Raw genomic sequence first — 72089 nt, forward strand, 5'->3', positions numbered from 1 at the left:
TTTGGAGTTTGTCCTACAGGATGCACATTTTGTTTGAAAAAGCTAGCCTTTGCTTCCTATCTGCCTGTGTATACTGGTTCCTAACTCCCCTGAAAAGTTGCATATCGCAGGGGCTATTCGATGCTAATGCAGTACGCCACAGGATGTTTTTGTGCTGGCCAAGGGCAGTCAAGTCTGGAGTGAACCAAGGGCTGGCTATATCTGTTCTTTGTTCAACATTTTTTGAATTGGGCATGCTTACTTAAGATATTAAGGAAGACACTTTTAAGCAATAACTAGGCATCCTCTACTGACAGAATGAGGTCAATATCCTTCCAGGATACCTGGGCCAGGTAAATTAGAAAGTCCTGCTCGCTGAGGTGTTTTAGGGAGCGTTTGACAGTGATGAGGGGTGGTCGTTTGACCGCGGACCCATTACGGACGCAGGCAATGAGGCAGTGATCGCTGAGATCCAGGTTGAAGACAGCAGAGGTGTATTTAGAGGGAAGGTTGGTCAGGATGATATCTATGAGGGTTCCCGTGTTTACGGACTTAGGGTTGTACCTGCTAGTTTCCTTGATCATTTTTGTGAGATTGAGGGCATCTAGCTTAGATTGTAGGACGGACGGGGTGTTAAGCATATCCCAGTTTAGGTCACCTAACAGTACAAACTCTGAAGATAAATGGGGGGCAATTAATTCACATATGGTGTCCAGGGCACAGCTGGGAGCTGAGGGGGGTTATAACAAGCGGCAACCGTGAAAGACTTATAAAGGTGGATTTTTAAAAGTAGAAGCTCGAACTGTTTGGACACAGACCTGGATAGCATGAAATAACTCTGCAGACTGTCTCTGCAGTACAGTCGTGGCCAAAAGTTTTGAGAATGACACAAATATTAATTCCCACAAAGTTTGCTGCTTCAGTGTCTTTAGATATTTTTGTCAGATGTTACTATGGAATACTGAAGTATAATTACAAGCATTTCATAAGTGTCAAAGGCTTTAACCTGTTTAGGATAGGGGGCAGTATTTTCACGACCTGATTAAAAAACGTACCCGATTTAATCTGGTTATTACTCCTGCCCAGAAACTAGAATATGCATATAATTGGATAGAAAACACCCTAAAGTTTCTAAAACTGTTTGAATGGTGTCTGTGAGTATAACAGAACTCATATAGCAGGCCAAAACCTGAGAAGATTCTAAACAGGAAGTGCCGTCTCTGACCATTTCTTGGCCTTCTATAGCCTCTTTATCGAAAACAGAGGATCTCTGCTGTAACGTGACATTTTCTAAGACTCCCATAGGCTCTCAGAAGGTGCCAGAATGTTGAATGATGACTCTGCAGTCCCTGGCTGAAAAACAGTAGCGCATTTGGATAGTGGTCGATCTGAGAACAATGAAACGGGGAGTATTTGCACAGTAGGATAAAAAAAAGTACCCGATTTAATCTGGTTACTAATCCTACCCAGTAACTAGAATATGCATATACTTATTATATATGGATAGAAAACACTCTAAAGTTTCTAAAACTGTTTGAATGGTGTCTGTGAGTATAACAGAACTCATTTGGCAGGCAAAACCCTGAGACATTTTCTGACAGGAAGTGGATACCTGATGTGTTGTATTACCTTTAAACCTATGCCATTGAAAAACACAGGGGCTGAGGAATATTTTGGCACTTCCTATTGCTTCCACTAGATGTCACCAGCCTTTACAAAGTGTTTTGAGTCTTCTGGAGGGAGATCTGACCGAACAAGAGCCATGGAACGATGATGGCCCATTAGACACCTGGCGCGCAAGTTCATGTTGGGTACCCACGTTCCAATACGTTATAAAAGAGTATGCATTCGTCCAACTTGAATATTATTCATGTTCTGGTTAAAAAAGGCCCTAATGATTTATGCTATACAACGTTTGACATGTTTGAACGAACGTAAATATATTTTTTCCCCTCGTTCATGAAGTGAAGTCCGGCGGGCTTAGATCATGTGCTAACAAGACGGAGATTTTTGGACATAAATGATGAGCTTTTTTGAACAAAACTACATTCGTTATGGACCTGTGATACCTGGAAGTGACATCTGATGAAGAGAATCAAAGGTAATGGATTATTTACATAGTATTTTCGATTTTAGATCTCCCCAACATGACGACTAGTCTGTATCGCAACGCGTATTTTTCTGGGCGCAGTGCTCAGATTATTGCAAAGTGTGATTTCCCAGTAAGGTTATTTTTAAATCTGGCAAGTTGATTGCGTTCAAGAGATGTAAATCTATAATTCTTTAAATGACAATATAATATTTTACCAATGTTTTCTAATTTTAATTATTTAATTTGTGATGCTGACTTGACTGCCGGTTATTGGAGGGAAACGATTTCCTCAACATCAATGCCATAGTAAAACGCTGTTTTTGGATATAAATATGAACTTGATAGAACTAAAAATGCATGCATTGTCTAACATAATGTCCTAGGAGTGTCATCTGATGGAGATTGTAAAAGGTTAGTGCATCATTTTAGCTGGTTTTATGGTTTTGGTGACCCTGTCTTTGAATTGAATTGAATTGACAAAACATGACGCAGAAAAATTAATCCATGCTTTTGTTACTTCTAGGCTGGACTACTGCAATGCTCTACTTTCCGGCTACCCGGATAAAGCACTAAATAAACTTCAGTTAGTGCTAAATACGGCTGCTAGAATCCTGACTAGAACCAAAAAATTTGATCATATTACTCCAGTGTTAGCCTCCCTACACTGGCTTCCTGTTAAGGCAAGGGCTGATTTCAAGGTTTTACTGCTAACCTACAAAGCATTACATGGGCTTGCTCCTACCTATCTTTCCGATTTGGTCCTGCCGTACATACCTACACGTACGCTACGGTCACAAGACGCAGGCCTCCTAATTGTCCCTAGAATTTCTAAGCAAACGGCTGGAGGTAGGGCTTTCTCCTATAGAGCTCCATTTTTATGGAATGGTCTGCCTACCAATGTGAGAGACGCAGACTCAGTCTCAACCTTTAAGTCTTTACTGAAGACTTATCTCTTCAGTAGGTCCTATGATTAAGTATAGTCTGGCCCAGGAGTGTGAAGGTGAACGGAAAGGCTGGAGCAACGAACCGCCCTTGCTGTCTCTGCCTTGCCGGTTCCCCTCTTTCCACTGGGATTCTCTGCCTCTAACCCTTTTACAGAGGCTGAGTCACTGGCCTACTGGTGTTCTTCCATGCCGTCCATGGGAGGGGTGCGTCACTTGAGTGGGTTGAGTCACTGACGTGGTCTTCCTGTCTGGGTTGGCGCCCCCCCTGGGTTGTGCCATGGCGGAGATCGTTGTGGGCTATACTCGGCCTTGTCTTAGGACGGTAAGTTGGTGGTTGGAGACATCCCTCTAGTGGTGTGGGGGCTGTGCTTTGGCAAAGTGGGTGGGGTTATATCCTGCCTGTTTGGCCCTGTCCGGGGTATCATCGGATGGGGCCACAGTGTCTTCTGATCCCTCCTGTCTCAGCCTCCAGTATTTATGCTGCAGTAGTTTATGTGTCGGGGGGCTAGGGTCAGTCTGTTACATCTGGAGTATTTCTCTTGTCTTATCCGGTGTCCTGTGTGTATTTAAATATGCTCTCTCTAATTCTCTCTTTCTCTCTTTCTGTCTTTCTCTCGGAGGACCTGAGCCCTAGGACCATGCCTCAGGACTACCTGGTATGATGACTCCTTGCTGTCCCCAGTCCACCTGGCCGTGCTGCTGCTCCAGTTTCAACTGTTCTGCCTGCGGCTATGGAACCCTGACCTGTTCACCGGACGTGCTTGTTGCACCCTCGACAACTACTATGATTATTATTATTTGACCATGCTGGTCATTTATGAACATTTTAACATTTTAACATTTTGACCATGTTCTGTTTTAATATCCACCCTGCACAGCCAGAAGAGGACTGGCCACCCCTCATAGCCTGGTTCCTCTCTAGGTTTCTTCCTAGGTTTTTGGCCTTTCTAGGGAGTTTTTCCTAGGGAGTTTTTCCTAGCCACCGTGCTTCTTTCACATGCTTTGCTTGCTGTTTGGGGTTTTAGGCTGGGTTTCTGTACAGCACTTTGAGAATATCAGCTGATGTACGAAGGGCTATATAAAAATAAATTTGATTTGATTTGAAATTTGATTACACACAACTCTTGTAAATGTACTGTCCTAACATACTCTAAATTTATGCTTTCGCCGTAAAACCTTTTTGAAATCGTAAAACGTGGTTAGATTAAGGAGATGTTTATCTTTCAAAGGGTGTAAAATAGTTGTATGTTTGAAAAATTTGAATTTTGACATTTATTTGGATTCAAATTTGCCGCTCTTGAAATGCACCTGCTGTTGATGAAGTGCACCACGGGTGGGACGCCTGCGTCGCACCTAGCCCATAGAGGTTAACTTCTGGGCCACATCCTGACTGATGGCAGCCCATTCTTGCAAAATCAATGCTTGGAGTTTGTCAGAATTTGTGGGTTTTTGTTTGTCCACCCGCCTCTTAAGGATTGACCCAAAGTTCTCAATGGGATTAAGGTCTGGGGAGTTTCTGGCCATTGGACCCAAAATATTGATGTTTTGTGCCCCGAGCCACTTAGTTATCGTGCTCCATCATGCTAGAAAAGGCATTGTTCATCATCAAACTGTTCCTGGAGGGTTGGGAGAAGTTTCTCTCTGAGGATGTGTTGGTACCATTCTTTATTCATGGCTGTGTTCTTAGGCAAAATTGTGAGTGAGCCCACTCCATTGGCTGAGAAGCAACCCCACACATGAATTGTCTCAGGATGCTTTACTGTTGGCATGACATAGGACTGATGTTAGCGCTCATCTTGTCTTCTCTGGACAAGCTTTTTTTGCAGATGCCCCAAACAATCGGAAAGGGGATTCATCAGAGAAAATGACTTTACCCCAGTCCTCAGCAGTCCAATCGCGGTACCTTTTGCAGAATATCAGTCTGCCCCTGATGTTTTTCCTGGAAAGAAGTGGCTTCTTTGCTGCCCTTCTTGACACCAGGCCATCCTCCAAATGTCTTCGCCTCACTGTGCGTGCAGATGCACTCACACCTGCCTGCTGCCATTCCTGAGCAAGCTCTGTACTGGTGGTGCCCTGATCCCGCAGTTGAATCAACTTTAGGAGACGGTCCTGGCGCTTGCTGAACTTTCTTGGGTGCCCTGAAGCCTTCTTCATAACAATTGAACCGCTCTCGTTGAAGTTCTTGATGATCCAATAAATGTTTGATTTAGGTGCAATCTTACTGGCAGCAATATCCTTGCCTGTGAAGCCCTTTTTGTGCAAAGCAATGATGACGGCACGTGTTTCCTTGCAGGTAACCATGGTTGACAGAGGAAGAACAATGATTCCAAGCACCACTCTCCTTTTGAAGCTTCCAGTCTGTTATTCGAACTCAATCAGCATGACAGAGTGATCTCCAGCCTTGTCCTCGTCAACACTCACACCTGTGTTAACGAGAGAATCACTGACATGATGTCAGCTGGTCCTTTTGTGGCAGGGCTGAAATGCAGTAGAAATGTTTTTGGGGGATTCAGTTAATTGCATGGCAAAGAGGGACTTTGCAATTAATTGCAATTCATCTGATCACTCTTCATAACATTCTGGAGTATATGCAAATTGCCATCATACAAACTGAGGCAGCAGACTTTGTGAAAATTAATATTTGTGTCATTCTCAAACCTTTTGGCCACGACTGTAGATTGCAACTCCACCCCCTTTGGCAGTTCTATCTTGGCAGATAATGTTGTAGTTTCCTATGCCAGGATTCAGACACGGCTAGGACATCAGGGTTGGAGGAGTGTGCTAAAGCAATGAATAAAACAAACTTAGGGAGGAGGCTTCTGATGTTAACATGCATGAAACCAAGGCTTTTATGGTTACAGAGGTCAACAAATGATAAATAGGAGTGGAACTGGGGGCTACAGGCCTGGGTTAATCTCTACATCACCAGAGGAGGAGGGGAGGAGTAAGATGAGGGTACGGCTAAAGGCTATGTGGACTGGTCGTCTAGTGCATTGGGGACAGAGAATGAAAGGAGTAGATTTTTGGGCGCGGTAGAGTATGTTCAGGGCACAATGTACTGATAATGGTATGGTAGGATGTGAGTACAGTGGAGGTAAACCTAGGCGTTGAGTGACGATGAGAGAGGTTTCGTCTCTGGAGGTACCAGTTAAACCAGGTGAGGTCTCCTCATGTGTGTTTACGGGTGGGACAAAAGAGCTATCTAAGGCATTTTGAGTGGGACTGAGGGCTCTACACTGAAATAAATCAGTAAGAACTAGCCAAGACAGCAGTAGACAAGGCATATTAACATTAGAGGGAAGCATAAAGCATTCACAGGTGTTGATCAGGAGGGATTAGTCCACTGCAATGCTCTACTCTCCTGTTACCTAGATTAAACCACTTCAAAGCTCTACTCTCTGGCTACCTAGAACAGACCAATGCTCTGCTCTCCTGCTACCCAGATTATACCACTGCAATGCTCTTCTCTCCTGCTACCTAGAACAGACCACTGCAATGCTCTTCTCTCCTGCTACCTAGAACAGACCAATGCTCTGCTCTCCTGGTACCCAGATTATACCACTGCAATGCTCTTCTCTCCTGCTACCTAGAACAGACCACTGCTATACTCTACTCTCCTGCTACACAGATTATACCACTGCAATGCTCTTCTCTCCTGCTACCTAGAACAGACCACTGCAATGCGATTTCTCTCCTGCTACCCAGATTATACCACTGCAATGCTCTTCTCTCCTGCTACCTAGAACAGGCCACTGCAATGCTCTTCTCTCCTGGTACCTAGAACAGACCACTGCAATGCGATTTCTCTCCTGCTACCCAGATTATACCACTGCAATGCTCTTCTCTCCTGCTACCTAGAACAGGCCACTGCAATGCTCTTCTCTCCTGCTACCCAGATTATACCACTGCAATGCTCTTCTCTCCTGCTACCTAGAACAGACCACTGCAATGCTCTTCTCTCCTGCTACCCAGATTATACCACTGCAATGCTCTACTCTCCGGATACCTAGATCAAATCAAATCAAATTATATTGGTCACATACACATGGTTTGCAGATGTTAATGCGAGCGTTGATAAATGCTTGTGCTTCTGGTTCCGACCGTGCAGTAATATCTAACAAGTAATCTAACAATTTCACAACTACCTTATACACACAAGTGTAAAGGAATGAATAAGAATTTGTACATATAGATATATGGATGAGCGATGGCCGAACGGAGTACAGTGTATACATATGAGATGAGTAATGTAGGGTATGTAAACATTATATGAAGTGGCATTGTTTAAATTGACTAGTGATACCTTTATTAACCTGTTAGGGCTAGGGGGCAGCATTGACACGGCTGGATAAAAAACATACCCGATTTAATCTGGTTACCACTCCTACTCAGTAACTAGAATATGCATATACTTATTACATATGGATAGAAAACACCCTAAATTTTCTAAAACTGTTTGAATGGTGTCTGTGAGTATAACAGAACTCAAATGGCAGGTCAAAACCTGAGAGATTCCTTTACAGGAAGTGGCCTGTCTGACCATTTCTGGAACTTCTTTGCCATCTCTATCATTTACTAAGGATCTCTGCTCTAACGTGACACTTCCCACGTCGTCCATAGGCTCTCATAGCCCGGGAAAAAACAGAATGTCGTCATTCCAGCCCCAGGCTGAAACACATTATCGCCTTTCTCAAGTGGCCCATCAAGAGACACTAGCTTATGCGCGTGACCCCGACCGCCCCGCCTTTGGGATTTTTTCCTCTGTTTGCCGAAAAGGAGATTCCCTGTCGGAATTTTAGCGCTTTCTACGAGAAAAATGACGTAAAAATTGATTTTAAACAGCGGTTGACATGCTTCCACGTACGGCAATGGAATACTTTGAATTTTATTGTCGGGAATTGCGCCAAGCGCGCGACACTTCTTTACTATTTCGGATAGTGTCTGGAACGCATCGAACAAAACGCCGCTATTCGGATATAACGATGGATTATTTTGGACCAAACCAACATTTGTTATTGAAGTAGACGTCCTGGGTGTGCATTCTGACGAAGACAACAAAAGGTAATGACATTTTTATAATAGTAAATATGATTATGGTGAGTGCTAAACTTGCCGGGTGTCTAAATAGCGAGCCCGTGATGCCTGGGCTATCTACTGAGAATATTGCAAAATGTGCTTTCACCAAAAGCTATTTTAAAATCGGACATATCGAGTGCATAGAGGAGGTCTGTATCTATAATTCTTAAAATAATTGTTATGCTTTTTGTGAACGTTTATCGTGAGTAATTTAGTAAAATGTTAGCGAATTCCCCGTAAGTTTGCGGGGGTATGCTAGTTCTGAACGTCACATGCTAATGTAAAAAGCTGGTTTTTGATATAAATATGAACTTGATTGAACAAAACATGCATGTATTGTATAACATAATGTCCTAGGGTTGTCATCTGATGAAGATCATCAAAGGTGAGTGCTGCATTTAGCTGTCTTCTGGGTTTTGGTGACATTATATGCTGGCTTGAAAAATGGGTGTCTGATTATTTCTGGCTTGGTACTCTGCTGACATAATCTAATGTTTTGCTTTCGTTGTAAAGCCTTTTTGAAATCGGACAGTGTGGTTAGATTAACGAGAGTCTTATCTTTAAATGGCTGTAAAATAGTCATATGTTTGAGAAATTGAAGTAATATGATTTTGAAGATTTTGAAAATCGCGCCACAGGATGGCAGTGGCTGTTACGTAGGTGGGACGAATTCGTCCCGCCGGTCCCATAGAGGTTAAATCCATGTATTTAAGTGGCCAGAGATTTGTCTGTATGTTGGCAGCAGCCACTCAATGTTAGTGATGGCTGTTTAACAGTCTAATGGCCTTGAGATAGAAGCTGTTTTTCAGTCTCTCGGTCCCAGCTTTGATGCACCTGTACTGACCTCGCCTTCTGGATGATACCGGGGTGAACAGGCAGTGGCTCGGGTGGTTGTTGTCCTTGATGATCTTTTTGGCCTTCCTGTGACATCGGGTGCTGTAGGTGTCCTGGATGGCAGGTAGTTTGCCCCCGGTGATGCGTTGTGCAGACCTCACTACCCTCTGGAGATCCTTACGGTTGTGGGCGGAGCAGTTGCCATACCAGGCAGTTATACAGCCCGACAGATTAGGCCACTGCAATGCTCTACTCTGCGGATAAAGCTCTAAATAAACTTCAGTTAGTGCTAAACATGGCTGCTAGAATCTTGACTCGATTTTTTTTTAAATGATCATATTACTCCAGTGCTATCTTCTCTACGCTGGCATCCTGTTAAGTCTTCGGCTAATTTCAAGGTTTTACTGCTAACCTACAAAGCATTACATGGACTTGTTCCTACCTATCTTTCCGATTTGGTCCTGCCCTACACGTACGCTACGGTCACAAGACGCAGGCCTCCTTATTGTCCCTAGAATTTCTAAACAAACAGCTGGAGGCAGGGCTTTCTCATATTGAGCTCTGCCGATCCATGTGAGAGATGCAGACTCGGTCTCAACCTTTAAGTCTTCATTGAAGACTCATCTCTTCAATTGGTTCTATGATTGAGTGTCGTCTGGCCCAGGGGAGCGAAGGTGAACGGCAAGGCACTGGAGTGACCAACCACCCTTGCTTTTTCTGCCTGGCCAGCTTCCCGCTCTCCACTGGGATTTTCAGACTCTGACCCTGTGATGGGGGCTGAGTCACTGGCTGACTAGCCATCCTGAGGGGTGAATCATGTCATGCCAGGCTTTTTTCGCTGATTATGATCTTCCTGTCCGGTTTTGCGCCCCCTCGGGCTCAGCGTCAGGTTAGTAAGTTTGTGGTCTGTTAATATCCCCCTAGTGGTGTGGGGGCTGTGCTTTAGCAAAGTGGGTGGGATTATATCCAGTCTGGTTGGCCCTGTCCTGGGGTAACAGACAGGGCCACAGTGTCCCCCATCCCCCCATTCTCAGTCTCCAGTATCTATATAGTCCATGTGCTGGGGGGGGTCTATCCTATCTGGTATAATTCTCCTGTCTTATCTGGTGTCCTGTGTGATCTTAAGTATGCTCCATCTAATTCTCCCATCTCTCTCTTTTCTCTCTCTCTTTCTCTCTCCCCTTCCTGGAGGACCTGAGCCCTAGAACCATACCTCAGGACTACCTGTCATGACGACTCCTGGCTGTCCTGTCCCCAGTCTCCTTGGTCCTGCTGTTGATCCAGTTTCTGCTGTTCTGCCTGTGGCTAGGGACCCTGACCTGTTCACCAGACATGCTACCTTGTCCCGTACTTGCTGTTTCCGACCCACTCTCTCTCTCTCTCTCTCTCCATTCCTCTCCCTCTCCGTCTCTACCGCACCTGCTGTCTCGACCTCTGAATGCTCGTCTATGAAATGCCAACTGACATTTACTCCTGAGGTGCTGACCTGTTGCATCCTCTATAACCACTGTGATTATTATTATTATTATTTCACTCTGCAGGTCATCTATGAAAGTTTAAACATCTTGAAGAACGATCTGGTCCAGTACTCTTATAATCTCCACCCCTCACAGCCACCCCACAGATCCGCCCCTCAGAGCTTGGTTCCTCTCTAGGTTTCTTCCTAGGTTCCTGCCTTTCAAGGCAGTTTTTTTCTTAGCCACTGTGCTTATACATCTGCATTGCTTGCTGTTTGGGGTTTTAGGCTGGGTTTCTGTATAAGCACTTTGTGACATCTGCTGATGTAAAAATGATTTATAAATAGATTTGATTGATTGCTTGAAGAGGGGGAAGGAAGGGGGAAGAGAAGGAGGGAAGGGGACAGAGGGGGGAGGAAGAGGAAGGAGGAAGAGGGGGGAGATGTTGAGAGCAAGGGTGAGGTGAGGACAGAAACATGCAGAGAGTGAGGGAGGAAAGTGTCTTTCACCATCTGTGAAAGCAGCTTTGTGTGTGTGTGTGTGTGTGTGTGTGTAGGGAGAGTGTCAGTGCATTCTAGCATACCTTAGCTGCTCTAGTGGTGCTCCATTATTTAGATATCAACACTCAAACCATTGTAGAGAGAGAGAGAGAGAGGAGAGAGAGAGAGAGAGAGGGAGAGAGAGAGAGAGAGAGAGAGAGAGAGAGAGAGAGAGAGAGAGAGAGAGAGAGAGAGAGAGAGAGAGAGAGAGAGAGAGAGAGAGAGAGAGAGAGAGAGAGAGAGAGAGAGAGAGAGAGAGAGAGAGAGAGAGAGAGAGAGAGAGAGAGAGAGAGAGAGAGAGAGAGAGAGAGAGAGAGAGAGAGAGAGAGAGAGAGAGAGAGAGAGAGAGAGAGAGAGAGAGAGAGAGAGAGAGAGAGAGAGAGAGAGAGAGAGAGAGAGAGAGAGAGAGAGAGAGAGAGAGAGAGAGAGAGAGAGAGAGAGAGAGAGAGAGAGAGAGAGAGAGAGAGAGAGAGAGAGAGAGAGAGAGAGAGAGAGAGAGAGAGCGAACGAACTTCAACTATGCGCACATTGTCACAACACTGTATATAGACATAATATGACATTTGAAATGTCTCTATTATTTTGGAACTCAACTTTTGTTTTATTTATTTGTTGACCAATGCCACTTGTTTTGGCAATGTTAACATGTTTCCCAATAAAGCTCCTTGAATTGAATTGAATTGAGAGGGGAAAAAAGACAGAGAGACCTCCAGACAACCATCCGCACTTTATTAAAAGAGAGGAGTATAATCTCACAACCCACTGTATCCCTCAAGCCCATTTGATATTGAAAAAGTAGATCAATAGTAGTTATGTCGTTTTTGATTGATCAACCTTTTTAGGAGGTCTTTTTTTTCTACTAAGCAAACCAAGAACAGATGAATAAAGCGGAGCTGGTCTCCGACGTGACAGTCTATTGGCTTTTAATTGGCTGGGTGCAGCAATAGATTACGGGACATGACAGAGTCCCTTTCACAGAAATCTATCCACTGAGATCTCTCCAACACCGTTACAGCAAGGTCAACGCACCCAGAGAGAAACCAATCAATACTTTATGGAATGAGAGGCCTGCCTAAGTCTGCCTGAGAATGATAGAGAAGGAGATAGAGGGTGAAATAAGGAGGTGAAGAGGGATAGAAAGAGAGGGAGAGAAATAGAGAGATAGAGAGTAAGAGAGGGAAAGAGAGACAGAGAGAGAGAGGGGGTATGAGAGGGAATGAGAGCGAGAGACAGAGAGAGAGGAGTGACAGAGAGAGAGACAGAGAGAGACAGTGAGTGAGAGAGAGAGAGTAAGAGTGAGAGAGACAGAGAGGGAGTGAGAGACAGACAGAGAGAGAGAGAGTATTAGAGAGAGAGCGAGAGAGACCTGTTGACCTGTTGCCACAAGAAAAGGGCAACCAGTGAAGAACAAACACCATTCTAAATACAACCCATATTTATGCTTATTTATTTTCCCTTGTGTACTTTAACCATTTGTACATCGTTACAACACTGTATATATACATAATAGGACATTTGTAATGTCTTTATTCTTTTTAAACTTCTGTATGTGTAATGTTTACTGTTAATTGTTATTGTTTATTTCACTTTTGTATATTATCTACCTCACTTGCTTTGGCAATGTTAACACGTTTCCCATGCCAATAAAGCCCCTTGAATTGAATTGAGAGAGGGGGGGGAGTAAGAGATAGAGCTGGTCCTGGGGCTCTGTTCACAAACACAAACAGACCCCGCTGAGCCCCAGGACAGCAACACAACTAGACCCAACCAAATCATGAGAAAAAAAAACGATAATTACTTGACATATTGGAAAGAATTAACACAAAAACAGAGTAAACTAGAATGCTATTTGGCCCTAAACAGAGAGAACACAGTGGCAGAATACCTGACCACTGTGACTGACCAAAACTTAAAGACAGTGGTGTAAAGTACTTAAGTAAAAAAACATTAAAGTTTTGGGGTATCTGTACTTTGCTTTACTATTGATATTTTTGCCAACTTTTACTTTGCCAACTCCCATATCTACTGGGTAGTGAAATACCACAGTGTGCCATCACAGCAACAAGATGTGTGACCTGTTGCCACAAGAAAAGGGCAACCAGTGAAGAACAAACGCCGTTGTAAATACAACCCATATTTATGTTTATTTATCTTCACTTTTGTACTTTAATTATTTGCACATCGTTACAACACTGTGCATAGCCATAATATGACATTGTGCTTCTACACCTGCATTGCTTGCTGTTTGGGGTTGTAGGTTGGGTTTCTGTACAGCACTTTGAGATATCAGCTGATGTAAGAAGGGCTTTATAAATACATTTGATTTCATTTATATTCATAATATGACCGTCTCTATTATTTTGGAACTGCTGTGACTGTAATGTTTACTGTTCACTTGTTGTTAATTTCACTTTTGTTTATTATCTATTTCACTTGCTTTGGCAATGTTAACATATGTTTCCCATGCCAATAAAGCCCCTTGAATTGAATTGAGAGAAAGAGAGAGAGAGAGAGAGAGAGAGAGAGAGAGAGAGAGAGAGAGAGAGAGAGAGAGAGACAGAGAGAGAGAGACAGAGAGAGACTTTGACTTTTTGTCTTTCTTTACTGAAACATTCTCATTTCATTTAAAACTCACCACCCAACCTCCCCCTTAAAAATAAAACCAAAAATACATCTTGTAATGCATACATGTACCATACTCGCCTTTCCAGCAACCACATGATACAAGCCAACATCACAATACTCAAGACAATACCCACTCCTACAACCGTATATCCAAAACATCTTCCCCAGCTATACAGACAGCCCCCCCAACACACCATATCTCCTGAAACATCTCCACACTTTTTATCATTTTATAGAACTCAAACTCCACCCTAAGGCGCGCAGAGACCATCCCATTAAACAATAATAAAGGGTCTGTTATCCCCCCACCTTTGACCCTGTTCCTCCTTGTTAGCCAAATAGCTAACTTTGCCTGAGCAAACAGAAAATTCAACAAAACACATTTTTCCTTCTCCTTACTTGAATACCTGTATCCCATTATGAACACCCCAACAGTAAAGACCACCCCCAACCTCTCACACAGACATTCCAACAGAGACATTAATGGCATTAATCTGGTGCACACAGAAAACACATGAATCACAGTTTCTTTCATTTTACAGAAATGACACTCCTGCCCGACTCCCGGTTCAACCCGTGCCAACCAGCTGTTAGTGGCCAGGGCTCCATGTAGAACCCTCCACTGGAGGTCCCCTGACCTCTTTGGTACTGGGGGGTTTGTAGAGCCCCCTCCATCTAAAACCCACCATACTCTGCCCCACATAACCCCTGCCACTGATGTGCCTTCACTCCTGTTAGGCTCCTAATGTTCCTCACCTTAACACAGAGGTTGTAGAGGGCTTTACCTCCCACCCCTTCAAACTCCCCCAGGCTCGGAGTGTTAAAATCTAACAAGTCCTCCAGACCCCCTTGCCAGTCTCCAGTCTCTGCCGTCACCTGCAGTGGCGGAAACATTGGTGGCCCCTCTCCCTTTGGCTGCTCAAACATCCCCCTTACCGGCTCAGACAGTGCCTCCTGGACCTCCTCCAGGAATCTCTCCAGCAGCCTAAGAGACGTTATTCCTGTTTGCTGTGCCAAGACTTCCGGGCTTTTCCACCCCTCCTCTCCCAGGAGTCTCAAGTCACCCAGCCTTTTTACACCCCCTGCCATCAGTTGCCTCTGCAGGGTGGCCGACTGGACCGATCTCAAAGGGATGGCTGGGTTGTGGAAGATAGGCTCCTCCCACACCCACAGCCCAGGCTCCACACCCCCTTCTCGTGTGTGCCTTAGCAGCTGCCAGGCCCTCAGCACCGCAGAGTAAAAATCGGAGAGACCTGCTGTACTCAGCCTCTCCAGCTTCATGAGGAACAGCTGCCGGTCCAACCCTAAATCTCCAGCTCTCCTCAGCAGCGCGCATGCTGGTTCCCTCCAGCCGACATCAGTATGGTACAGCAGTCTCTGTGCCGCCTTTAGCCGGAAAGCAGCCATCCTGCTCTCCAGTTCCACCAGGCCCTGTCCTCCTTCGTGGACGGTCATGTACAACACCGCCGCCCTCAGCCAGTGATGGCCCGACCAGAAGAAGTCCACCAGCTTGCGTTGCAGGTCTGCGAGCAGACCGGCGGGGGGGTTGAGGACAGCCAGTTTATGCCACAGGGAGGATGCCACCAGGTTGTTAATTATCAGCACCCTCCCTCTATATGACACTTGGGACAGGAGCCACCTCCACCTGGCCAGTCTTGACACCACTGCCTGTGACAGCCCCTCCCAGTTCTTCCTGACCCACCTCTCCGAGCCCAGGTACACCCCCAACACTTTAAGCCCTTCACAACCCCACTGCAAACCCCCTGGAAGCAGAGGAGGAGCCCTATCCCCCCATGCCCCACATAACAGAGCTTTGCTCTTGCCCCAGTTTACCTTAGCTGATGAAGCTCCCTCGTACACCTTCAGACTGGTCTCCAGTGCCTGCATATCTTGACCATCCCTGACCATCACAGAGACATCATCTGCATATGCTGACACTGCTATGCCTGTCACCACACCCATACCTGTCCAGCACACTCCCTGCAGTCTCCTGCGTAGCAGGCCTAAAAAAGGCTCAATGGCTAATGTGTATAACTGCCCAGATAGAGGGCATCCTTGTCTAATGCCCCGTCTCACCCAGACTGGCCTACTGAGCCCCCCTCCCACCTTAACCATACATGATGCCCCAGCATACAACAGCTTCACACAGGTCAAAAAACTCCTCCCAAACCCAAACACAGACATCACATTAAACAGATATTCATGGTCCACTCTGTCAAAAGCCTTCTCTTGATCTAAAGAGACCAGTCCAAAGTTCACATTAGAACCTCTCGACAAGTCCAACATGTCCCTAATTAAGAACAGGTTGTCCGTGATTGAGCGTCCCGGTACACAATATGTTTGGTCCTTATGTACTATCGAGTCCAAGTGGGACTTCAGTCTGTTAGAGAGGACCTTGGCAAATATCTTGTAGTCCGCACAGAGCAATGCCACAGGCCTCCAGTTCTTAAGTTCACACAAGTCCCCTTTTTTGGGCAGGAGAGTCAGAGCCGCCCGACGGCAGCTCATCGGCAACTCTCCTACCCCGATGCATTCACGCAACACGCAAAAGAAGTCCTGTCCAATTATTCCCCAGAATTTTTTATAAAACTCCACTGGGAGTCCATCGACCCCCGGTGCACGACCGGGGGACATCTGGGTTACGGCCTCTGCCAGTTCATGGGACAACAGAGGAACGTCCAAATCGTCCCTCTGTGCCAGAGAGAGTTTAGGGAGTTCTGTGAACAAGACCTGAGCACACAAAGGATCACACTCTTCTGCCCTATACAATTCAGTATAAAACTCCACAGTCCGCTCCCGCATCTCACCCACCACAGAGGTCACCCGCCCATCAGACAGCCGTAGACAATGCATACCCTTGGCTTCACTGCTCTGTCTTTCCAAACCAAAGAAGAAGGAGCTGGGAGCATCCATCTCCTTGAGCATGGAGAATCTAGCTCTTACAAGTGCTCCCTTTGCTTTAACCTGGAAAAAACTGCCCAGGTCCCTGCGTAATTCAGCTAAATTAGCCTGGAGGCCTACATTGCCTTGCCCCACCATCTCTACCTCCATCTCACTAATACACCGCTCTAGTTCCCCCAATACTCTCCTAGCCTCTGAGGATGAGAGAGCTGTGTATTGTTGACAGAAAAGCCGAATTTGGATTTTCCCCACATCCCACCATTGGCTCAGAGACTCATACTCCTCTATTTGCTGCCTCCACCTTTCCCAGAAGGTCTGGAAACCTGCGCAAAAAGTGGCATCTTGTAAGAGCTTTACATTGAATTTCCAATAGGATGCCTGCCGGGGCCCTGGTGAAATAGACAGCCGAGCCATGGTTATGTGATGATCGGAAAACCCCACCGGGAGAATGGTAGCGCCCAACAGCCTATTGCTCCGATTCCTAGACATATAAAACCGATCAAGTCGGGCTGCACTCACCCTAGCCCCAAAAACCTTCACCCATGTGTACTGTCTTGTGTTCGGATGTTTAGTTCTCCAAACATCCACTAAGTCGAACTGATTAATAATGTCCCTTAACACTCCCACTGACACTGAATGAGGCTCTTCCCCATTTCTGTCTTTTGTAAAATCCATTGTGCAGTTCCAGTCCCCTCCGACCACCAGTGTCTCCTCAGGCGCTACCTGTGAGAGTTCCTGTCTAAGACTCCCAAATAGAACCCCTCTTTCTCTCCCTGTGTTAGGCGCATACACATTTATAAAGACAAAACCCATGTTGTTAATTTCTGCTTTAACAACAAGGAGCCTACCCCTACACACCTCCTTTGAGGAGCACATTTTTACAGACAGACCCGGTGCAAAAAGGACTGCCACTCCTGCACTAAGATTTGTCCCATGGCTCAACACACTTGCCCCTTTCCACCAGAGCCCCCAATCGACTTCATTCAACACATCACTATGTGTCTCCTGCAGAAACAACACCTGTACTTTTTTTTGTTTTACATATTCACCCAACACACTCATCTTTCCCGCATCTCTGGCGCCATTTATATTGAGCGAGCCTACCCGTAGAGTCTCCATAAGAAGTGGGAGAAAAGCCAGCAGAGAAAAAAGACCAATAGCAAAGCTCAAAAACCCCAGTGTCAGAAAGAAAGTATACATCTAAACAGTGTCCGAAGGTAAACCCTTACTCACTGTTGTGACCCACTTCCTCAACCTAAACCGTTTCCTGGGTGAGAGGACACCATGCCCCTCATTTTTCACAGCATGTTGTACTGATCGTACAAACTTTCTTGAATCAGGGAAAAAAGCCTCAAGATTAACTTTTTTTCCCTTGGTCTCATTCAGGAACCTTGTCAGTTCTCTCAATGTGTACTTAGACCCCTCTGCTTGACTGGCTGTCAGCTCCGGGCCTATTGAAGAGGAGTCTGAAAAAATATCTCCTCATCCTCTTCCTCAGACTCACTTTCCTCCTCATCTCTATCTCCCACCCTGACCACCTGCTCTTCCTCTCTGGTCATGGCATCTCCCACAGCAACAGGCAAAATTTCCATTGTGCCTTTAACCACACCCTTTTTCCTTTTCCGCTTGGCACCCTCCTCCTCCCCCCTAGTCTCTTACACTTCCCCACTATACTCTCCTCATCCACTAGCATAACCTGACTAGACCTAGCATCCTCTACACCACCCTCCATAGCATGACTAGGCCCAGCATCATTCACACCATCCTCCATATCATAGCTAAGCCCAGCCTCAGCTACCCCACCATCTCTAGCCTGACTAGGCTTAGCCTCCACTACCCCACCATCTCTAGCCTGACTAGACCCAGCCTCCGCTACACCACCATCTCTAGCCTGACTAGACCCAGCCTCCACTACACCACCATCTCTAGTCTGACTAGACCCAGCCTCCTCTACCCCACCATCTCTAGTCTGACTAGACCCAGCCTCCGCTACCCCACCATCTCTAGCCTGACTATGCTTAGCCTCCACTACCCCACCATCTCTAGCCTGACTAGACCCAGCCTCCGCTACACCACCATCTCTAGCCTGACTAGACCCAGCCTCCACTACACCACCATCTCTAGTCTGACTAGACCCAGCCTCCTCTACCCCACCATCTCTTGCCTTACTAGACCCAGCCTCAGCTACCCCACCATCCCTGGTATGACTAGGCCCAGCCTCTGCTGTCTGCATCTCATTTCCCCCTGCACTTTGACCTCGATTTCCCCCACCGGCGCTTGTACCCTCACTTTGTCTACGGCCTTTATGTGGGCACGCAAAGCTCTTATGCCCCAAATCCCCACACTCAAAACACCGTAGACTGTCTGTGCTGGCAAACCCTGCATAGAGCCCCTCCCCATGCCTCACTTTAAAATGCACATTTAGCTGTTGCTCATTGTTGTTCAGGAACATAAACACTTGCCTCCGAACGAAACAACGTGCTTAACAGCAGCTGCCTGAAAACCTGCCGACAGTACACGAAACCCGCTAGCAAACTTACCAAAACGACTCAGCTCTTTCCTGATTTGATCGTCCGTAATAAACGGAGGTAAATTTGCAACAACTACTCTTGTCGAAGGGGTAGAAAGAGGTAAAACTGGCACCAACACATCCCTTACAAATATTCCGCTAGCAATTAGCCTACCAACCAAATTTTCTCTTTTCATAAACACCACCACCGCTTTGTTCATTCTAGAAGCAGAATGTATAAATTCAGCTCCTACCTGTTCGCTGACCGCGAGCAGAACCTCCTCCACCTTAACTCCATTCTCAGGAACACACCTGAATCCATGCCGTATCGACAGCGTCTCCTCCGCGCTAGGCTGAGAAGCCATCGCGCATACCACACCTTGCAAACCCCAGAAACCTTACTCTGTCTTCTTCCACCCTAACTCTGAAAAAAAACGGTGGATACCGCTAAAACAAATATTGCATTAACCCTCCACCATAGAAAAAAAAATGTAAGAAAAAGATCAAGAAAAGAGTCTAGAAAGTTAGTTAGGACAGAGTCCTCCGCACCAAACACTCAAACTCCAAAAAACTCCCAGCATGCAGAGAGAGAGAGAGAGAGAGAGAGAGAGAGAGAGACAGACAGAGACAGAGACAGAGAGACAAAAAAGAGAATGCTAAAATGAAAGAAAAAACTGAAAACAGACACTGTGTTGTTAATGATTCAATGAGGAACCAGGAGAGAGGGAGTAGGGAAGGGAAGGAATGAAGGAAGGTGGATAAGGAGAGATGGGAAAGAGCTGCTGATGTGTGGCAGGATAAGATCATCCCTCTGTAAATAATACTGCTTCAGGCACAAACATGGAGTGAGATTTGGTGTGAACGGTTGGGATCTCTGTCTGTCTGTCTGTGTCTGTGTCTGTGTCTGTGTGTGTGTGTGTGTGTGTGTGTGTGTGTGTGTGTGTGTGTGTGTGTGTGTGTGTGTGTGTGTCTGTGTGCGTGTGTCTGTGTGCGTGTGTGTGTGTGTTCGCGTGTGTGTGTGTTCGCGTGTTTCAACCGTCATTGGTGCAAACACGATAGGCCAAAGGGTGTGTTCTAACGTACAACAAATCTACAAGAACATGGAAAAACACTTATGTTTGTCGCATAATTCATTAACTGTTTTAAATTCACATCAAGGTACTTTCAGCATTTCTGTCGTTTCTCTACCTTATTAAAACATTTCCATTTCAAAGCCTGCATACAAGGCCTATCTCACTAATGATTAATGTTATTATTTTAACATATTCTACTGAGACCATGTTGAGCACAGACCAAGTTGTTTATGTAAAACATCGTTATCAAATGAAATGTTATTTGTCACATACACATGATTAGCAGATGTTATTGTGAGCGTAGTGAAATGCTTCTAGTGTAGTGAAATGCTTCTAGATCTAACAGGTAATATCTAACAATTCCACAACAAAACCTAATATCTAACACATTCCCCAACAAAACCTAATATACACAATCTAGTAAAGGGATGAGAATATATGAGTATATACTATATGGATGAGCAGTGACAGAACGGCTAAGATGCAATAGATAGTATAGAATAGATAGTGAAGGATACAGGATACATTATAAACATATGAGATGAGTAATGCGAGATAGGTAAACATTATTAAAGTGGCATTATTAAATTGAATTATTAAAGTGAATAGTGTTCCATTTATGAAAGTGGCCAATGATTTCAAGTCTGTATGTTGGCAGCAGCCTCTCTGTGCTCTCTGTGCTGGTGATGGCTGTCTAACAGTCTGATGGCCATGAGATAGAAGCTGTTTTCAAATCTCTTTGTCCCAGCTTTGATGCACTTGTACTTTGATGCACTTTGATGCACTTGTACTGACCTCGCCTTCTGAAAGGAAACGGGGTGAACAGGTAGTGGCTCGGGTGGTTGATGTCCTTGATGATCTTTTTTGGCTTTCCTGTGACATCGGGTGTTGTAGGTGTCCTGGAGGGCAGGTAGTTTGCCCCATGGTGATGCGTTGTGCAGACCTCACCACCCATTAACTTAGTTCATAATGAATATTAAATAAAGGTTCAATTAATTAAGACTGAATCAGGTCAGGCTTGTGACAGGTGATGTGTTCCTTCATGGAGGTCTCCACTATCAACAGATGATGTGTTCCTTAATGGAGGTCGCCACTGTCAACAGATGATGTGTTCCTTCATGGAAGTCTCCACTGTCAACAGATGATGTGTTCCTTAATGGAGGTCGCCACTGTCAACAGATGATGTGTTCCTTCGTGGAAGTCGCCACTGTCAACAGATGATGTGTTCCTTCATGGAAGTCTCCACTGTCAACAGATGACGTGTTCCTTCGTGGAAGTCTCCACTATCAACAGATGATGTGATCCTTAATTTAGGTATATACCGTCAACAGTAGGCCACAGCTTCCATAGTGTGTGTATGTATATGTGTGTTTTATTTTTTTAATTTCACCTTTATTTAACCAGGTAGGCTAGTTGAGAACAAGTTCTCATTTACAACTGCGACCTGGCCAAGATAAAGCAAAGCAGTGCAACACAAACAACAACACAGAGTTACACATGGAATAAACAAACATAGTCAATAATACAATAGAAAAGTCTATATACAGCGTGTGCAAATGAGGTAAGATGAGGGAGGTAAGGCAATAAATAGGCCATAGAGGCGAAATAATTATAATTTAGCAATTAAACACTGGTGTGATAGATGTGCAGAAATGAATGTGCAAGTAGGGATACTGGGGTGCAAAGGAGCAAAAAAATAAATAACAGTATGGGGATGAGGTAGTTGGATGGGCTCCTTACAGAGGGGCTATGTACAGGTGCAGTGATCTGTTAGCTGCTCTGACAGCTGGTGCTTAAAGTAGGAGAGGGAGATATGAGTCTACAGCTTTAGTGATTTTTGCAATTAGCTACAGTCATTGGCAGCAGAGAACTGGAAGGAAAGGCGGCCAAACGAGGAATTGGCTTTTGGGGGTGCCCAGTGAGATATACTTGCTGCAGCGCGTGCTACGAGTGGGTGCTGCTATGCTGACCAGTAAGCTGAGATAATGCGGGGCTTTACCTAGCAAAGACTTATAGATGACCTGGAGCCAGTGGGTTTGGTGACAATATGAAGTAAGGGCCAGCCAATGAGAGCATACAGGTCGCAGTGGTGGGTAGTGTATGGGGTTTGGTGACAGAATGGATGGCACTGTGATAGACTGCATCCAATTTGCTGAGTAGAGTGTTGGAGGCTATTTTGTAAATTACATTGCCGAAGGCAAGGATCGGTAGGATAGTCAGTTTTACGAGGGTATGTTTGTCAGAATGAGTGAAGGATGCTTTGTTGCGAAATAGGAAGCCGATTGTAGATTTAATTTTGGATTTGAGATGCTTCATGTGAGTCTGGAAGGAGAGTTTACAATCTAACCAGACACCTAGGTATTTGTAGTTGTCCACATATTCTAAGTCAGAACCGTCTAGAGTAGTGATGCTGGACGGGCTGGCAGGTGCGGGCAGCGATCGGTTGAAGAGCATGCATTTAGTTTTACTTGCATTTAAGAGCAGTTGGAGGCCATGGAAGGAGAGTTGTATGTCATTGAAGCTCGTCTGGAGGTTAGTTAACACTGTGTCCAAAGAAGGGCCAGAAGTATACAGAATGGTGTCGTCTGCGTAGAGGTGGATCAGAGAATCACCAGCAGCAAGAGCGACATCACTGATGTATACAGAGAAGAGAGTCGGCCCGAGAATTGAACCCTGTGGCACCCACATAGAGACAGCCAGAGGCCCGGACAACAGGCCCTCCGATTTGACACACTGAACTCTGTCTGAGAAGTAGTTGGTGATCCAGGCGAGACAGTCATTTGAGAAACCAAGGCAGTTGAGTCTGCCGATAACAATGTGTGATTGACAGAGTCGAAAGCCTTGGCCAGGTCGATGAATACAGCTGCACAGTATTGTCTCTTATCGATGGCGGTTAAGATATCGTTTAGGACCTTGAGGATGGCTGAGGTGCACCCATGACCAGCTCAGAAAAAAGATTTCATAGCGGAGAAGGTACGGTGGGATTCTAAATGGTCGGTAATCTGTTTGTTAACTTGGCTTTCAAAGATCTTAGAAAGGCAGGATAGGATAGATATAGGTCTGTAACAGTTTGGATCTAGAGTGTCTCCCCCTTTGAAGATGGGGATGACCACGGCAGCTTACAATCTTTGGGGATCTCAGACGATACGAAAGAGAGGTAGAACAGGCCAGTAGTAGGGGTTGCAACAATTGTGGTGGATACTTTTAGAAAGAGAGGGTTCAGATTGTCTGGAGGAGGTGCTCTTATTCCCCATGGACTTTACAGTGTCCATGGAACTTTTTGGAGTTTGTGCTAAAAGATGCAAATTTCTGTTTGAAAAAGCTAGCCTTTGCCTTCCTAACTGCCTGTGTATATTGGTTCCTAACTTCCCTGAAAAGTTGCATATCGCGGGGGCTATTCGATGCTAATGCAGAACGCCACAGGATGTTTTTGTGCTGGACAAGGGCAGTCAGGTCTTGAGTGAACCAAGGGCTATATCTGTTCCTGGTTCTACATTTTTTGAATGGGGCATGCTTATTTTAGATGTTGAAGAAAGCACTTTTAAAGAATAAGCAGGCATCCTCTACTGAAGGAATGAGGTCAATATCCTTCCAGGATACCCGGGCCAGGTCGATTAGAAAGGTCTGCTCGCTGAAGTGTTTTAGGGAGCGTTTGACAGTGATGAGGGGTGGTCGTTTGACCGCAGACCAATTACGGACGCAATCAAGGAGGCAGTAATCGCTGAGATCCTGGTTGAAGACAGCAGAGGTGTATTTAGAGGGCAGGTTGGATAGGAGTATATCTATGAGGGTGCCTGTGTTTACGGATTTGGGGTTGTACCTGGTAGGTTCATTGATAATTTGTGTGAGATTGAGTGCATCTAGCTTAGATTGTCGGACGGCCGGAGTGTTAAGCATGTCCCAGTTTAGGTCACCTAGTACAAGCTCTGACGATAGATGTTGGGCAATCAATTCACATATGGTGTCCAGGGACCAGCCGGGGACAGAAGGTGATCTATAGCAAGTGGCAATGGTGAGAGACTTGTTTCTGGAAAGGTGGATTTTTAAAAGTAGAAGCTCAAATTATTTGGGCACAGACCTGGATAGTATGACAAAACTCTGCAGGCTATCTCTGCAGTAGATTGTAACTCCGCCCCCTTTGTCAGTTCTATCTTGTCAGAAAATGTTGTAGTTAGGGATGGAAATTTGAGGGGTTTTGGTGGCCTTCCTAAACCAGGATTCAGACACGGCTAGGACATCCGGGTTTGCAGAGTGTGCTAAAGCAGTGAATAAAACAAACTTAGGGAGGAGGCTTCTAATATTAACATGCATGAAACCAAGACTTTTACGGTTACAGAAATCAACAAATGAGAGCGCCTGGGGAATGGGAGTGGAGCTAGGCACTGCAGGACCTGGGTTAACCTCTACATCACCAGAGGAACAGAGGAAGAGTAGGATACTGGTACGGCTAAAGGCTATAAGAACTGGTCGTCAAGTGCATTTGGAACAGATAGTAAAAGGAGCAGGTTTCTGGGCATGGAAGAACAGATTCAAGGCATAATGTACAGACAAGGGTATATACAGTGAATACAGTGGAGGTAAACCTAGCCATTGAGTGATGATGAGAGATGTATTGTCTCTAGAGACACCATTTAAACCATGTGAGGTCACTGCATGTGTGGGAGGTGGAACAAAAGGGTTAGCTAAGGCATATTGAGCAGGGCTGGTGGCTCTACAGTGAAATAAGACAATAATCACTAACCAAAACAGCAATGGACAAGGCATATTGACATTAGGGAGAGGCATGCGTAGCCAGGTGATCATAGGGGTCCAGGGAGTGGCTTGGCGGGCTGGAGACACGGTGATTCAGACAGCTAGCGGGCCGGGGCTAACAGGCTAGCAGAAGGGACTTAGGGGGACTTCGCGACAGAAGAGTCTGTTGTAGCCCCCTCGGGCGGTTTCGTCGGCAGACTAGTCATGATGGATCGGCAGGGCTCCGTGTAATAAAAGGGTCCAGGCCAATTGGCAAAATAGGTATTGTAGCCCAAGAAAATTGGCTCATGGACCTCTTCAGCTAACAGTCTGATATGCTCTAGACAGCTAGTGGGACGCGGCTAGCAGGCTAGCAGATGGGCATTCAGGGGACGTCGCGACAGAAGAGCCTGTTGAGATACCGCTCGGGCGGGTTACGTAGGTAGACCAGTTGTGAAGGATCGGCGGGGCTCCGTATCGGCAGTAAAAGGGGTCCTGGCCAATTGGCCAAATAGTTATTGTAGCACAAGGAGTGGCTGATGGACCTCTTCAGCTAGCCGGGAGATGGGCCTAGCATAGGCTAGCTCCAGGCTAATTGGTGCTTACTTCGGGAGACGTTAGCCAGGAGTAGCTACTCGGATAGCAGCTAGCTAGCTGCGATGATCCAGGTGAAAAGGTTCAGAGCTTGCGGTAGGAATCCGGAGAAGTGGGGGAAAAGAGTCTGGTAAGCTCTGGGTTGAATCGCGCTGTGCAGACTGGCAGGAGTTGTCCGGGCTAAAAGTTAGCTGATGACCGCTAGCAGTGGCTAGCTGGATAGTTTCTGTTGGGGGTTCCGGTTCCAAAGTAAAGAAAAGAGCAGAATTATACCACATTGGGTGAGGCGGGTTGCAGGAGAGTATGTTGCAGTTGAGGTTAACCTCTCTAGGGTCGGCGGGACGAAATCGTCCCACCTACGTAACAGCCAGTGGAATCCTGTGGCGCGTTATTCAAATACCTTAGAAATGCTATTACTTCAATTTCTCAAACATATGACTATTTTACACCATTTTAAAGACAAGACTCTCGTTAATCTAACCACACCGATTTCAAAAAGGCTTTACAACGAAAGCAAAACATTAGATTATGTCAGCAGAGTACCCAGCCAGAAATAATCAGACACCCATTTTTCAAGCTAGCATATAATGTCACATAAACCCAAACCACAGCTAAATGCAGCACTAACCTTTGATGATCTTCACCAGATGACACACCTAGGACATTATGTTATACAATACATGCATGTTTTGTTCAATCAAGTTCATATTTATATCAAAAACCAGCTTTTTACATTAGCATGTGACGTTCAGAACTAGCATACCCCCCGCAAACTTCCGGTGAATTTACTAAACATTTACTAAATTACTCATGATAAACGTTCACAAAAAGCATAACAATTATTTTAAGAATTATAGATACAGAACTCCTCTATGCACTCGATATGTCCGATTTTAAAATAGCTTTTCGGTGAAAGCACATTTTGCAATATTCTAAGTAGATAGCCCGGCATCACAGGGCTAGCTATTTAGACACCCAGCAAGTTTGGCACTCACCAAAGTCAGATTTACTATAAGAAAAATGTTATTACCTTTGGTGTTCTTCGTCAGAATGCACTCCCAGGACTTCTACTTCAATAACAAATGTTGGTTTGGTCCCAAATAATCCATAGTTATATCCAAATAGCGGCGTTTTGTTCGTGCGTTCAAGACACTATCCGAAAGGGTAAATAAGGGTTACGCGCACGACGCATTTCGTGACAAAAAATGTCTAAATATTCCATTACCGTACTTCGAAGCATGTCAACCGCTGTTTAAAATCAATTTTTATGCAATTTTTCTCGTAAAAAAGTGATAATATTCCGACCGGGAATCTGTGTTTAGGTTCAAAGACGATAGAAAATAAAAACATGGGGTCGACTCGTGCACGCGCCTCAGCCCATTATCCTCTGATAGAGCACTTGCCAAAAGCGCTAATGTGTTTCAGCCTGGGGCTGGAATTACATCATTCAGCTTTTTCCCGCCTTCTGAAAGCCTATGGGAGCCGTAGGAAGTGTCACGTTACAGCAAAGATCCTCAGTCTTCAATAAACAGAGTCAAGAAGCTCAAGGAATGGTCAGACAGGCCACTTCCTGTAAGGAATCTTCTCAGGTTTTTGCCTGCCATATGAGTTCTGTTATACTCACAGACACCATTCAAACAGTTTTAGAAACTTTAGGGTGTTTTCTATCCAAAGCCAATACTTATATGCATATTCTAGTTACTGCGCAGGAGTAGTAACCAGATTAAATCGGGTACGTTTTTTATCCGGCCGTGCAAATACTGCCCCCTATCCCCAACAGGTTAAAAAATATTTTAAAAAATATATACGAAATATATGCGAAGAAAAAAGATATATACACAGGACACAACAAGACAAAGACAAAGACGCCTGACTGCTACGTCATCTTGGACTGGAACGTGTATACGTGTGTCTGTGTGTGTATATGCTCTGCCCAACATGCCTACAGTCTAGTACAGGGTTCTGGCTCACAGTGTATGTGTGTGTGTGTGTGTGTGTGTGTGTGTGTGTGTGTGTGTGTGTGTGTGTGTGTGTGTGTGTGTGTGTGTGTGTGTGTGTGTGTGTGTGCATGTGCGTGCGCACGAGTATGTGTGTGTTCTCACCAAAAAGATAATCCACTGAACCACAATGATAGCCCCAACCCATAAGCCTCTTTGGACCCATTTATGACACACAGATGAGGGGACTGGGTTCTCTCTAAGAATAATAAAGGATCTGTATCCTCAAGTCTGGTGTTGAAGAGAGAGTGAAAAGCAAAGGTGTTATAACATAGTTGAAGTGTTTATTAGAGACACCAGATTGTGTTCCTGAAAAGGATGTGTCCTGTATCCAACTAGCTCTCACAGTCTCATGTCAGAATTAGACGTTCATCCACTTTTCTCAAACGTCAAATTTCGAAGTTGTTGCAAAGGTCAAATTTCAAAGTGTTTAAGGTTAAGTTTCGGCATCAACTCTGAATAGTTAAGGTTTGGGATAGACTTAAAACTCACGATAGCCTCACGATTAACTCACGAGAAACTCACTAGCCTGTTCAACCTCTCTTTCGTGTCGTCTGAGATTCCCAAAGATTGGAAAGCAGCTGCGGTCATCCCCCTCTTCAAAGGGGGGGGACACTCTTTACCCAAACTGCTACAGACCTATATCTGTCCTACCCTGCCTTTCTAAAGTCTTCAAAAGCCAAGTCAACAAACAGATTCCCGACCATTTTGAATCCCACCGCACCTTCTCCGCTCTGCAATCTGGTTTCAGAGCTGGTCATGGGTGCACCTCAGCCACGGTCAAGGTCCTAAACGATATCTTAACCGCCATCGATAAGAAACAATACTGTGCAGCCGCTTCATTGATCTGGCCAAGGCCTTCGACTCTGTCAATCACCACATCCTCATCGGCAGACTCAATAGCCTTGGTTTCTCAAATGATTGCCTCGCCTGGTTCTCCAACTACTTCTCTGATAGAGTTCAGTGTGTCAAATCGGAGGGCCTGTTGTCCGGGCCTCTGGCAGTTTCTATGGGTTCACAGGGTTCAATGCTTGTGCCGACTCTCTTCTCTGTATTTATCAATGATGTCGCTCTTGCTGCTGGTGAGTCTCTGATACACCTCTACGCAGACGACACCATTCTGTATACTTCTGGCCCTTCTTTGGACACTGTGTTTTAACTAACCTCCAGACGAGCTTCAATGCCATACAACTCTCCTTCCGTGGCCTCCAACTGCTCTTAAATACAAGTAAAACTAAATGCATGCTCTTCAACCGTTCGCTGCCTGCACCTGCCCGCCCGTCCAGCATCACTACTCTGGACGGTTCTGACTTAGAATATGTGGACAACTACAAATACCTAGGTGTCTGGTTAGACTGTAAACTCTCCTTCCAGGCTCACATCAAACATCTCCAATCCAAAGTTAAATCTAAACCTATTTCGCAACAAAGCATCCTTCACTCATGCTGCCAAACATACCCTCGTAAAACTGACCATCCTACCGATCCTCGACTTCGGCGATGTCATTTACAAAATAGCCTCCAATACCCTACTCAATAAATTGGATGCAGTCTATCACAGTGCCCTCCGTTTTGTCACCAAAGCCCCATATACTACCCACCACTGCGACCTGTATGCTCTCGTTGGCTGGCCCTCGCTTCATACTCGTCGCAAAACCCACTGGCTCCAGGTCATATACAAGACCCTGCTAGGTAAAGTTCCCCCTTATCTCAGCTCGCTGGTCACCATAGCAGCCCCCACCTGTAGCACGCGCTCCAGTAGGTATATCTCTCTGGTCACCCCCAAAGCCAATTCCTCCTTCGGCCGCCTCTCCTTCCAGTTCTCTGCTGCCAATGACCTGAACGAACTACAAAATTCTCTAAAACTGGAAACACTTATCTCCCTCACTGGCTTTAAGCACCAGCTGTCAGAGCAGCTCACAGATTACTGCACCTGTACACAGCCCATCTATAATTTAGCCAAAACAACTACCTCTTCCCCTACTGTATTTATTTATTTATTTTGCTCCTTTGCACCCCATTATTTATATTTCTACTTTGCACTTTCTTCCACTGCAAATCTACCATTCCAGTGTTTTATTTGGTATATTGTATTTATTTCGCCACCACGGCCTTTTTTGCCTTTACCTCCATTATCTCACCTCATTTGCTCACTTTGTATATAGACGTATTTTTCTTCTATATTATTGACTGTATGTTTGTTTTACTCCATGTGTAACTCTGTGTTGTTGTATGTGTCAAACTGCTTGCTTTATCTTGGCCAGGTCGCAATTGTAAATGAGAACTTGTTCTCAACTTGCCTACCTGGTTAAATAAAGGTGAAATAAAAATAAAAATAAATAAAACAAAAATATATTTTCTTCAATTCCATCGCTGGATTTGAACATGAAACCTTTGGAACCAGAGGAAGATGGTTATGCCCAGTGGAGGCTGCTGAGAGGACGACGGCTCATAATAACGGCTGGAACAGAGAAAGTGGAATGGCATCAAACCATGTGTTTGATGCATTTGATACCATTCCACTGATTCCGCTCCAGCCATTACCAAGAGGCCCGTCCTCCCCAATTAAGGTGCAACCAACCTCCTGTGTCATCCACAAAGTCATAGCAAAACAAAAGCCTCCTGGAAGGGAACAGTGCTCACTGTTGCCCCTAGTGGCCGGTTTTCCGTGTCATCTCCCGACATCCCCAGACATGTGTCGTGTCTTTGGGCACCATTAAACTGAATACATGTTTATCAAATAACTCCCTGTAATTATTATTACGCGATTAAACTGATTAATCGTTTAACTGTAATTAACTTTCCTATATTATAACATTATATATTATATTATATTATAGTATCTGACCGATTATCTTCTGGTTTAAATGGTGTATTCTTTACCTCGTCAGTCTCATTCCAAACGTCGTAAATTGGTGTTATCTGCACGAACCCAGTCTTCACTAAGTCATCCATACATCAATTGTCATAAAATCATTTACTTACTAAACTAAGTAATTCACAGAAAGCATACAAACAGTAGTTATCATTACAAAGAAATGGTAGAGTAATGTGCCCTAGTGGGCTAAACCGGCATGGCGGCTTGTTAAACAAACAAGGGGTTTGGGGGCAGCGGAGAAGGCACAACAGAATTGATAAATATTAACAATTGATATGCTAATCCTTTGCACATGAACGCTCAGTCATTCGGGAACAATTGCAATCAAAATATTTTTACGCTCAGTGTGTCGTCGGGATCCTTGTTGGAGAGTTTTTGTCCTGTTGGAAAGTTTTTGTCCGCGTTCTCTCTCTCTCGGTTAGAATGGATCTTTCAAAGCGACATTCGTTCATGTCGTTATAGAATGGATGTTTCGTCGGTCTTCGCGTTCAATGATACCGAATTTCTAGCTGCAGACTAGTAATTAATATCAAAGACTTGTTATTATTCTGTCGGTATCGATAGTCTAACAGTTTAACCATGTGGTATGGTTAAAGTTCAGTCGAGGAATGCATGGTCAAACCTTGGCTCTCTCTTCTGAGGTAAGCTGGTCTAAAGAAAGAAATTCTGGGTAGGGGTTTTATACTGAACATAGAAAAGGCTGTCACATGATACCTTGTCCTGTCGGTGTCCCTGGGGGTGTGCCGATGACTGAGTTAACCTCTCTAGGGTAGGGGGCAGTATTTTCACATCCGGATAAAAAACGATTTAATCTGGTTATTACTCCTGCCCAGTAACTAGAATATGCATATAATTGTTTGATTTGGATAGAAAACACCCTAAAGTTTCTAAAACTGTTTGAATGGTGTCTGTGAGTATAACAGAACTCATATGGCAGGCCAAAACCTGAGAAGATTCTGTACAGGAAGTGCCCTCTCTGACCATTTCTTGGCCTTCTATAGCCTCTTTATCGAAAACAGAGGATCTCTGCTGTAACGTGACATTTTCTAAGGCTTCCATAGGCTCTCAGAAGGCGCCAGAACATTGAATGATGACTCTGCAGTCCCTGGCTGAAAAACAGTAGCGCATTTGGATAGTGGTCGATCTGACAACAATGACACGGGCGCACGCGTGCACGTGAAGAGTCCATTTTCTTCTTTCAGTCTTTGAATGAAAACAACATGTCCCGGTCGGAATATTATTGCTATTTTACGAGAAAAATCGCATAAAAATTTATTTTAAACAGCGGTTGACATGCTTCGAAGTACGGTAATGGAATATTTTGAATTTTTTTGTCACGACATGCGTCCGCGCGTCACCGTTCGGATAGGGACCTGAACGCACGGACAAAATATTTGAACATAACTATGGATTATTTTGAACCAAAACGACATTTGTGGATGAAGTAGAAGTCCTGGGAGTGCATTCTGACGAAGAACAGCAAAGGTAATCCAATTTTTCTTATAGTAATTCTGAGTTTAGTGAACGCCAAACTTGGTGGGTGTCAAATTAGCTAGCCCGTGATGGCGAGCTATCTACTCAGAATATTGCAAAATGTGCTTTTGCCGAAAAGCTATTTTAAAATCTGACACTGCGATTGCATAAAGGAGTTCTGTATCTATAATTCTTAAAATAATTGTTATGTTTTTTGTGAACGTTTATCGTGAGTAATTTAGTAAATTCACCGGAAGTTTTCGGTATTTTTGCTAGTTCTGAACGACACATGCTAATGTAAAAAGCTGGTTTTTGATATAAATATGAACTTGATTGAACAAAACATGCATGTATTGTATAACATAATGTCCTAGGAGTGTCATCTGATGAAGATCATCAAAGGTTAGTGCTGCATTTAGCTGTGGTTTTGGTTTTTTGTGACATTATATGCTAGCTTGAAAAATGGGTGTGTGATTATTTCTGGCTGGGTACTCTCCTGACATAATCTAATGTTTTGCTTTCATTGTAAAGCCTTTTTGAAATCGGACAATGTGGTTAGATTAACGAGAGTCTTGTCTTTAACCTCTTGGGGCTAGGTGGGACGCTAGCGTGCCACCTGTGGTGCACTCCATCAACAGCAGGTGCATTTCAAGAGCGGCAAATTTGAATCCAAATAAATGTCAAAATTCAAATTTTTCAAAAATACAACTATGTTACACCATTTGAAAGATAAACATCTCCTTAATCTAACCACGTTTTACGATTTCAAAAAGGTTTTACGGCGAAAGCATAAATTTAGAGTATGTTAGGACAGTACATTTACAAGAGTTGTGTGTAATGTTTTGTCAAGTCAAAGACAGGGTCACCAAAACCATAAAACCAGCTAAAATGATACACTAACCTTTTACAATCTCCATCAGATGACACTCCTAGGACATTATGTTAGACAATGCATGCATTTTTAGTTCTATCAAGTTCATATTTATATACAAAAACAGCGTTTTACTATGGCATTGATGTTGAGGAAATCGTTTCCCTCCAATAACCGGCAGTCAAGTCAGCGTCACAAATTAAATAATTAAAATTAGAAAACATTGGTAAAATATTATATTGTCATTTAAAGAATTATAGATTTACATCTTTTGAACGCAATCAACTTGCCAGATTTAAAAATAACCTTACTGGGAAATCACACTTTGCAATAATCTGAGCACTGTGCCCAGAAAAATACGCGTTGCGATACAGACTAGACGTCATGTTGGGGAGATCTAAAATCGAAAATACTATGTAAATAATCCATTACCTTTGATTCTCTTCATCAGATGTCACTTCCAGGTATCACAGGTCCATAACGAATGTAGTTTTGTTCAAAAAAGCTCATCATTTATGTCCAAAAATCTCCGTCTCGTTAGCACATGATGTAAGCCAGCCGGACTTCTCGTCATGAACGAGGGGAAAAAATATATTTCCGTTCGTTCAAACATGTCAAACGTTGTATAGCATAAATCATTAGGGCCTTTTTTAACCAGAACATGAATAATATTCAAGGTGGACGAATGCATAGCCTTTTATAACGTATTGGAACGAGGGTACCCAACATGAAGTAGCGCGCCAGGTGTCTAATGGGACATCACCGTTCCATGGCTCTTGTTCGGTCAGATCTCCCTCCAGAAGACTCAAAACACTTTGTAAAGGCTGGTGACATCTAGTGGAAGCAATAGGAAGTGCCAAAATATTCCTAACCCCCTGTGTGTTTCAATGGGATAGGTTTAAAGTCAGTACAACACATCAGGTATCCACTTCCTGTCAGAAAATGTCTCAGGGTTTTGCCTGCCAAATGAGTTCTGTTATACTCACAGACACCATTCAAACAGTTTTGGAAACTTTAGAGTGTTTTCTATCCATATATAATAAGTATATGCATATTCTAGTTACTGGGTAGGATTAGTAACCAGATTAAATCGGGTACATTTTTTTTATCCAGACGTGCAAATGCTGCCCCCTAGACCCAACAGGTTAAAATGGTGTAAAATAGTCATATGTTTGAGAAATTGAAGTAATAGCATTTTTAAGGTTTTTGAATATCGCGCCACTCGATTCCACTGGCTGTTGAGTAGGTGGGACGATTTCGTCCCACATACCCGAGAGAGGGTAAGCTTTGTACAGAAATACAATTCTCTCACATTAACATCAGTACATAGCATCTCAACATATTCCAAATAGCTTTAACCTTATTAAATAATTTTATACAACCATTAGATGTAAGTCTCATCGCTGAGGCTAGTATATAAACCTTAGTATGGTAATATGGCCATATTGTCTCTAATGAGCCTCACAAAATTGTACCAAGCGGACCAGTTCATAGCTGGATTCTTCACCGATCTTTTATACCTTCTGCAGAACATAAATGTCGTTCAGTTCTCCAATTCTGTGAGGTGGAAGAATCCTTTGTTCTCTCCATGAAAACACTCTGTCTCTTTATACTGGGGCCATGAGGCAGGACATTCTCCTTTGGAATTTTACGACCGCCTTCACACAGCCTTGTGTCAGAAGTATAGAGGTCGGGGGATGGTGCATAGAAAATCCAGAGGGCAACGTCATGACACATGGAAAGACGTCGAATATTGACTTCTATCACGGGTGATCGGCCTGATCCATTCTAGCACCATTCTTCACTTTAGCACAACCAGGTCAAAGATCTGACCCATATTACCAGCACAACATTTTATCTTCCTATATCGGATAGCCGGGACCGTATTTTATATTCATAAACCATGTCGTAGGCCATTCTAAAACAACGTGTAGGTAACCATTTGTTTGTTCAGTCGTGTTACCTCATTGGCTAGCTAACTTTACCGGTGATTATTGATGATTATTGTTTTTTTTATTTTTATATAACACATTCACCTGATGCCGCAAAAAACATTCCTGGAACACATTTGATCTGTTATTTAAAGGTTCCCTGAATGTTTCATTCGTTTTGTGAGAACAGTCTAGTGGAAACATTGTGGGGACAGTGGAAAATATATGTTCTCAAAACACAAAAACTGTCCACTTGTGTGGATGTTTCTACAATGTTTCTTTCAGGGTGCAAGAAACCCCTGAAAAATACAGTTTTATAAGTACACAGCATATGAAGAGAATGGGAATATTTTAATAACTCAGAAATTGTGTTCTGTGATCTGTCTGACCATATTGGACCGAAAAACACTTGCGAGACCACAGCTATCTTAAGGTGGCCTTGGTTACAGATCTAAAGATTACAGGTTCAATCTCACATGGTCTTTTAACCATGTTTCTTTTGTAAAAATTTTTTGAGGCTTAGCAACGTAATCCATAATACATTTGGGGTTAAAACTAAAATCTCAAAGACAACTTTCTATCGCTGGATTCATTCTTGCAACTTTTGGAATCAGAGGCAGATGGTTATGCCTATCCACCATCCACAACGCACGTGTGCACACATGCACACTCGCACACACACACATGCACGCTCACACACACACATTCACGAGCGGGCACGCTCACACACACACACCCACTGGCAACGTGCGCGCACACATGCGCACACACACTCACACGCGCACACACACTCAAACGCACACACTCACACACGCACACACGCACACAAACACAACCCATCCACTGGCCCATCCACTTTTGAATATGCAAATCAACATCTGCTCCAGTAGCCAATCTCAGCCCTCGCTGTGTGTGGTATGCTAATCTGGCCAACACTTACTCCCTCTCTCCTCTCTCCTCCTCTCTCCTCTCTCTTCTCTCCATCCCTTCTCCTCCTCTTCCGCTTCCTTCCCTCTCTCCTCTCTCCTCTCTGCTCTCTGTCCCTTCTCCTTCTCCTCCTTCCCTCTCTCCACTCTCCACTTCCCTCTCTCCTCTCTCCTCTCTGTCCCTTTTCCTCCGCTTCCTTCCCTCTCTCCTCTCTCCTCTCTTCATCCCTTCTCCTCCTCTTCCGCTTCCTTCTCTCTCTCCTCTCTCCTCTCTGCTCTCTATCCCTTCTCCTTCTCTTCCTTCCCTCTCTCCTCTCTGCTCCTCTCTCCTCTCTCCTCTCTGCTCTCTGTCCATTCTCTTCCGCTTCCTTCCCTCTCTCCTCTCTCCTCTCTCCATCCCTTCTCCTCCTCTTCCGCTTCCTTCCCTCTCTCCTCTCTCCTCTCTCCTCTCTCCTCTCTCCTCTCTGCTCTCTATCCCTTCTCCTTCTCTTCCTTCCCTCTCTCCTCTCTCCACTTCCCTCTCTCCTCTCTCCTCTCTGTCCCTTTTCCTCCGCTTCCTTCCCTCTCTCCTCTCTCCTCTCTCCATCCTTCTCCTCCTCTTCCGCTTCCTTCTCTCTCTCCTCTCTCCTCTCTGCTCTCTATCCCTTTTCCTTCTCTTCCTTCCCTCTCTCCTCTCTCCACTTCCCTCTCTCCTCTCTCCTCTCTGTCCCTTTTTCTCCTCTTCCTTCCCTCACTCCCTTCACTTCTTTGTCTCCTCCTCCCCGACTCGAGCTCCCTCTCTCTGCGCCTGCCAAGAAAGAACAGATGAAGGGGGAGAGAGAAAAGACCAATAGACATATGTGGCAGAAGAGAGGGAGAGAAGGGAAGGATTTCAAACAGGATGTGATAATTATGTTGTTTCGAAGTGGATTCACACACACACACACACACACACACACACACACACACACACACACACACACACACACACACACACACACACACACGCACACACGCACACACACACACACACACAGTGGATCTTATTAGCAAGAGAACAATAGACAGGGAATACAGGAGAGATTGAGAGATGAGAAAGAGAGCGATGAGACAGAGGGATGAGTGGGAAGGACAAAGCCAGAACTCCTCTGGTGTTCCTGCATGTCCTCGTTAGGAAGCCGTAGCTGCAGTCAGAGTCGGAGTAGAGTTAGTTTTGAGGTTTGAGGAGGCAGAGTCGGAGTAGAGTTAGGTTTGAGGTTTGAGGAGGCAGAGTTGGGAGCAGAGTTAGGTTTGAGGAGGCAGAGTCGGAGTAGAGTTAGGTTTGAGGTTTGAGGAGTCAGAGTCAGAGTAGAGTTAGGTTTGAAGATTGAGGAGGCAGAGTCGGAGTAGAGTTAGGTTTGAGGTTTGAGGAGGCAGAGTTGGGAGCAGAGTTAGGTTTGAGGAGGCAGAGTCGGAGTAGAGTTAGATTTGAGGTTTGAGGGGGCAGAGTTGGGAGTAGAGTTAGGTTTGAGGTTTCTGGAGTTAGAGTTGGGAACAGAGTTAGGTTTGAGGTTTTATGAGTCAGAGTAGAGTTAGGTTTGAGGTTTGAGGAGTCAGAGTCAGAGTGGAGTTAGGTTTGAAGATTGAGGAGGCAGAGTCGGAGTAGAGTTAGGTTTGAGGTTTAAGGAGGCAGAGTTGGGAGCAGAGTTAGGTTTGAGTATTGAGGAGTCAGAGTCAGAGTAGAGTTAGGTTTGAGGTTTTAGCAGGTTTTGAGGTTTCAAAGTATACACACAAACACATACCACACACACCCCATTTGCATTATTAAGATGTGGAGCCAGAGTGAAGATGGATAACGTCCCATTTCAGGGCCGTTGATCTCAATCCAAGTCTTTGAGTGTACTTTGATTTATAAAGCATCACATTGGATCCAACCCATATCAAGGATCCCTGTTGGAAGAGTAATCTGTGAGTCCACTGTTCATCTTTAGTGGTGAATATATGAATAATGATTGGTTTGGCAGAGCTGAGCTTACAGGAATAAGATTAAGGATTTCAACCAGGTGTTAATAACGAACATCAAACATTATGTTTTTGTAAAAAAAAAAAACTTTGCACATGTGCTCACGCAACAACTTGTCTGTTATAGCAGTAAGAAAAACATATATATTCTACAATGGGAACCAAGTTCCTTGTTCCATTCTTGCTCTAAACTAACCACACCTGTTAATGGATAGTAACAGATCTAAACTAAACACACATGTTTACAGATAGCCACAGCTCTAAACTAAACACACCTGTTAGTGGATAATCACAGCTCTAAACTAAACACACCTGTTAGTGGATAGTCACAGCTCTAAACTAAACACACCTGTTAGTGGATAGTCACAGCTCTAAACTAAACACACCTGTTAGTGGATAGTAACACCTGTTAGGGCTAGGGGGCAGCATTTGCACGTCTGGATAAAAAAAATGTACCCGATTTAATCTGGTTACTAATCCTACCCAGTAACTAGAATATGCATATACTTATTATATATGGATAGAAAACACTCTAAAGTTTCTAAAACTGTTTGAATGGTGTCTGTGAGTATAACAGAACTCATTTGGCAGGCAAAACCCTGAGACATTTTCTGACAGGAAGTGAATACCTGATGTGTTGTATTGACTTTAAACCTATCCCATTGAAAAACACAGGGGGTGAGGAATATTTTGGCACTTCCTATTGCTTCCACTAGATGTCACCAACCTTTACAAAGTGTTTTGAGTCTTCTGGAGGGAGATCTGACCGAACAAGAGCCATGGAACAATGATGTCCCATTAGACACCTGGCGCGCGAGTTCATGTTGGGTACCCTCGTTCCAATACGTTATAAAAGAGTATGCATTCGTCCACCTTGAATATTATTCATGTTCTGGTTAAAAAAGGCCCTAATGATTTATGCTATACAACGTTTGACATGTTTGAACGAACGGAAATATATTTTTTCCCCTCGTTCATGACGAGAAATCCGGCTGGCTTAGATCATGTGCTAACAAGACGGAGATTTTTGGACATAAATGATGAGCTTTTTTGAACAAAACTACATTCGTTATGGACCTGTGATACCTGGAAGTGACATCTGATGAAGAGAATAAAAGGTAATGGATTATTTACATAGTATTTTCGATTTTAGATCTCCCCAACATGACGTCTAGTCTGTATCGCAACGCGTATTTTTCTGGGCGCAGTGCTCAGATTATTGCAAAGTGTGATTTCCCAGTAAGGTTATTTTTAAATCTGGCAAGTTGATTGCGTTCAAGAGATGTAAATCTATAATTCTTTAAATGACAATATAATATTTTACCAATGTTTTCTAATTTTAATTATTTAATTTGTGACGCTGACTTGACTGCCGGTTATTGGAGGGAAACGATTTCCTCAACATCAATGCCATAGTAAAACGCTGTTTTTGGATATAAATATGAACTTGATAGAACTAAAAATGCATGCATTGTCTAACATAATGTCCTAGGAGTGTCATCTGATGGAGATTGTAAAAGGTTAGTGCATCATTTTAGCTGGTTTTATGGTTTTGGTGACCCTGTCTTTGACTTGACAAAACATTACACACAACTCTTGTAAATGTACTGTCCTAACATGCTCTAAATTTATGCTTTCGCCGTAAAACCTTTTTGAAATCGTAAAACGTGGTTAGATTAAGGAGATGTTTATCTTTCAAAGGGTGTAAAATAGTTGTATGTTTGAAAAATTTGAATTTTGACATTTATTTGGATTCAAATTTGCCGCTCTTGAAATGCACCTGCTGTTGATGGAGTGCACCACGGGTGGCACGCTAGCGTCCCACCTAGCCCATAGAGGCTAAACTAACCACACCTGTTAGTGGATAATCACAGCTCTAAACTAAACACACCTGTTAATGGATAGTCACAGCTCATAGCTTAATAACGTGGAAGCAGATCATTGAGTTGTCAGCACTGATCAGTAGACTGACACACGCCTGCATCTCAGTCCTTCATGTGCATTTTGTGGATGAATATGACTTAGACCAAGCAGACACGTTCCAGGCAGGGCATCCTAAATCATGTTCCAAGCAATACTTATTCATATTTACTCGTCATCAACAATTTGATATTTGTTTATGAAAAAAACATGGCCTGTGTTTTGCATCATGGTTTGGCACACTTCACTGATTATCTGTGTGTTTGTGTATACATGTACATGCTTGCACGTGTGTGTGTGTGTGTGTGTGTGTGTGTGTGTGTGTGTCTGTGTGTGTGTGTGTGTGTGTGTGTTTGCTTGCATACATGGGTGCACAGGGCTGTACATAAATTAAAAAAAGTACTGGTAGCACTGGTGCTCCCAACATAAAGTTAAGTTAGGAGCACCTACATAAAATTTAGGAGCACCAACATCAAATTTAGGAGCGCCAACATAAAATTTAGGAGCACCAGAAAATATATATTTTTTTAACTGAGATGCAGACTATATGGGGCCTATATGAATTCTATCTACTTTAGAAACACATGTTGAGTCCCAGAAACGAATATGTAACACTGTAAAGACAGTTATATTATAAAAGGTAAAATGTTGATATGAATATTTGTGTAATATTATGTTTCTACATTGTGTGAAAGCACTATTTTCCGACTGAGATGCATTACATTGAAAACTGTACGCTGTCTCTTTCATTAAAGCTAGAGGACCCGCTAGTGGGATGACTTCTGGTGAAACTGGAGGGCGTGCAATTCAAATAAATAATCAAATTATGGATATTAAAAAACATCAGGTTTGTGATGATGACACGCAATTGACCTTTAATTAATATAAATACATTTAGCATCTCCTGGCTTCCACACACAGCCTACAAGCCACTGATGCTGACCTTTGGAACATGTACATTTTTAAAAGTCTAATAAATCCATGTAATATAGTCTACACCATCACAATAAATCCATTATTTATTTTAGACATGTATAAAGAAACACGATATTTATATTATTTTATACTATGAGGAATATTCCCCGTATCTTGCAAGAGTGTTCCTAGAACACATTTAATCTGTTCTTTAAAGGTTCCCATAATGTTTCATTAGGTTTTTGGAAAAGTTTGATGAAAACATTGTTCAGACATCACAAAAGATATGTTCCCAAAACACAAAAACCGTCCGGATATGCGGATGATTCTAGAATGTTTATTTTAGGGTGCAAAAAATGTTCACCTGATGTTATAAGAATTCTCCCAGAACACATTTTGTCTGTTCTTTAAAGGTTACCAGAATGTTTCTTTAGGTTGTGGGGACATTGTGGGGTTAAGACAAGAGAGAGGTTCCCAAAACACGAAAACTGTCCAGTCGTGCTGACAATGTGTTTGTATCAGGGGACATAAAACATTCCTTTGATGTTGCAAAATAGTTGACAGAACAGCCTTTCTGAGTCCTTTAAAGGTTCCAAGAACATTTCATTCGATTGTGGGAACAGTGTGGATATGGTACGAGATTCAAAATATGCTCAGTTGTGATGCCATTCATACAATGTTTAAATTAGGTGGCATAGGAAATTCCCTTAATGTTGCAAAGAATATTCTTACAATATTTGTATTTTATTTATTATGGATTCCCATTAGCTAAGCCTCAATTTCACCATTTGTATTTTTTTTTAAACAAAAGAAACATGGTTAAAGAACGTGAGATTGGACAAACTGCAATCTTTTCCTTTCTTTCTGTGCCGGTAAAGTTAGCTAGCTAGCCAACGAGGTAGCATGACTGAACAATGTTTATACAAATGGTTAATGACTCGCAGGTTCTTTTAGATTGGCCTACGACATAATTTATGAATATAAAATGCAATCCAGGCTATCCGATATAGGAAGATAAAATGTTGTGCTGGTAATATGGGTCAGATAGCTATCTAGCTAGTTACGTTGTCAGTCAGTCACTCACGAGATCTGCCAGGTGTCGACAAAGGGATTGAAGAATTATTGTTAGGTTACTTGCTAAATATTCTTGAAAATGGTGTGTAATCCCAACATGCAACAGTGCAATGAGAAAACATAGTGCGATAGCGTTTCGCAGTCTTTGGACGACCCAGGTCTACTGAGGCTTTGTTTTGGCTAGTTGTTCTTCAAAAAGATTCATAAACATTATCATCCACAGACTTTGTGCGTTTGATCTACGGGTTTGTAGTGAGCATTTCCCTGATGAAGACTTTTGTAAACCACCAACAACAAGAAACATCCTTGTTAAAATACGTATATGAAGAAAACAGCTATACGTCCTCAGTGAAATTTCAAAAAATCTAAATAGTGACATTTCAAAACAATTAAAATAGTGAAACTTCAAAAAAATCAAAATAGTGTAACACGAAAAAAGTTATCCTTTTTAGATAAAACTATATCCTAAATATATTCATATGTCACCAAATAATCAATTTAGACACACTTTATTGCAATGAAGGTCTATAGTAAGTTCAACAGCACTCTCTGGGGTAGCACCATTGTGTAGGTGGAGGACAGCTAGCTTCTGTCCTCCTCGGGGAACATTGACTTCAATACAAAACCTAGGAGGCTCGTAGGCCTCACCCCCTTCAATGGACATACATGGTAATTATGACCACGTCTGGAGGACGACTCCCAACCAATCAAAGCTTTTGCAGTATGTACTGACATGTTGTCCATCAAATTATAGGATTAGAATCAGAGAATAAACCTGGTGTGCTGTATTGGGGTTGTGCTGCAGAGCATTGTAGGGGGGTTCTATGTGTTGAGAAGATTGGGGAGTTGGTGACATTATTGGATAGAGATTGAAAAATGGTAGTTGAGCATTTTTGGGATATTATTCAATTCAAATTAGTTTCTCCAAATTACAGGAGATGGACGAGGTAGATTATAGTTTTCTTGGTTTTAGAACTTTTTGTGTCCAGTTAGCGCAATTTATTTAAATTTGCCTTGCTAACTTCAGTAGCTAGCTGGCTAACTTCAGTAGCTAGCTGGCTATCTTCAGTAGCTAGCTGGCTAACTTCAGTAGCTAGCTGGCTAACTTCCGTAGCTAGCTGGCTATCAGCTCGAGTGTGCAGTTTTCGCCACCAACTGTGACGATCGTCGAAAGGAGGAAACCAAGGTGCAGCGTGGTAAGTGCTCATGATAAATATTTATTATAACTCAGAACACTCAATCAAAACAATAAACAAAGAAAAACTGAACGTCACGTTCTGCAGGCTTCACTGAGCTGTACAAAAACAAGATCCGACACTGAAGGAGGGAAAAGGGCTGCCTAAGTATGATTCCCAATCAGAGACAACGATAGACAGCTGCCTCTGATTGGAAACCATACTAGGCCAATCAAAGAAAAGAAAAAACATAGACACACCCTGACCTAACCAAACAGAGAAAAACGACTCTCTCAGGTCAGGGCGTGACACCAACGCTACCAAAAATGTTGTTGACTTTTTGTTGAAGTACCCTTTTCATTCTCTGGAGAACATGGAAAAGGTGCAAATTAAAACTGAGCGTCGACCTCTGCCTGAGATCAGTTTCATGAAGAAGGATGTAAAGGTGAGGGTGTTCATTACCAACTGGTATCAAAAAGTATAACTTGTCAACAGGGAGCCTTTCATCAAGCCACTTGTATTGCTGGCCTTGCCTGCTTTTTTGGAAAGTGTGAGCCTTGGGCGAAAGGGGGGTAACAGTGACCTGAAGAACATCGATCGTTCAGCTAAACGGCAAAACAAAAGCAGGAAGCATATAAATGCCCACATCAGATTCAAGCTCCTGGGAAAAAGCCACATCGATCATGATGATGGTCTGCCTATTCAAACTGAGCAACACAACGAGAAAGTAAGAAGAAACATGGATGTTCTCAAGCGGCATATCAACACTACTGCATTTTGGGACGTGGAAGAATTCGCTTTTTAGAGGACATGACCAGAGGGATAGTTCAGCTAACAAGGACCTTGCAGCAGAAGTTGCACATTACGATGTTTTACTTGCTGAACATAATGCAACTTTTTTAACTGTCTTTTCTGGGATGTCAAAATCAATTCAGAATGATTTGATAGTTGCCATCGCATCATCCATTAAAAGTTAGATTAAAGAGAGAGGTTGACGCAGCAAAATTGTTTTTGCGCGCGCTGAAGTAGGCTTTCCCCTTCCCTCCGATATTTATTTTTGCAAAGATAATGATAACACATAATCACTCCGGACAGACACAAGCAAAAACTCATTCCATAAATGTTGCAGCAGCCTAGGCTACACCTAAACATTCGAGGTCTGACATGCAGGATGGGATGAAAACGAGAGGATTTTTCCAGTCTGATCAACTGTAAGTTACTAATAAGAGCAGCTGAATAACTTTACAGTCTATGCGCCCTGTCCATCTGCTCTGGGCAACTAATTGGTAACATTATGCATTTATAGTCCATTTTGTGTGTCAGGAGAAAATGTGATCAAATTTGGTTTATATTCAAAAATGAGTTGGCTAGGCTGCCTATACGGTTTAAATCCAAAATGTATTAACTGGAATTAATCATTAACTAGCTTGCTAAATTAATAGCATAGCATAACTTAATAGTGATGACAGATGTGAGTACATTTTTTGTAAAGCCAAAACTTGCATAGGCATGCACGATGCAAACATTTATAAGGCAAGCTCAGCCCTGTGAGTTCTATTGTCTATCTGTTGTTGTATCTGTGTCTGGCTAGAGGAAATCCCCCTCCTAATCTAGTCTAAATATAATTAATCAAATTTAATTAAAATAAAATGTGATTTGTTACATGCAACGAATACAACAGGTGCAGGCTTTACAGAGATATACTAAATACAACAGGTGTAGGTAGACCTTACAGTGAAATGCTTACTTTACAAGCCCTTAACCAACAATGAAGTTCCAAGAAAATCCCCCCCCCCCAAAAAAGTAAGAAACAAGAATAACAAACAATAAAAGAGCAGCAGTAAATAACAATGTGGAGGCTATATACAGGGTGTTACGGTACAGAGTCACTGTGGAAGCTATATACAGGGTGTTACGGTACAGAGTCAATGTGGAGGCTATATACCGGGGGTACCGGTACAGAGTCAATGTGGAGGCTATATACAGGGTGTTACGGTACAGAGTCAATGTGGAGGCTATATACAGGGTGTTACGGTACAGAGTCAATGTGGAGGCTATATACAGGGGGATACCGGTACAGAGTCAATATGGAGGCTATATACAGGGGGGTACCGGTACAGAGTCAATGTGGAGGCTATATAAAGGGTGTTACGGTACAGAGTCAATGTGGAGACTATATACAGAGTGTTACGGTACAGAGTCAATGTGGAGGCTATATACAGGGGGATACCTGTACAGAGTCAATATGGAGGCTATATACAGGGGGGTACCGGTACAGAGTCAATGTGGAGGCTATATACAGGGTGTTACGGTACAGAGTCAATGTGGAGGCTATATACAGGGTGTTACGGTACAGAGTCAATGTGGAGGCTATATACAGGGTGTTACGGTACAGAGTCAATGTGGAGGCTATATACAGGGTGTTACGGTACAGAGTCAATATGGAGGCTATATACAGGGGGGTACCGGTACAGAGTCAATGTGGAGGCTATATACAGGGTGTTACGGTACAGAGTCAATGTGGAGACTATATACAGAGTGTTACGGTACAGAGTCAATGTGGAGGCTATATACAGGGGGATACCGGTACAGAGTCAATATGGAGGCTATATACAGGGGGGTACCGGTACAGAGTCAATGTGGAGGCTATATACAGGGTGTTACGGTACAGAGTCAATGTGGAGGCTATATACAGGGTGTTACGGTACAGAGTCAATGTGAAGGCTATATACAGGGGGTACCGGTACAGAGTCAATGTGGAGGCTATATACAGGGGGTCCCGGTACAGAGTCAATGTGGAGGCTATATACAGGGGGTACCGGTACAGAGTCAATGTGGAGGCTCTATACAGGGTGTTACGGTACAGAGTCAATGTGGAGACTATATACAGAGTGTTACGGTACAGAGTCAATGTGGAGGCTATATACAGGGGGATACCGGTACAGAGTCAATATGGAGGCTATATACAGGGGGGTACCGGTACAGAGTCAATGTGGAGGCTATATACAGGGTGTTACGGTACAGAGTCAATGTGGAGGCTATATACAGGGTGTTATGGTACAGAGTCAATGTGAAGGCTATATACAGGGGGTACCGGTACAGAGTCAATGTGGAGGCTATATACAGGGGGTACCGGTACAGAGTCAATGTGGAGGCTATATACAGGGGGTACCGGTACAGAGTCAATGTGGAGGCTCTATACAGGGTGTTACGGTACAGAGTCAATGTGGAGGCTCATACAGGGTGTTACGGTACAGAGTCAATGTGGAGGCTATATACAGGGGGTACCGGTACAGAGTCAATGTGGAGGCTCTATACAGGGTGTTACGGTACAGAGTCAATGTGGAGGCTATATACAGGGTGTTACGGTACAGAGTCAATGTGGAGGCTATATACAGGGGGTACCGGTACAGAGTCAATGTGGAGGCTATGTACAGGGGGTACCGGTACAGAGTCAATGTGGAGGCTCTATACAGGGTGTTACGGTACAGAGTCAATGTGGAGGCTATATACAGGGGGTACCGGTACAGAGTCAATGTGGAGGCTCTATACAGGGTGTTACGGTACAGAGTCAATGTGGAGGCTCTATACAGGGTGTTACGGTACAGAGTCAATGTGGAGGCTATATACAGGGGGTACCGGTACAGCGTCAATGTGGAGGCTATATACAGGGGGTACCGGTACAGAGTCAATGTGGAGGCTCTATACAGGGTGTTACGGTACAGAATCAAAGTGGAGGCTATATACAGGGTGTTACGGTACAGAGTCAATGTGGAGGCTATATACAGGGGGGTACCGGTACAGAGTCAATGTGGAGGCTATATACAGGGGGGTACCGGTACAGAGTCAATGTGGAGGCTATATACAGGGGGGTACCGGTACAGAGTCAATGTGGAGGCTATATACAGGGGGTACCGGTACAGAGTCAATGTGGAGGCTATATACAGGGTGTTACGGTACAGAGTCAATGTGGAGGCTATATACAGGGGGTACCGGTACAGAGTCAATGTGGAGGCTATATACAGGGTGTTACGGTACAGAGTCAATGTGGAGGCTATATTCCTGGGGGGTACCTGTACAGAGTCAATGTGGAGGCTATATACAGGGGGGTACCGGTACAGAGTCAATGTGGAGGCTATATACAGGGGGGTACCGGTACAGAGTCAATGTGGAGGCTATATACAGGGGGTACCGGTACAGAGTCAATGTGGAGGCTATATACAGGGGGGTACCGGTACAGAGTCAATGTGGAGGCTATATACAGGGTGTTACGGTACAGAGTCAATGTGGAGGCTATATACAGGGGGTACCGGTACAGAGTCAATGTGGAGGCTATATACAGGGTGTTACGGTACAGAGTCAATGTGGAGGCTATATTCCTGGGGGGTACCTGTACAGAGTCAATGTGGAGGCTATATACAGGGGGGTACCGGTACAGAGTCAATGTTGAGGCTATATACAGGGGGGTACCGGTACAGAGTCAATGTGGAGGCTATATACAGGGGGGTACCGGTACAGAGTCAATGTGGAGGCTATATACAGGGGGGTACCGGTACAGAGTCAATGTGGAGGCTATATACAGGGTGTTACGGTACAGAGTCAATGTGGAGGCTATATACAGGGGGTACCGCTACAGAGTCAATGTGGAGGCTATATACAGGGTGTTAGGAAAAACTGGTCCCATCATAGACCTTATAAAACCTTTTTACAACTGATTAATCACTGTCATACCTTATAAGGTCCAGTGTATTCCTGGTTCGATTTGAACAGATAAGGAAAAACTTCAGGCCCCAGGGGTTAAAAATTGCCTCACCACACCAGTCTGCTTGCAGTTGTCAGTTATCGTCAGGTATGATCAGTGCTTTATTCAGGAACGTTTCTTGGGCTACTTTGATGTGTCAAGTGGGTGAGATTTAGCAGTCTGTCTGTTTTGCCTTTGTGAACTTCATAGAGAAACGTGTAGTTCAAACCTACGATGGCGTAGCTGTAATGGAATGTATCTGCTATTTGTATTTACAGTCCTTTCCTGTGCCCTGATTAAGAGGTGATGACCAGTCCACTCTACTACCATTGTCAACTCTGTCCTGACGTGAACTGAAGCCACGTCTCATGTGCCCGCTCATCCACTGGCACATTGAATGTTTCCTCTCCCAGCACTGTGAGTACCTCTATAAATGTTCTCTCATTACTGTATGTAGAGTCAATCACATCCACAAACACATTAATACACATCAATTATTTTACTCTTTCCTTGGACTAACTAATTCTTAGCTCTTTTGTCTAACTGTGTAGTGTGTTGTGCTATTGTTTGTTTTTTTTTGTCTTCCCAGTCAAATCCTGTCCTAAACTGAAGTCAAGCCTCTGAACACCTCAACTCATGCCTCATACCCTCATTCAATCACTGCTGTGATCCCTTCCCAACACTCTGTAAGAGGCCCTCTCATTCCCATTCCCCAGAATATTGTACTATACATTTCTTTATTAAATGCCTTAAAATAATTTGTCTTTGACAATTTTTGAAACACACTTTGTCGTCTCTGTGCGTTCTGCACTATACCGTGGGTCTCCCATCCTCCTCCATTTTTCAAGTCACTAGCCTCCACTGATACAATCCATTGAAGGACGTCACCGCGCCTGTCAAGGACCAGCAGAAATTGAAATCCAAGTAAGAGATATGCTATTAATTTAGCAAGCTAGCTAAACACCTAGCTAGCTACCTAGCTGACTAGTTAGCTAATAAAGTAACATCACTGATGAAAGGGGGAACACTGAGTCTCTTACAATTTAGCACTAAATGTTTGCTTGCTATGTAGCCAGCCTTGCAAGTGTGTGTTTCGGGATAGGGTAAACAACTAGCTAGCTATTTTCAGGTTGTTTTGTGGTTCTCTATTGTTATATAATTCTACAAAACATGTATTTTGCTAAAATTAAATGGTTTAGGGAGTTTCACATATCCCTTGTATGGATCCTGTAGGTTTTGTTTAGGTAACCTGATCGGCTAGGTCTAGCTATAGTTAGGTCTATAAAGCATGAGGGAAACTCTAATATCGTAACCAGACGAGTCGCGCTGAACATTTTGTCCTTTGTAAACTAGCTAGTTAGCTAGCTAACGCCATGTCTTAAACGTCTAGGTCTTGTGAAAGCAAAACGTGTTTTGTATTATTCTTACCAATGCTCCTGGGAACTAAATTTCATATTTGAAAATGCCCCTAAATTGAACAACATGACCTGGAGGTAGGATGACGGTGGAATACAGATATCCACTGTGTTGCATAGTGATACCATGGTTCTATTATTGGTTAGGCTAATGTGTAGAGCACATAACAGTGGCTAGACTAGATCCAGTTGTGTTTATACGTTTCTATTTATATATGTTATGCAGACTGATGTCGGTGGCAGCACAGGAATGAATGGATTGACCATGGCTACTGAGATTTCCAGTGTACTACAATCAACTCCTCACCTAACTCCAAGCAAAAGCCAACCAGGAACCCATGGAACAACTGTATCATCGGAGTCTGTAGATATCACAGAACTGACTGCTGTTCTCCAGTCCACAGCAGGCAAAACCCACGCACAACGACTTCCACCAATGGCTTTAACATGCTTTATCCTTCACCACCTGGGAAAGAGCAATGGTAAGTATATACAGTACCAGTCAAAAGTTTGGACACACCTACTCATTCCAGGGTTTTTCTTTATTTTTTACTATTTTCTACATTGTAGAATAATAGTGAAGACATCAAAACTATGAAATAACACATATGGGAATCAAGTAGTAACCACAAAAAAGTGTTAAACAAATCAAAATATATTAATATTCAAAGTAGCCACCCTTTTCCTTGATGACAGATTTGCACAATCTTGTCATTCTCTCAACCAGCTTCATGAGGTAGTCACCTGGAATGCATTTCAATTAACTGGTGTGCCTTGTTAAAAGTTAATTTGTGGAATTTATTTTCTTAATGCGTTTGAGCCAATCAGTTGTGTTTTGACAAGTTAGCGGTGGTATACAGAATATAGCCCTATTTGGTAAAAGACCAAGTCCATATTATGTCAAGAACAGCTCAAATAAGCAAAGAAAAACAACAATCCATCATTACTTTATGACATTAATTTCAGTCAATCCAGAAAATTTCAAGAACTTTGAACGTTTCTTCAAGTGCAGTCGCAAAAACCATCGAAAGCTATGATGAAACTGGCTCTCATGAGGACCGCCACAGGAAAGGAAGACCCAGAGTTACCTCTGCTGCAGAGGATAAGTGTTGCATCATAAGACGCTGGGTTCTTTTACTGAAGGCTGTGAAGCGTACTTATAATAAATGGAACAGATTTATTTAAAGTTCTCCTTAACACATTACAGTCGACTACTCTCTACAGTGTCTTCAGCCCAACTCTCCAATACATCATTGAACTTTTACTGCCCTTGCATCTCCTAATCCAATCACTTTAATGCAAGAACGGAAACCCCATTATCATTTGTTAATTCAAATAACTCAACCCCTGCATACAAATCCCATTGGCTATTTGCAAACATTTTAAATCTAAACTCATTAACACATTATACATTTCTCAATACACCACAATAAGTTCATTGGAGTTACCAGCCTCAGAAATTGCAGCCCAAATAAATGCTTCACAGAGCAGGAGATGTGATGGTGTAGGGGTGCTTTGCTGGAGACACTGTCAGTGATTTATTTAGAATTCAAGGCACACTTAACCAGATTGGCTACCACAGAAGTCTGCAGCGAAAAGCTATCCCATTTGGTTTGCGCTTAGTAGGACCATCATTTGTTTTTCAACAGGACAATGACAGGCTGTGTAAGGGCTATTTGACCAAGAAGGAGAGTGATGGAGTGCTGCATCAGATGACTGTGTTCTTTTGCCCATCTGAATCTTTTGTTTTTATTGTCCAGTCTGAGACATGGCTTTTTCTTTTGCAACTCTGCCTAGAAGGCCAGCATCCCGGAGTCACCTCTTCACTGTGTACGTTAAGACTGGTTGTTTTGCGGGTACTATTTAATGATGCTGCCAGTTGAGGACTTATGAGGCATCTACACTGTATTTCTGATCAATTTTTATGTTATTTTAATGGACCAAAAATGTGCTTTTCTTTCAAAAACAAGGACATTTCTAAGTGACTCCAAACTTTTGAACGGTAGTGTGTATATATACTCTATAGTTATCAGAAATAATAATATGCACACTCCTTATCAAAACAGTTATTGATAATGTTGCTTATATGTATAAAATACTGATTTGGCATTGTTGTCTTGTTGCTTGAGTGTTTTGTTGTCACAGTAAACCTCAAGTGAATTTACCACTGTTCCAAGTCACCCAGAACCAACCCATAAAGTTGTACAGGAAAGTGAATGGATTACATTCTACTTTTGGGGGATTTTATCATGCGTTAGAATTTGTAGACCTTACATCTTCCACCTTAGATTAGTGTTCCCAACTCCGGTCGTACAATAACCCCAACACTGCAGGTAAACACTTGACAGGAAACCACTGCTGTAGGTAAACACCTGACAGGAAACCACTGCTGCAGGTAAAAACACCTGACAGGAAACCACTGCTGCAGGTACACCTGACAGGAAAACACTCCAGGTAAACACCGACAGGAAACCACTGCTGCAGGTAAACACCTGACAGGAAACCACTGCTGCAGGTAAAAACACCTGACAGGAAACCACTGCGCAGGTAAAAACACCTGACAGGAAACCACTGCTGCATACACCTACAGGAAAACACTGCTGCAGGTAAACACCTGACAGGAAACCACTGCTGCAGGTAAAAACACCTGACAGGAAACTACTGCTGCAGGTAAACACCTGACAGGAAACCACTGCTGCAGGTAAACACCTGACAGGAAACCACTGCTGCAGGTAAAACACCTGACAGGAAACTACTGCTGCAGGTAAAATGTGATGGTTTTGCAAAGGGCAGGTCATGGATTCTATAAAGGGCCATCGTCACTGGACACATATGGTCTAGGGTTAGGGAGAAGCTAATCACATTGTCATTCTTTTCAAATCTTTGTAGGCTTGGTGAAAGTCATACAATTTCACTATTTTCCCAGTAATGCTTGTCACTTTCAACGTGCATACTTTGTAATCTTATTTACAGGAAGACACCAGGCTGACTTAGTGTGTAAATCTTATGCGGGAAGTGAGAAAATGTACGAACCAACAAAACAGACCTTCCGGTTGGACCTTTTAGAGTGTGAACACAGGGGTGTACAAGGAACCTACTATCCCATGTGCAACTTCCAAGACGACCACCCAAGAACATAGCCAGTATTCCAAGCCTAGACAGGGCAGAGATTGTACATACAGATTGCAAACCTGTCCCCATTCTGACTCTTGTCCCCCACTGTAGCTCCAAAAGGACAACATTTACGTTCATACTATGGTGCCGACACTCGACTGAGAGTTCCTGCTCCCTAATCACAGCCACTACACAAATGGTCATCAAAACCGGTTTGGGCCAACTTGGATGTAGTTTTTTATTTACAGAATAGTTGCAAACTACTCAAGTCAATGTGACACACATCAAGTTTCCAGTTGTTAATGTCACATGCTCAAATAAAGTGGAATGCCTTTCTTGCAAGGTAACCTGTCTAAATATCTATCGCCTTGTAGCACTCACATTTGTAGCCATGAAATGCTTTGAAAGACTAGTTATGGCTCACATCAACACCATCATCTCAGACATCCTGGACCCATTTCATTTGCATACCGCCCCAACAGATCCACAGATGAAGCAATCTCTATTGCACTCAACACTGCCCTCTCCTATCTGGACAAGAGGAACACCTATGTGAGAATGCTGTTCATTGACTACAGCTCAGTGTTCAACACCATAGTGCCCTTCAAGCTCATCACTAAGCTAAGGACCCTGGGACTGAACACCTCCATCTGAAACTGTATCCTAGATTTCCTGACGGGCCGCCCCAGGTGGTGAGGGTATGCAACAACACATCTGCCATGCTGACCCTCAACAAGGGTGCCCCTCAGGGGTGCATGCTTAGCCCTTCTGTACTCCCTGTCCATTGCTGCGCATGACTTCAACACTCCAACACTACGACTAGGGTTGCAAAGGGTCGGAAACTTTCTGGTAAATGTCCAGGAATTTTTCCGTAAATTTTACATGGGAAGTTAATTAAGCCCTGGAATTTTGGGAATTTTGCTTAAATTCATTAAAAAAAATTAGCTTTTAATAGTGAATGTTTTTTGTGGGATACACATAAGGCAATTCTAGGTCTTGTGGCATATTTTGGTTACACTATCCCCAAGTCAATGGAATTTCAACCCTCTGCATGCACAGTGCATTCTTCCATCACATGTACAGCTGATTCTCAAGATCTTGCACACTAATGAGATGCTATTGAGCCCACAGTACTACACTGTCTGAGCCAAGGACAACATGCTTTCTGATAAATTTTGATTACAATACTGGGTGGGGTGAATATATTTTATATGACATACATGATTTTTTGTTAACTAGTAAATAGTAGCCTACAGCAAGTGTGTTTAAATCATTTCTAACTTGTTAACAATTTCTGTTAGTTTTTGCTACCATGTGGATTTTAGCTTGCTTGAGCCTGCTAACTGAGGAGTGTTAATTCACCTGTTCCCATACATGTTTAATTTAAAAACATTTATCTTACGAAGGAGTATTCGTTTTTGGGGGGGTTTGCGTTTTTTTTTACAAACATTTTTCTAATCTTTACAAGAAAATGACACGGGCACTATCTGATGTGTGGTGTCAAGTGCGTCGTAAAAAGTGGACCAAGGCGCAGCGGGTATCGTGCTCATCTTCTTTTATTTTAATAAACGTGAACACTTAACAAAAATAACAAACAATGCCGAAAACAGTCCTGTAATGCTACACAGCTATACACGGAACAACCACCCACAAACACAAGAGAAAATAAACCCACTTAAATATGGCCTCCAATTAGAAGCAACAACAACCAGCTGCTTCTAATTGGAGGTCGTTCCCAAAACTCACATAGAAATAGACAAACTAGAAAACCCACATAGAAATAGAAAACATAGAACATAAATCAAAAACCCCCAAACACACAAAACAAACACACCCCTGCCACGTTCTGACCAACTACAATAACAAAATGACCCCTTTACTGGTCAGGACGTGACATGTGGAGACATTTCACTGCAGCTAATGTGGAAGGAAAAGCTGTGTACATTTACAAATACTGTTCCAAGTCATATGTGAAGAATGCAACAAAGATGCAGAATCATCTGGCCAAGTGCATACAGTTCCCTCAGCGCTCACAACAATCAACCTCTGACAAAAGTCCCTCTACTTCAATTCGAGGTGAAATTATGAATCAGACACCTTATCGATAGCAACAGCTCATGGTCCTCCTGGAATCAGAAGTTTTTTTGACTCAATGGAGGAACGTAGTCAGAGAAATGCTGATGAGTGTCTTGCTCAAGCTGTGTATGAAATGGTTCACCTCTGATGCTCACAGGCAATGTGTATTGGAAGAGATTTCTGAATGTTCCTCGCCCAGCATACACCCCTCCAACCAGACATGCTTCATCTACTAATTTGCTGGATGCAGAGTTCAAGAGTTCAAGTGAAGGTCAAGCAAATCATAGAGAAAGCAGACTGTATTGCAATCATCTCTGATGGGTGGTCGAATGTTCCTGGGCAAGGAATAATTAACTACATCATCTCCACCCCTCAACCAGCATTCTACAAGAGTACAGACACCAGGGACAACAGACACACCGGTCTCTACATTGCATATGAGCTGAAGGCAGTCATCAATGACCTTGGACCACAGAAGGTAGTTTCACTGGTGACAGACAATTCTGTGAACATGAAGGCTGCTTGGTCTAAAGTGGAGGAGTCCTACCCTCACGTCACACCCATTGGCTGTGCTGCTCATGCATTGAATCTGCTCCTCAATGACATCATGGCACTGAAAACAATGGACACACTCCACAAGAGAACCAAGGAAATGGTTAGGTATGTGAAGGGTCATCAAGTTATAGCAGCAATCTACCTCACCAAGCAAAGTGAGAAGAATAAGTGCACGTTGCAGTGGTGTTGTCATCATGTTTGACAGTCTCCTGGAGGGGAAGGAGTCTTTCCAAGAAATGGCCATATCACAGTCTGCCGATATAGACAGCCCAATCAAGAGGATCCTCCTGGATGATGTATTTTGTGAGAGAGTAGTACAGCCTAAAACTTCTGAAACATATAGCAGTAGCCATTGCACAGATTGAGGGAGACAATGCCATCCTGTCTGATGTTCAGACTCTGCTTGCAGATGTAAGAGAAGAAATCCGTGCTGCAATGCCCACTTCCCTGTTGCGCCAAGCAGAGGAAACTGTAGTTCTGAAATACATCAAAATGCATGAAGACTTCTCGCTGAAGCCCATACACGCCGCAGTGTACATGTTGGACCTCAAGCATGCTGGCGAGAGCATCCTGTCTGGTGCAGATATCAACAAGGCCTATGGTGTCATCACTACCGTGTCTCGTCACCTTGACCTGGATGAGGGCAAGGTTTTTGGCAGTCTGGTGAAGTACACTTCCAAGCAAGGGCTTTGGGTGGGAGATGCAATATGGCAGTAGCGCCAACATATCTCATCAGCCACCTGGTGGAAGGGAATTTGTGGATCTGAGGCTCTTTCTCCTGTTGCCTCCATCAACTCAGAGCGCAACTGGTCCTTGTTTGGGAACACACACACCAATGCACGCAACAGGCTGACCAATACAAGGCTTTTTGAGCCTGACAACGAGCCTTCCTCAACAAGGTTGGAAAGTGACAGTGAAGATGAGGCCTCAGAGTCTGATGTTTAAGAGGTGGACATTGAGGAGGTCCAGGGAGAAAACATGGAAGCCTGAGAGGAGGGAAGATTCAGGGAATAAATATATGGGAATTAACAGAAATATATGCAAATTACTATTAATACCATTTAAATGTAGATGTTTTTTGCATTGGATATAAAATTGAAGTCGGAAGTTTACATACATTTAGGTTGGAGTCATTAAAACTTGTGTTTCAACCACTCCACAAATTTCTTGTTAACAAACTATAGTTTTGGCAAGTTGGTTAGGACATCTACTTTGTGCATGACACAAGTAATTTTTCCAACAATTGTTTACAGACAGATTATTTCATTTATAATTCACTGTATCACAATTCCAGTGGGTCAGAGGTTTACATACACTAAGTTGACTGTGCCTTTAAACAGCTTGGAAAATTCCAGAAAATGATGTCATGGCTTAGAAGCTTCTGATAGGCTAATTGACATCATATGAGTCAATTGGAGGTGTACCTGTGGATGTATTTCAAAGCCTACCTTCAAACTCAGTACTTCTTTGCTTGACATCATGGGGAAATCAAAAGAAATCAGCCAAGACCTCAGAAAAAAATTGTAGACCTCCACAAGTCTGGTTTATCCTTGGGAGCAATTTCCAAACACCTGAAGGTACCACGTTCATCTGTACAAGCAATAGTATAAACACCAAGGGACCACGCAGCCATCATACTGCTCAAGAAGGAGACGCGTTCTGTCTCCTAGAGATGAACGTACTTTGGTGCGAAAAGTGCAAATCAATCCCAGAACAACAGCAAAGGACCTTGTGAAGATGCTGGAGGAAACAGGTACAAAAGTATCTATATCCACAGTAAAACAAATCCTATGTCGACATAACCTAAAAGGCAGCTCAGCAAGGAAGAAGCCACTGCTCCAAAACCGCCATAAAAAAGCCAGACTACGGTTTGCAACTGCACATGGGGACAAAGATTGTACTATTTTGAGAAATGTCCTCTGGTCTGATGAAAAAAAATATAACTGTTTGGCCATAATGACCATCGTTATGGTTGGAGGAAAAAGGGGGAGGCTTGCAAGCCGAAGAACACCATCCCAACCGTGAAGCATCATGTTGTGGGGGTGCTTTGCTACAGGAGGGACTGGTGCACTTCACAAAATAGATGGCATCATGAGGAAGAAACATTATGTGGATATATTGAAGCAACATCTAAAGACATCAGTCAGGAAGTTAAAGCTTGGTTGCAAATGGGTCTTCCAAATGTACAATGACACCAAGCATACTTCCAAAGTTGTGGCAAAATGGCTTAAGGACAACAGAGTCAAGGTATTGGAACGGCCATCACAAAGCCCTGACCTCAGTCCCATAGAAAATATGTGTGCAGAACTGAAAAAGCTTGTGCGAGCAAGGAGGCCTTCAAACCTGACTCAGTTACACCAACTCTATCAGGAGGAATGTGTCAATATTCCACCAACTTATTGTGGAAGGCTATCCGAAACATTTGACCCAAGTTAAAGAATGTAAAGGCAATGCTGCCAAATACTAATTGAGTGTATGTAAACTTATGACCCACTGGGAATGTGATGAAAGAAATAAATGCTGAAATAAATCATTCTCTCTACTATTATTCTGACATTTCACATTCTTAAAATGAAATGGTGATCCTAACTGACATAAGACAGGGAATTTTTACTCTGATTAAATGTCAGGAATTGTGAAACACTGAGTTTAAATGTATTTGGCTAAGGTGTATGTAAACTTCCGACTTCAACTGTAAAAGGAGAGAAGGAGGAATAGATGGAGAGAAGGAGGGATAGAGGGAGAGAAGGAGGGAGAGAAGGAGGGATAGAGGGAGAATAATATACATGCTCATTGTTAGATGCAGGGACAGATGGGAGGATGAAGAAGGAATGGAGGACAATACTGAAGATATATTCACGATATATATTCACGATATATACACTGAGGGTACAAAACATTAAGACCACCTTCCTAATATTGAGTTAGATGTCCTTTGGATGGTGGACCATTCTTGATACACACGGTAAACTGTTGAGCGTGAAAAACCCAGCAGCGTTGCAGTTCTTGGCATAAACCAGTGCGCCTGGCACCTACTACCATACCCCGTTCAAAGGCACTTAAATATTTTGTGTTGCCCATTCACCCTCTGAATGGCGCACATACACAATCCATGTCTCAATTGGCTCATAGCTTAAAAATCCTTCATCAACTTGTCTCCTCACCTTCATCTACACTGATTGAAGTGGATTTAACAAGTGACATCAATAAGGGATCATAGCTTTGACCTGGATTCACCTGGTCAGTCTATGTCATGGAAAGAGCAGGTGTTCATAATGTTTTGTATACTCAGTGTATATCTTTTCAAACAAAAACAAAAACTACTTTTTCTCTAAATTAGCTTTGTTGTACAATTAAAGATCAAATACACTGCATTTCAAACAGCCAGGAATAAACTAATGAATTCAGGTCTTGTGAAATTATACCTAGGCTAAATATAAGCCATCCAAAACCATGAGACCCATTAATAAGGATCCAGGGTGGCAGGTATCCTAGTGGTTAGAGTGTTGGGACAGTAAACGAAAGGTTGGTGGATCGAGTCCCCGAGCTGACAAGGTCAAAAAAAATCTGTCGTTCTGCCACTGAAGAAGGCAGTTAACCCACTGTTCCCCGGTAGGCTGTCATTGTAAATAAGAATTTGTTCGTAACTGACTTGCCTAGTTAAATAAATAAAAAAAATGCAATTAATTAATCAAAATAGTTTAACTAGATTTTTTGCAATAATCACTGATCTGGCTTTCAAGCCTGTCTATGAAAATGCCTTTTTGTAAAATATATTTACCAGAACCATGCATAATGCACATTCACTAATAATGACTAACTTCTTGTAGCCGGCATTATAGAAATTAACAGGAGTCTCATTAAACAATCTCTCACGTACAAGTCCACGTGCTAGTGAGCAGCCAGCTAATCTTGAAATTTCCAGTTTAGCCAACAAGGATCTGCAAGCTAACAATGCAGAACAGTTGAATTGTTATGAACACACTCTTCTGTCCATCTCCAACTGTTTGAACAGCGTGCTAACCTGTCCACTTTGTTCACATGTTGAAATCAAGTGGCCTACCTTGTTTCTCAGAATGAGAACAAATTCCTTATTTAATTGTGTTTTATGCTTATTGCACATTTATAAAACACAGACTAGACAGCTAGTATAACAGTCTGGCTAAGAAGATGTTTGCGGTACAAGCTGAGCATACATTTTTGTGAATAAATGTTCATTGATATCCCAGTTTTAGTAGTGTCTGGTATGGTAACTACTCGGCCTCCGACCGCAAGGCACTACAGAGGGTAGTGCGTACGGCTCAGTACATTGCCGGGGACAAGCTCCCTGCCATCCAGGACCTATACACCAGGCGGTGTCAGAGGAAGGCCCTAAAAATTGTTGAAGACTCCAGCCACAATAGTCTCTCTGCTACCGCACGGCAAGCGGTACCGGAGCACCAAGTCTGGGTCCAAGAGGCTTCTAAACAGATTCTACCCCCAAACCATAAGACTCCTGAGCAGCTAATCAAATGGCTACCCAGATTATTTGCATTGCCCCCCTTTTACGCCGCTGCTACTCTCTGTTGTTATCATCTATGCATAGTCACTTTAATAACTCTACCTACATGTACATATTACCTCAACTAACCGGTGCCCCCACACATTGATCCTGTACCGGTACCCCCCCTGTATATAGTCTCGCTATTGTTATTTTACTGCTGCTCTTTAATTACTTGTTACTTTTATTTCTTATTCTTATTTGTATTTTTTAAACTTGGTGTGAGTATCTTGGTGTGAGTGGCAGGAGGAGGGGCTTGGTGTCAGTATCAGGAGGAGGGGCTTGGTGTGAATGTCAGGGGGAGGGGCTTGGTGTGAATGTCAGGGGGAGGGGCTTGGTGTGAATGTCAGGGGGAGGGGCTTGGTGTGAGTATCAGGGGGAGGGGCTTGGTGTGAATTTCAGGGGGAGGGGCTTGGTGTGAGTATCAGGGGGATGGGCTTGGTGTGAATGTCAGGGGGAGGGGCTTGGTGTGAATGTCAGGGGAGGGGCTTGGTGTGAGTATCTTGGTGTGAGTATCAGGAGGAGGGGCTTGGTGTGAGTGTCAGAGGGAGGGGCTTGGTGTGAATGTCAGGGGAGGGGCTTGGTGTGAGTATCCTTGGTGTGAGTATCAGGAGGAGGGGCATGGTGTGAGTGGCAGAGGGAGGGGCTTGGTGTGAATGTCAGGGGGAGGGGCTTGGTGTGAATGTCAGGGGGAGGGGCTTGGTGTGAGTATCTTGGTGTGAGTATCAGGAGGAGGGGCTTGGTGTGAGTAGCAGGGGAGGGGCTTGGTGTGAGTGTCAGGGGGAGGGGCTTGGTGTGAGTATCAGGAGGAGGGGCTTGGTGTGAGTAGCAGGAGGAGGGGCTTGGTGTGAGTGGCAGGAGGAGGGGCTTGGTGTGAGTATCTTGGTGTGAGTAGCAGGGGGAGGGGCTAGGTGTGAATGTCAGGGGGAGGGGCTTGGTGTGAGTATCAGGAGGAGGGGCTTGGTGTGAGTGGCAGGAGGAGGGGCTTGGTGTGAGTGGCAGGAGGAGGGGCTTGGTGTGAGTATCTTGGTGTGAGTATCAGGAGGAGGGGCTTGGTGTGAATGTCAGGGGGAGGGGCTTGGTGTGAGTGGCAGGAGGAGGGGCTTGGTGTGAGTATCAGGAGGAGGGGCTTGGTGTAAGTATCAGGAGGAGGGGCTTGGTGTGAGTGGCAGGGGAGAGGCTTGATGTGAGTATCAGGAGGAGGGGCTTGGTGTGAGTATCAGGGGGAGGGGCTTGGTGTGAGTGGCAGGAGGAGGGGCTTGGTCTGAGTATCAGGGGGAGGGGCTTGGTGTGAGTGTCAGGGGGAGGGGCTTGGTGTGAGTGGCAGGGGCTTGGTGTGAGTATCAGGAGGAGGGGCTTGGTGTGAGTATCAGGAGGAGGGGCTTGGTGTGAGTGACAGGAGGAGGGGCTTGGTGTGAGTATCAGGGGGAGGGGCTTGGTGTGAGTATCAGGAGGAGGGGCTTGGTGTGAGTGGCAGGGGAGGGGCTTGGTGTGAATGGCAGGGGGAGGGGCTTGGTGTGAGTTGCAGGGGGAGGGGCTTGGTGTGAGTGGCAGGGGGAGGGGCTTGGTGTGAGTGGCAGGGGGAGGGGCTTGGTGTGAGTATCAGGAGGAGGGGCTTGGTGTGAGTATCAGGGGAGGGGCTTGGTGTGAGTGGCTGGGGAGGGGCTTGGTGTGAGTGGCAGGGGGAGAGGCTTGATGTGAGTATCAGGGGAGGGGCTTGGTGTGAGTGTCAGGAGGAGGGGCTTGGTGTGAGTGGCAGGGGGAGGGGCTTGGTGTGAGTGACAGGAGGAGGGGCTTGGTCTGAGTGACAGGGGGAGGGCTTGGTCTGAGTATCAGGGGGAGGTGCTTGGTGTGAGTGGCAGGAGGAGGGGCTTGGTGTGAGTGGCAGGGGGAGGGGCTTGGTGTGAGTATCAGGGGGAGGGGCTTGGTGTGAGTGTCAGGGGGAGGGGCTTGGTGTGAGTATCAGGGGGAGGGGCTTGGTGTGAGTGACAGGAGGAGGGGCTTGGTCTGAGTGACAGGGGAGGGGCTTGGTCTGAGTATCAGGGGAGGTGCTTGGTGTGAGTGGCAGGAGGAGGGGCTTGGTGTGAGTGGCAGGGGAGGGGCTTGGTGTGAGTGGCGGGGAGGGGCTTGGTGTGAGTGGCAGGGGGAGGGGCTTGGTGTGAGTGGCAGGTGGAGGGGCTTGGTGTGAGTGGCAGGAGGAGGGGCTTGGTGTGAGTGGCAGGAGGAGCGGCTTGGTGTGAGTGGCAGGAGGAGGGGCTTGGTGTGTGTGCGTGTAAACAGAGAAAAAGAGGTGAAGAGAGAGGATTCACTCACGCCAAAATCTGTCCAAAATAAGCACAACGCATTTCTATGGGTTTAATATGGACCGGATCTTATCGCCTGCCTTCCTGCCTTTTGGGAAAACGACTCCCATTGTTAGGGCGGAGACGTGAGCATCTGGTCATCACATACAGATCTCTGGTGTCAATGGGAAAGTCCACACAGCACAGAAGGAATGAACGAGACGAGACCAAAAAGACAACATGAGAACAAGTGGTAATAAATGACAAATAAAATAAAAATGTGATTCTTGCGATACAAGCATTTGGAATATTGCGCCAAAAACATTGAATGAATTCGATATATCGCTCAACCCAAATTTAACCTGACCCATTTGACCTGACCCATTTGACCTGACTATTTTATATTACGAGGAAAATCTCTGAGCCCCAGTCAAATCTCATATCTAGGGCCCAGAGTTTTTCCTAGCCAGGTGATATGGGTCAGGGAAATCTACAATTCCTATTCACTTTGTAGTGACTGTTATAGCAAAGATAATTGACGGCAGAAGTTCGTCAACATTTTCCTCATTACAGAGAACATTGAAGTCTAATTAATTACAACTCAACATGTCAATCTACCAGTCCGACAGAAACACACTGCTTTTCACAGATACATCAATCTACCAGTCCGACAGAAACACACTGCTTTTCACAGATACATCAATGTACCAGTCAGACAGAAACACACTGCTTTTCACAGATACATCAATCTACCAGTCCGACAGAAACACACTGCTTTTCACAGATACATCAATGTACCAGTCAGACAGAAAAACACTGCTTTTCACAGATACATCAATGTACCAGTCAGACAGAAACACACTGCTTTTCACAGATACATCAATGTACCAGTCCGACAGAAACACACTGCTTTTCACAGATACATCAATGTACCAGTTAGACAGAAACACACTGCTTTTCACAGATACATCAATGTACCAGTCAGACAGAAACACACTGCTTTTCACAGATACATCAATGTACCAGTCAGACAGAAACACACTGCTTTTCACAGATACTTCAATCTAGAGTTGAACCTCTAAGAAAGTTTAGAATTTAAATGAGTCTTTACCCAGCAAGGCCGACAATAGCAACATACTCTGGTGTTGAATCTAATCAAATGTAATTAGCATTTCCTCTCTCCATTACGATACATTAATCATGTTCATTAATATCTTAATGTCTCACTGCGAGGAATGTGCCGAAATAGACTTTGCAATTTTAAACAGCGTTCAATATTTCAGAATGCAGGCACTCCGGGAAATCACATGGATGATTGGTTTACCTCTACGATGATCCTGTCAGTCAGATGATTGGTTTACCTCTACGATGATCCTGTCAGTCAGATGATTGGTTTACCTCTACGATGATCCTGTCAGTCAGATGATTGGTTTACCTCTACGATGATCCTGTCAGCCAGATGATTGGTTTACCTCTACGATGAGCCTGTCAGTCAGATGATTGGTTTACCTCTACGATGATCCTGTCAGTCAGATGATTGGTTTACCTCTACGATGATCCTGTCAGCCAGATGATTGGTTTACCTCTACGATGAGCCTGTCAGTCAGATGATTGGCTTACCTCTACGATGATCTTGTCAGTCAGATGATTGGTTTACCTCTACGATGATCCTGTCAGTCAGATGATTGGTTTACCTCTACGATGATCCTGTCAGCCAGATGATTGGTTTACCTCTACGATGATCCTGTCAGTCAGATGATTGGTTTACCTCTACGATGATCTTGTCAGTCAGATGATTGGTTTACCTCTACGATGATCCTGTCAGCCAGATGATTGGTTTACCTCTCACGATGATCCTGTCAGTCAGATGATTGGTTTACCTCTACGATGATCCTGTCAGCCAGATGATTGGTTTACCTCTACGATGAGCCTGTCAGTCAGACAGATGATTGGCTTACCTCTACGATGATCCTGTCAGCCAGATGATTGGTTTACCTCTACGATGAGACTGTCAGTCAGACAGATGATTGGCTTACCTCTACGATGATCCTGTCAGCCAGATGATTGGTTTACCTCTACGATGATCCTGTCAGCCAGATGATTGGTTTACCTCTATGATGAGCCTGTCAGTCAGACAGATGATTGGTTTATCAATGGGTAGGGAGGGAGGGGAAGGGAGGGGTAAGGAAGGGAAGGGAGGGGGAGGGAGGGAGGGAGGGAGGGGAGGGAGGGGTAGGGAGGGGTAGTGAGGGGAAGGGAGATGTAAGGAGGGGAAGGGAGGTGTAGGGAGGGGTAGAGAGGGGGAGAGAGAGGTAGGGAGAGGAAAGGAGGGGATGGGAGGTGTTGGGAGGGAGGGGTAGTGAGGGTAGGGAGGGGTAGGAGGTGTAGGGAGGGGAAGTGAGAGGTAAGGAGGGGAAGGGAGAGGATGGGAGAGGTAGGGAGGGGAAGGGGTGATAACAGGGGTTAAGAAAGCACGCTTTCTCTGGTACAGTGTGGGTTAGGGTGGTAATGATAACATGTGGTCTGGGGTATAGTGTGGGTTAGAGTGGTAATGATAACATGTGGTCTGGGGTATAGTGTGGGTTAGGGTGGTAATGATAACATGTGGTCTGGGGTATAGTGTGGGTTAGGGTGGTAATGATAACATGTGGTCTGGGGTATAGTGTGGGTTAGGGTGGTAATGATAACATGTGGTCTGGGGTATAGTGTGGGTTAGGGTGGTAATGATAACATGTGGTCTGGGGTATAGTGTAGGTTAGGGTGGTAATGATAACATGTGGTCTGGGGTATAGTGTGGGTTAGGGTGGTAATAATAACATGTGGTCTGGGGTATAGTGTGGGTTAGGGTGGTAATGATAACATGTGGTCTGGGGTATAGTGTGGGTTAGGGTGGTAATGATAACATGTGGTCTGGGGTATAGTGTGGGTTAGGGTGGTGGTGAAAGTCGGGGATTGGATAGGCAGGAAAAATACAACACAATAGCAAAATGGTAAAGGTCATCATTCAGTAAGTAAACATTCAGGAAGTAAACATTCAGTAAGTAAACATTCAATAAGTAAACATTCAGGAAGTAAACATTCAGTAAGTAATCATTCAGTAAGTAAACATTCAGTAAGTAATCATTCATTAAGTAATCATTCAGTAAGTAGCCATTCAGTAAGTAGCCATTCAGTAAGTAAACATTCAATAAGTAATCATTCATTAAGTAATCATTCAGTAAGTAAACATTTAGTAAATAGTCATTCAGTAAGTAGCCATTCAGTAAGTAGTCATTCAGTAAGTAAACATTCAATAAATAAACTTTCAGGAAGTAAACATTCAGTAAGTAAACTTTCAGGAAGTAAACATTCAGTAAGTAAACATTCAGTAAGTAAACATTCAGTAAGTAATCATTCAATATGTAATCATTCAATAAGTAATAATTCAGTAAGTAATCATTCAGTAAGTAAGCATTCAATAAGTAAGCATTCCGTTGGTAAACATTTGGTAAGTAATCGTTGAGTAAGTATGAAACTGATGGGCCCAAACCAGGTCACAGTGAGAGAGAGTTCTAGTCTACTGTCAAACTAATAGGCCCAAACCAGGTCACAGTGAATAATTCAGCAGCTTTTTAGGGAAGAGGAGACACTTCCAATAACTCCCCTGGGAGAGAGGTCTGGAACCTGGTCTGTACACACACACGCGCACACACACACACACACACCTACACACATGCATGCACACATACACACCTACACACATGCATGCAAACACACACACACACACACACACACACACACACACACACACACACACACACACACACACACACACACACACACACACACACACACACACACACACACACACACACACACACACACACACACACACACACACACACACACACACACACACACACACACACACACACACACACACACACACACACACCAGTGGCAGTCAGTGCTATTTAAGATGAGGGAGGACCATTTTTTTTTTCATGAGGAGACTATCAGGAATCCAGGTAAGACCCAAGTGCAGACTGTGGAACTAACAATGTTTATTGTAGCAACAGGGGCAGGCAAACGACAGTTCAAGGCAGGCAGGGGTCGATAAGACAGAGTAGTGGGACCAAGGTACAGGACGGCAGGCCCAGGCTCAGGGTCAGGTCAGGCAGAGGTTGGTAATCCAGAGTTGGAGCAAAGGTACAGGACAGCAGGTAGACTCCAGGTCAGGGAGAGGCAGGGTGGTCAGGCGGGCGGGTACAGGGTCAGGACAGGCAGGGGTCAAAAACCAGGAGGACGAGAAAAGAGAGAGACTGTGGAAAAGCAGGAGATGAGAGACAAAACCCTGGTAGGCTTGTCAAACAAGACCAACTGGCAACAGACACACAGAAAAGACTGGTATAAATACCCAGGGGATAAGTAGGGAAGATGGGCGACGCCTGGAGGGGGCGGAGTCAAGCACAAATACAGGTGAAACAGATCAGGGCGTGACAGAGACCTTATTTCTATTACATTGGATAACTGTTATTCATATTCCATTCACTTAGTTCAATGTAACATCAATAGGTTTAGGCTACTACATGATAATCCCGTTTTCCCTATACACTTCATGAGGTTCCACACAACCGAGCCTATAAATGAAAGTTTAAAACGTAGGTGCACACAATTTGAGAGAAAAAATTGTGGTGACAGACAGTGACACTTTCAATACCGCCTTGCACATTCTTGCCTGTATCTAGCTGACATAGGGTGTAATCATTAGTCCAACAGTTGCAAGCGAGAGATTCTATTGGACAAAATTCACGTATGTTCATCCCAGTTTGCTTTCGTTTAAGAAATGTTTTTCAACAGAATCGGCGGAAATGAATTCACCCGTTATCGCGCGTAAATACAGTATACTTTCATAGCAGCCATGTTGTGTTCGTTCTCGCATCTGTATGCTCTCCTCTCACCTTGTCCCTTCACTTCTGGACTTCAATATACAACACATGAAACTTTACAAGCCAAAACCATATCATAACTGCTACCTATATTAGCTATAGTAACGTCATAGTTAACAGAACTAATTAGTTAATCTGCGAACAATCATGCAGTAACGTTCCAGTTTATAGTCAGTAAGCAGTTACACCGGCGGGCACCGGTGGCATTAAATTAGTTAAACCAAAAGCTTACCTTGACTTGGAAGAGTTCCAGTGTTGTGTTGGATACTCATAGCCAGCTAGCTAACATAGCATCCCTCTGTTATAGCCATCTAGCTAACATAGCATCCCTCTGTTATAACCAGCTAGCTAACATGGCATCCCTCTGTTATAACCAGCTAGCTAACATGGCATCCCTCTGTTTGAGCAGGGTGTTTCAGTAGGCTAAAATAGCTAGCTGCATTTGCTAGCTAAGTAAGTGAAACTGAAAGTGAATAAAGTGAAAAAACGAAAAAGAAAAAAAAGGCAAAATCTCCATCTCTTTCTTGCTTCTCCTTCATTTTGGAAGAAATTAATTTGTTCAAAACTGTTCAACTATTGTCTTTCTCTCTCTTTGAGTCAACTACTCACCACATTGTATGCTCTGCAGTGCTAACTAGCTGTAGATTTCTGTACTAGATAGGACTGGCCACCCCTCATAGCCTGGTTCCTCTCTAGGTTTCATCCTAGGTTTTGGCCTTTCTTGGGAGTTTTTCCTAGCCACCGTGCTTCTACACCTGCATTACTTGCTGTTTGGGGTTTTAGGCTGGGTTTCTGTACAGCACTTTGAGATATCAGTGGATGTAAGAAGGGCTTTATAAATACATTTGATTTGATTTGATCCTTTGATTGGGTGGACAACATCTCAGTTCATGCTGCAAAAGCTCTGATAGGTTGGAGGACGACCCCCGGAAGTTGTCATAATTGCTGTGTAAGTCTATGGAAGGCGGTGAGAACCATGAGCCTCCTAGGTTTTGTATTAAAGTCAATGTACCCAGAGGAGGACGGAAGCCAGCTGTCCTGGCTACACCCTGGTGCTACCCTACAGAGTGCTGTTGAGGCTACTGTAGACCATTACAAAATAGTGTGTTTTAATCAATTATTTGGTGACATGATATTATATTTAGTATAGTTATATAAAAAGGATAACTTTTTAAATGTTTTTTTATTTGTATGAAATTCACTGAGGAGGACGGTCCTCCCCTTCCTCCTCCACTGACACACACACACACACACACACACACACACACACACACACACACACACACACACACACACACACACACACACACACACACACACACACACACACACACACACACACACACACACACACACACACACACACACAGAGAGAGATTACAAGGTCTTCAACGTAAACAGCTCATTTGGTTGAGCAGATCCTGAAGTATGTCATCGTTATTTTTTTCCTGAACAACCCCGCCGGATTTGAGACAAGACAAATCAACAGAAACGGTCGATTCTAGGGCCTATTGACACACAACAGCCAAGGATGGGATTAACACTTCCTACAGCAGACAAACTGTCAACCTCTCCTGCAGGATTACACCGTTCCACCTCCTAAAACAATCAGCTGACATTTAGCAGATGGGGATTGTTCGCCTGCATATCACACATGACATTTACAACTGGAGGGGTTCTCTCTTCTCTCTGACTATCTCTGTCTCATTATATCTCTCTCTCGACACTTTACTCTTCCCTTTCTCCTGACAGCTGACAGGTGTCCTGACATTTAATTAAAATAAAATCAAATGAAAGTGTCTTGGTCACGTACACAGTTTAGTAGATGGTATAGCGGGTACAGTGAAACGGTTATGTTACTAGCTCCTAGCAACGGAGTAAAATGTTCAACACCTACAAAAAAAAATATATATATATATATATATTAAAAAACACCACAAGAAATAAAGAAATGTCGGAACGAATTAACAACCCAAATATCAATGTAACAGTAATCCACATGCAATCTATATGCATCTACACCGGATGAATTTACACTAGATATACTAACAATGATACAGCAGTAGATAAACTGAGTGCACAAAACATTAGGAACCCCTTTATTAATATTGAGGTAGACTCCCCCCCCATTGCCCCTCAGAACAGCCTCAATTCGTCGGGACATGGACTCTACAAGGTGTCGAATGCGTTCTGCAGGGATGCTGGCCCATGTTGACTCCAATGCTTCCCACAGTTGTGTCAAGTTGGCTGGATGTCCTTTGGGTGTTGGACCATTCTTGATGCACACGGGAAATTGCTGAGTTTGAAAAACCCAGCAGTGTTGCAGTTCTTGACACCCCGTTCAGTTCTTGACACCATACCCCATTCAAAGGCATTTAAATATTTTGTCCTGCCCGTTCACCCTCTGAATGGTACACATACACAATCCATGTCTCAATTGTCTCAAGGCTTAAAAATCCTTCTTTAACCTGTCTCCTCCCCTTCATCTACACTGATCGAAGTGGATTTAACATGTGACATCAATAAGGGATCATAGCTTTCACTTGGATTCACCTGGTCAGTCTATGTCATGGAAATAAAGGGAAAAGGGGATACCTAGTCAGATGTACGACTGAATGTATTCAACTGAAATGTGTCTTCCACATTTAACCCAACCCCCTCTGAATCAGACGGGGTTGGGGGGGGGCTGCCTTAATAGACATCCACATTTTCAGCGCCCGGGGAACAGAGGGTTAACTGCCTTGCTCAGGGGCAGAACGACCGATTTTTACCTTGTCAGCTCGGGAGAAGGTGTTCGTAATATTTTGTAAGCTATGTCGAGAATCCAGTATGAAAATACATATGCACTGTGTATAAACAGTGTATCTAAAATACAATTTACAGTAGTAGAAGTGTATAGTATATGGTGTGTATAGACAGTATGGACAGTATGTGATCAGAGATGGTGTGTATAGACAGTATATGATCAGAGATGGTGTGTATAGGCAGTATGGACAGTATATGATCAGAGATGGTGTGTATAGACAGTATGGACAGTATATGATCAGAGATGGTGTGTATAGACAGTATGGACAGTATTTGATCAGAGATGGTGTGTATAGACAGTATGGACAGTATTTGATCAGAGATGGTGTGTATAGACAGTATGGACAGTATATGATCAGAGATGGTGTGTATAGACAGTATGGACAGTATTTGATCAGAGATGGTGTGTATAGACAGTATGGACAGTATTTGATCAGAGATGGTGTGTATAGACAGTATGGACAGTATTTGAAAATACAGTATGAAAATACATATGCACTGTGTATAAACAGTGTATCTAAAATACAATTTACAGTAGTAGAAGTGTATAGTAGATGGTGTGTATAGACAGTATGGACAGTATGTGATCAGAGATGGTGTGTATAGACAGTATATGATCAGAGATGGTGTGTATAGACAGTATGGACAGTATTTGATCAGAGATGGTGTGTATAGACAGTATGGACAGTATTTGATCAGAGATGGTGTGTATAGACAGTATGGACAGTATTTGATCAGAGATGGTGTGTATAGACAGTATGGACAGTATTTGAAAATCCAGTATGAAAATACATATGCACTGTGTATAAACAGTGTATCTAAAATACAATTTACAGTAGTAGAAGTGTATAGTAGATGGTGTGTATAGACAGTATGGACAGTATGTGATCAGAGATGGTGTGTATAGACAGTATATGATCAGAGATGGTGTGTATAGACAGTATGGACAGTATTTGATCAGAGATGGTGTGTATAGACAGTATGGACAGTATTTGATCAGAGATGGTGTGTATAGACAGTATGGACAGTATTTGATCAGAGATGGTGTGTATAGACAGTATGGACAGTATTTGATCAGAGATGGTGTGTATAGACAGTATGGACAGTATATGATCAGAGATGGTGTGTATAGACAGTATGGACAGTATTTGATCAGAGATGGTGTGTATAGACAGTATGGACAGTATTTGATCAGAGATGGTGTGTATAGACAGTATGGACAGTATTTGATCAGAGATGGTGTGTATAGACAGTATGGACAGTATTTGATCAGAGATGGTGTGTATGGACAGTATGTGATCAGAGATGGTGTGTATAGACAGTATGGACAGTATGTGATCAGAGATGGTGTGTATAGACAGAATGGAAAGTATTTGATCAGAGATGGTGTGTATAGACAGCATGGACAGTATGCGATCAGAGATGGTGTGTATAGCAGTAATTATAAAGGATGAGCCATGACTAGAATTAAGAAATAAGGTACGAGGGGGAGTGGTATATGGTCAATATAGCACGGCTAAGGGCTGTTCTTGAACTTGACGCATCGCGGATATAATACAGTATATACATTTGAAGTCGGAAGTTTACATACACTTAGGTTGGAGTCATTAAAACTCGTTTTTCAAACACTCCACAAATTTCTTGTTAACAGACTATAGTTTTGGCAAGTCGGTTAGGACATCTACTTAGTGCATGACACAAGTAATTTTTCCAACAATTGTTTACAGACAGATTATTTCATTTATAATTCACTGTATCACAATTCCAGTGGGTCAGAAGTTTACATGCGCTATGTTGACTGTGCTTTTAAACAGCATGGAAAATTCCAGAAAATGATGTCATGGCTTTAGAAGCTTCTGATAGGCTAATTGACATCATTTGAGTTAATTGGAGGTGTACCTGTGGATGTACACTGCTCAAAAAAATAAAGGGAACACTTAAACAACACAATGTAACTCAAAGTCAATCACACTTCTGTGAAATCAAACTGTCCACTTAGGAAGCAACACTGATTGACAATACATTTCACATGCTGTTGTGCAAATGGAATAGACAACAGGTGGAAATTATAGGCAATTAGCAAGACACCCCCAATAAAGGAGTGGTTCTGCGGGTGATAACCACAGACCACTTCTCAGTTCCTATGCTTCTTGGCTGATGTTTTGGTCACTTTTTGAATGCTGGCGGTGCTTTCACTCTAGTGGTAGCATGAGACGGAGTCTACAACCCACACAAGTGCCTCAGGTAGTGCAGCTCATCCAGGATGGCACATCAATGCGAGCTGTGGCAAGAAGGTTTGCTGTGTCTGTCAGCGTAGTGTCCAGAGCATGGAGGCGCTACCAGGAGACAGGCCAGTACATCAGGAGATGTGGAGGAGGCCGTAGGAGGGCAACAACCCAGCAGCAGGACCGCTACCTCCGCCTTTGTGCAAGGAGGAGCAGGAGAAGCACTGCCAGAGCCCTGCAAAATTACCTCCAGCAGGCCACAAATGTGCATGTGTCTGCTCAAGCGGTCAGAAACAGACTCCATGAGGGTGGTATGAGGGCCTGACGTCCACAGGTGGGGGTTGTGCTTACAGCCCAACACCGTGCAGGACGTTTGGCATTTTCCAGAGAACACCAAGATTGGCAAATTCTCCACTGGCGCCCTGTGCTCTTCACAGATGAAAGCAGGTTCACACTGAGCACGTGACAGACGTGACAGAGTCTGGAGATGCCGTGGAGAACGTTCTGCTGCCTGCAACATCCTCCAGCATGACCGGTTTGGCGGTGGGTCAGTCATGGTGTGGGGTGGCATTTCTTTGGGGGGCCGCAGAGCCCTCCATGTGCTCGCCAGAGGTAGCCTGACTGCCATTAGGTACCGAGATGAGATCCTCAGACCCCTTGTGAGACCATATGCTGGTGCAGTTGGCCCTGGGTTCACCCTAATGCAAGACAATGCTAGACCTCATGTGGCTGGAGTGTGTCAGCAGTTCCTGCAAGAGGAAGGCATTGATGCTATGGACTGGCCCGCCCGTTCCCCAGACCTGAATCCAATTGAGCACATCTGGGACATCATGTCTCGCTCCATCCACCAACGCCACGTTGCACCACAGACTGTCCAGGAGTTGGCGGATGCTTTAGTCCAGGTCTGGGAGGAGA

This window comes from Salmo salar, chromosome ssa27, assembly GCF_905237065.1.
Source record: "Salmo salar chromosome ssa27, Ssal_v3.1, whole genome shotgun sequence".
Classification (NCBI taxonomy): Eukaryota; Metazoa; Chordata; class Actinopteri; order Salmoniformes; family Salmonidae; genus Salmo; species Salmo salar.